Source organism: Schistocerca americana, chromosome 3 (genome assembly GCF_021461395.2).
Source record: "Schistocerca americana isolate TAMUIC-IGC-003095 chromosome 3, iqSchAmer2.1, whole genome shotgun sequence".
Classification (NCBI taxonomy): Eukaryota; Metazoa; Arthropoda; class Insecta; order Orthoptera; family Acrididae; genus Schistocerca; species Schistocerca americana.
Window position 1 is genome coordinate 968390960 of NC_060121.1, and position 72089 is coordinate 968463048.

A 72089-nucleotide genomic window follows, 5' to 3' on the forward strand; every position below is an offset into this window, starting at 1 on the left:
CTCTGTGTGGGCTCTAATCTCTCTGATTTTATCCTCATGGTCTCTTCGCGAGATATACGTAGGAGGGAGCAACATACTGCTTGACTCCTCGGTGAAGGTATGTTCTCGAAACTTCAACAAAAGCCCGTACCGAGCTGCTGAGCGTCTCTCCTGCAGAGTCTTCCACTGGAGTTTATCTATCATCTCCGTAACGCTTTCGCGATTACTATATGATCCTGTAACGAAGCGTGCTGCTCTCCGTCGGATCTTCTCTATCTCTTCTATCAACCCTATCTGGTACGGATCCCACAATGCTGACAAGGGAACCTCTCCATCGCACCCCCTTCAGATTTAGTTATGAGTTGGCGCAGTGGATAGGCCTTGAGAAACTGAACACAGATCAATCGAGAAAACAGGAAGAAGTTATGTGGAACTATGAAAAAATAAGCAAAATATACGAACTGAGTAGTCCATGCGCAACATAGGCAACATCAAGGATAGTGTGAGCTCAAGAGTGCCCTGGTCCCGTGGTTAGCGTGAGCAGCTGCAGAACGAGAGGTCCATGGTTCAAGTCTTCCCTCGAGTAAAAGTTTACTTCCATTATTTTCGCAAAGTTATGATCTGTCCGTTCGTTCATAGATGTCTCTGTTCATTGTAATAAATTTAGTGTCTGTGTTATGCGACCGCACCGTAAAACCGTGCGATTAGTAGACGAAGAACGCGCCTCTCCAATGGGAACCGAAAACATTTGATGGCAAGGTCATAGGTCAACCGGTTCCTCCACAGGAAAACACGTCTGATATATTCTATACGACACTGGTGACGGCATGTGCGTCACATGACAGGAATATGTTGTCGACCCACCTAACTTGTGCACTTGGCGAATGGGTAAAAAGATTCTTCTACCTTGTCCGATTTAGGTTTTCTTGTGGATGTGATAATCAGTCCCAAAAAAGTGATGAAAACATAAGAGTTTGTCACATAAACTGAAAATACAAAATTAAATTTTTCACTCGAGGGAAGACTTGAACCAAACACCTCTCGTTTCGCAGCTGCTCACGATAACCACGGGACCACGGCACTCCTGAGCTTAGACTACCCTTGATGTTGCCTATCTTGCGCATGGACTACTCAGTTTGTATATTTTGCTTATTTTTTCGTAGTTCCACATAAGTTCCTCCTGTTTTCTTGATTGATCTGTGTTCAGTTTCCACTGTGCCAACTTATAACTAAATCTGAGGGGGGTGCGATGGGGAGGTTCCCTTGTGAGCAGTATTCAAGCAGTTGGCGAACAAGCGCACTGTAACCTACTTCCTTTGTTTTCTGATTGCATTTCCTTAGGATTCTTCCAGTGAATCTGTCTGGCATCTGCTTTACCGACGATCAACTTTATATGATCATTCCATTTCAAATCACTCATAATGCGTACTCCCAGATAATTTATGGAATTAACTGCTTGCAGTTGCTGACCTGCTGTATTGTAGCTAAATGTGGACCTAGGGATGTTCAGGAGTGTGGAAACCTCGCGTACAGACGTACGACACGAGTGACACCCAATCACCTGACCACATTGGAAGTCACTGAGTTCCGCGGAGCGCCCCATTCTGCTCTCTCACGACAGTGACTATTGAGGTCGCTGATATGGAGTACCTGACAGTAAGTGGCACCTAATATGAAAATTGTATGATTTTGGGAAGGGGGGGGCGGATACTTTTGATCACATAGTGTTGAAAGTTGAGGGGAGGAGCAGATGGACGGAGGGAGGGGATAGAGAAGACGGATAGAGAAAGGGCAGGAGGAGATCGTCAGAACGTTAAGGTTGAAAATGGCTCTGAGCACTATGGGACTTGACTTCTGAGGTCATCAGTCCCCTAGAACTTAGAACTACTTAAACCTAACTAACCTAAGGACATCACACACATCCATGCTCGAGGCAGGATTCAAACCTGCGACCGTAGCGGTCGCGCGGTTCCAGTTTGAAGCGCCTAGAACCGCTCGGCCAGATCGGCCGGCAGAAAGTTAAGGAACGTAGTGCATGGACAAGGAGTGGGGAAGGAGGAGATGGATTAGTGGAATACCGGAATAAATTCGTACTCAGGCAATGCTGGGTACCCAGCTAGCAGATAAATAAATAAAGACGGGAAATAACTCAGTGAGGCTCGTGTGTTCCCTTGAGAGCAGTGGGCCAGCTGTGCATGTACGCGGCAGTCCTTGCAGGGCAGGACACGCCACTCTATAGACACGGCAGAGCCGGCCTGACCACTGAGAGGCCAGAGCGCGCTCTTTGGCAGCCGGCCGCACTCGGCTGCGGCATTACTGCGGCGCTGCTCGGCGCGAGGCCCGTAAATCGTGCGGGGCGTCGCGGCTCGGGCCTCGTTGCTTGGCAACGCGCCCGCACCGCCGACCTCGCGGCTCGCCGCTGCGCTTTTGGCGCTGCCGGGACCACCTGCGCGAGGCCGCGCGGACGCCGCTCTGTCCCGCCGTTCATTTCTCCGCCTCACACAGACTCGCATGCCTGCTCCGGTCATTTATCTTCCTTCCGAGATTCCGCATATCGTTGGAGAGCAAACTGCCCTACTACGAGGTGCATTCAAGTTCTAAGGCCTCCGATTTTTTTTCTCCGGACTGTAAAGAGATAGAAACATGCGCATTGTTTTAAAATGAGGCCCCGTTCATTGTCAATACGTCCCAGAGATGGCAGCACAGTACGGCAGATGGAATTTTACCGCCAGCGGCGAGAATGAGAACTGTTTGAAATACTTAAAATGGCGACGTTTTCCTTACTTGAACAGCGTGCAATCATTGGTTTCCTGAATTTGCGTGGTGTGAAACCAATTGAAATTCATCGACAGTTGAAGGAGACATGTGGTGATGGAGTTATGGATGTGTCGAAAGTGCGTTCGTGGGTGCGACAGTTTAATGAAGGCAGAACATCGTGTGACAACAAACCGAAACAACCTCGGGCTCGCACAAGCCGGTCTGACGACGTGATCGAGAAAGTGGAGAGAATTGTTTTGGGGGATCGCCGAATGACTGTTGAACAGATCGGCTCCGGAGTTGGCATTTCTGTGGGTTCTGTGCACACAATCCTGCATGACGACCTGAAAATGCGAAAAGTGTTATCCAGGTGGGTGCAAGCCGGCATCCAGGCGTTGGACCCGGTCCATCTGCTCCGTAAACCGTTACCTCTGAGTTTCGTCCACAGGATTTTTGAAACCTGCTCATCTCGATAGGACACAAAAGATTCAATCTCTCCCCACACCTTATTCAACTTTACCATAAACAGTATCCTAACCTCAATAGTGGGTTACAGCTCGGGAGTCTGGCCGCACAGGCTCACGAGGGTTGTGCCCGCCATTACAGTGAGAAGGGTCCAGAGAAGTATGATATTGAGATCTGTGGAGGCCTGCAGAACATCTCCAGGGGGCGGCCCTATTAGTCATAATGGGGCTCTGGACATCAAAATAAGGGAACAAGCGGCTTGGTACCGGACAAAAAAGGGGAATTATGAGAAAATTGTAGACATCATGGGTGTGAGGGTGGAGGACAAAAGGGAAATAAGGAAAAGAGGGGAGGAACTTTGGCAGGGGTCTTGGGAGGTAGAAGAAACTGGACGTAGAACTTTCCAGTTCATAGCAGATGTGAGGGAGCGCTTGGACATGAAATATTTTGAGCCAACACGAGGACTGATCCGTTTTCTCACTGGCCATGGACCCTACCCGACTTACTTACGTCGATTTGGGAAGACGGCTCCACCCGCGTGTGACTGTGGCGTGTCAGAGGGTACTCCCGACCATGTAGTTTACGAGTGCCCCCTCTTCAATGATGTTGCGACTATATTTCGAGACAGACTTCTAAACCACGACACACATCAGCTGCTTAGACGTGAGGACACTTTCCAGCCGCTAAATACATTGGCCAACGAGGTATCACGGAAAGTTTTAACTGAATACTTGATGGACATGAACTGAATAACTGAGACAACCAACGTGGATTGCGTCCAGAGCCCTAATCCCATACCGCCTGTGCGTGGACTGGCCGACTTCCATCATAGTTGGAATCCGCCACGTGCAGGATTAGTGGGAGTGGGGGTCAATGCTACCGATAAGGACATGCACCGGAAATGACGTAGGATAAGTTAGTTTGTAGGACTTAGTTTAGGAAAATTATGCCAGGGAACTGCAGCGAATCAAGATCGTGGCCTGCCCAATGCCAGGGCAACGCTCCCCGGGTTTAGCTCGACGAGCAAGGCTATCAAAGTAGGTTTATACCTCTCACTGGCACACATGTGACGCTGCAGGCGATAGGAACTAGTTACTAGAAATAGATATAAGTCCTAAGTACTAGACATTAAATGCCCGTTGTATGTAATACTAACTGTAGCTCACCTGAAAATTGTAACTAGCTGCAATATAAGTACCAGTTGTATAATTATTATGACCCACTAATCAGATAAGGGAGCGGGCTAATATTGTATAATTATTATGGTTTGTAATAAATATATATTTTTTTAAAAAAAACCGCCCTACTATCCGTCAGTTTTGAACAGTGACGCAGTGAACATGCCGTTTCGTGAAACAATAAATGAATTAAATTATTCTTCGGTATCCAGAGACTCATGTGCAAAGATAAGAAACAGTTACTACGTTTTCCAACGACCCAGGAGGACATGTGCAAAGATAAAAAACAGTTAGTACTTTTTCCCACGACCCTGGAGGAATTACTCCCCTCATATTTTTTTTAATTTGACGTTCATTTATTTACTGACTCCTTCTACGTCCTCTCTAGTTGGTATCTGAACGAGCAGGACCGAACACGCCATAGCACTATGTTAATAACAGACGGAGAATTTATCGGATTTTAACTGCGTTACTGATAGCCCAGGGGCACAGGCACTGGTGTACAGATATTTTGTTGTAAAGATACTGAGAAATATAAGGTAAAAACTATATCTGTTACGTGTTATTATTTAACCAACCACTTCCATACATTGCTACACTCTGTACAAATACTTTCAGAAACGACTGCCTGACACTTAAATCTATACTCGATGGTAACAAATTTCTCTTCTTCAGAAACGCTCTCCTTGCCATCGCCGGTTTGCATTTTATGTCCTCTCTGCTTCGAACATAATCAGTTATTTTGCTGCCCAAATAGCAAAACTCCTTTACTACTTTAAGTGTCCCATTTCCTAATCTAATTCCCTCAGTATCACCCGACTTAATTCGACTACATTCCATTATCCTCGTTTTGCTTTTGTTGATGTTCTTCTTCCTTCCTCCTTTCCAGACACTGTCCATTCCGTTCAACTGCTCTTCCAAGTCCTTTGCTGTCTCTGACAGAATTACAATGTCATCGGCGAACCTCAACGTTTTTATATCTTCTCCATGGATTTTAATACTTACTCCGAATTTTTCTTTTTTCCTTCACTGCTTGCTCAGTATACAGATTGAATAACATCGGGGAGAGGCTACAACCCTGTCTCACTCCCTCCCCAACAACTGCTTCCCCTTCATGCCCCTTGACTCATAACTGCCATCTGGTTTCTGTACAAATTCTAAATAGCCTTTCGCTCCCTGTGTTTTACCCGTGCCACCTTCAGAATTTGAAAGAGAGTATTCCAGTCAATATCGTCAAAAGCTTTACAGAAGGGATCGGTTAGTAGGACATGTTCTGAGGCATCAAGGGATCACCAATTTAGTATTGGAGGGCAGCGTGGAGGGTAAAAATCGTAGAGGGAGACCAAGAGATGAATACACTAAGCAGATACAGAAGGATGTAGGTTGCAGTAGGTACTGGGAGATGAAGAAGCTTGCACAGGATAGAGTAGCATGGAGAGCTGCATCAAACCAGTCTCAGGACTGAAGACCACATCATCAAGGACAACAACAACAAGGATGTAGTCACATTTCTACGAGGGTTGGAACTTTAATAGCGGCAACTATTTATTTACAGCTCGTACAAAATACATACGTGTTACAAAGTTTTACTGACCTTCAAAGTAGTCACCAGCATTGTGTATAACCCGTTGCCAGTGATGTGGGAGTCCTAGGATACTCTTAGCAGTGCCAGTTGTGTTGACAGTTCGAGCGGCGCGGTCTGTTGCCCTACGAATTTGTAGCGGTTCTGAAGCGAATGCCGTGAAGTGTTTTTCCTTCAGTTTAGAAATCGAGTTGAACTCACGATGGCTTAAGTCAGGGGAGTGCAGTGGGTGGTATAGCACTTAGCAGCCGCATCAGTCAAACAAATCAGTAACAGCCTGCACTGTACGTGCTTGAGCATTGTCCTGCAAAATGATGGTCAGGTCCTGCAGAATGTGTCATCACTTCTGTCTCTAAGCTGGTCGTAGGTTGTGTTCCAAAAATGAACAGCACTGCTAAGAGTATCCTACGACTTCCACATCGCTGGCAACTGGTTATACACAATGCTGGTGACTACTTTGAAGGTCAGTAAAACTTTGAAACACGTATCTATTTCGTACGAGCTGTAAATAAATAGTTGCCACTATTAAAGCTCCATCCCTCCTGTATCAGTTTTTAATCTGTTGAAGGTCTGTTGTTATAATAGTTGTGACTCAGAGTTAAAACTCCCGGGCTGAGAGACCGTCATCGACGTATAAAACATGCTTTTCGAGACGGGAAGAGCGAAATAAAATTCAGTGAGACGAGCGTTTCAGCAAAGATATCTTGCACGCATGTATAGAGAAGCAATGGAGATTCGTAAAGATCATAATAACTTTAATAGAAAAGAAGGTTTGAAGTTGAATAAAATATGGATGTCGACTTTGCGCTGACAAAATGAAAATCGATTATTTTTAATCGAGAATGATAACGCCATCCAGAAAAAATCGCGCAGGCGGCGTCACGTGACGTATGGCGGTGCCCTCCATGCGCTCTATAAATGCGAGAGAGCTTCAAGCCTTAGTGGCAGTAGGCGTTCTTACCTCGGAAGACGTGGCTGTGCGCGTATATGTCCAGAGGTGCAGACATCAACGAAGTTATTTTATCGTAAAATACGCACTTCTAAGAAATCGTTCCCAATTTCTCGTTTTTGTAGAGGGAACAATTAATCCAGTATTCGATGGTAACTCTCAGCTGTGTGAATCAAATTAACATTTTCAGAGAATAACTATTACTAAAGAAAGATCTCTCACAGTTCTTTACATATGAATGAACATACATATGAACTCTCTTTTGTCATATTATCACCTACTTTCTTTGATATGCGGACGCTATAATGTGATAAATACTATGGCGTCTGTAACGTCATATCGTTGGCGATATTTTGAAACATAAAGAAACCTTGACAGATTTGATTACAAAAATTTACTGCATAGAGAAGATAGTTCTAGTTACTATGATCAATTACACTTAAATGTGATTGATAAAACTCCGTCTGCCCCTTCCCCCCCCCCCCCCCCCCCCACCCCCTTGAATCTGGAATATAGACTGGGACATAAGAAGTTTTTCTGTCATACATAAAACTGAGTTCCTGTTTCATAACAAGTCTAAAAAGTCACCGCCTAATTTGTATCAAAAATGAAATTTTTAGAGTCACGCTCCATGTCCTCCGCTCCAGCCGCCCTAATCAAACCCCCCCCACCCCCCTTGAAAAATTTCTATGGAAGCCTATATCTCAAGCGCAGATTGCGATACGCATTTCCGAATACGTGAAGGTACTTACCAACAGTAAATCGAAATCGTTAGCACAAGAAGAATTTTAAACTATTCAACGCAATGAAAAGAAATCGAGTGTCGTAAATAATGTTCTGTAGTGTTGTAGAGATACAGATACGCAGTACGAAGTAAAAATAAAATAGGATTGTGTACTGTGCTACAAACAAATCGAAAGTATCGAAAACTTTACTTTAACGGTATAGCTCAATCGGAACTGTGATACGCAGTTATGGATATACCAGCAGTAAATGGAAAGGGTTATTACACAAGAAGAACTTAAGTCAGTTATCGTAAAGAAAAGAATCGTGTACCGCAAGAAAACCTCACAGCTCTGCTGGGAATCACTATACGCAAAACGAACTAAAACGAAATTAGTCGTAAGGTATTCGAAGCTAGTACCGAAAAATTATCAGTTATCTATGGCTGTGGAGATTGCAGTAAGCAGCTTCTAACGTATGTGTTTCATGAATAAATCGAAACAGTTATCGCAAAAAAGGTTTAACTATTTATCGGATAGAATAACAGAATAGCGTCGAAGAAAAAGCTCAGCAGCTGTAGTTAGGACACGATAAACAGCGCGGACAAAAAAAATTATCGTAAAGATAAAAAGATTGATACATCGACGTAATATAAAAATTCCCTGCTAAACAGAAGAGACGGTCATTTACTTCAGCCGTTACTGTTGTGTCACTAGTCAGAGCTGACAGCGTAACAATGTCTCTTGACCCCCGCATTGTTATTAAAAAGCACGACACATGCCTAGATCCTACGTGTCGGCAATAAACAACTACTGCGTCAGCTGCCACCATCTAAGTCAGGGGTCCTTATCCACAGGTCGCACTTACCATTCAGTATAGACGTTCCCTGTGCCCAACAAGAAATACATTAAGTTTCCCTTAATTTACGTCTATGGTCACAAACTTTTTTTTTAAACAGATTACCGGTTTCGGTCTATAATGACCATCATCAGATCTGTTTTATAAAAACAAAGTCCTAATGTACTGCAGGCATACAATGTCGCAACTTGTGAAGAAATACATTCATCTCTATTTTTCTGAGCATCATAAGTTTCTCGTCAAGTACACTTTATTTTTATTATATGTTTTAGTTCAACGTACAATTGTAATTGACATAAAAATTAGTTACTTGTTGCCACTGTCTGAAAGGTTTCCTTCAGCATGTTTGTTCCTTTGTTACAGGTGAGTGCACACCGCAGAACGCAGTAGGCAATTTCCCGTGCCTTGAACGCGGAACGTGGCATTGCTGTGAGTTGAGCTCTCCCTCTAGTTTTTGTTGCTTATTTAACGAGCGTCAAAAGGGTAAAAACGCGTGAGTTTTATATTTCAGTCTGACAGTTGTTTCCGTCAACAATGTCCATTTCATACAGCAAAAGGTGTAATTATATAGTTCTGCAATGTACTAACATATTATAGCTCCTGTTTCATCATTTTAACACCGAAGACGTTAACAGCAACGGGGAAGCAATATTATTTGAAAGTACCAGGCAGGAAAAATGATCAACACATTTCATCTTATTCTGAGCGTTAGCTAAAATTTAATTGTATACAGGGTTATTACAAATGATTGAAGCGATTTCACAGCTCTACAATAACTTCATTATTTGAGATATTTTCACAATGCTTTGCACACACATACATAAACTCAAAAAGTTTTTTTAGGCATTCACAAATGTTCGATATGTGCCCCTTTAGTGATTAGGCAGACATCAAGCCGATAATCAAGTTCCTCCCACACTCGGCGCAGCATGTCCCCATCAATGAGTTCGAAAGCATCGTTGATGCGAGCCCGAATGCGTGAGGATTCTCTACCGCCCAGATTCGCACATTGTGTCTGTTCACTTCACCATTAATAAAAAAATGTTGCTTCATCACTGAAAACAAGTTTCGCACTGAACGCATCCTCTTCCATGAGCTGATGCAACCGCGCCGAAAATTCAAAGCGTTTGACCTTGTCATCGGGTGTCAGGGCTTGTAGCAATTGTAAACGGTAAGGCTTCTGCTTTAGCCTTTTCCGTAAGATTTTCCAAACCGTCGGCTGTGGTACGTTTAGCTCCCTGCTTGCTTTATTCGTCGACCTCCGCGGCCTACGCGTGAAACTTGCCCACACGCGTTCAACCGTTTCTTCGCTCACTGCAGGCCGACCCGTTGATTTCCCCTTACAGAGGCATCCAGAAACTTTAAACTGCGCATACCATCGCCGAATGGAGTTAGCATTTGGTGGATCTTTGTTGAACTTGGTCCTGAAGTGTCGTTGCACTGTTATGACTGACTGATGTGAGTGCATTTCAAGCACAACGTACGCTTTCTCGGCTCCTGTCGCCATTTTGTCTCACTGCGCTCTCGAGCGGTCTGGCGGCAGAAACCCGAAGTGCGGCTTCAGCCGAACAAAACTTTGAGTTTTTCTACGTATCTGTAGTGTGTCGTGACCATATGTCAATGAATGGAGCTACAGTGAATTTATGAAATCGCTTCAATCATTTGTAATAGCCCTGTATATTGTCTTTATTGTTTTTCGGCCTTTCTTCTTACCGCATATAAACACATCAAAAAAAGTTTTTCAACACCTCGGTTCCGAGAGTCCAGAAACCTGTACAGAAATTCCGCCCTTTTTTTATTGCTCATGAAAACCACACGTTGCCCGTTGTACCGCCATACAGCGAGACCTTCCATCGAAGTAATAGATTCTCAAACTGTTCCGTCGGAAGAAAGGTTTGGGAACCCCTGGTCTAGAAGCGTGTCGTTCATTGCACCACTGTTTCATCCCTGCATCGTGTGTGTGTGTGTGTGTGTGTGTGTGTGTGTGTGTGTGTGTGTGTGTGTGTGTGTGTGTGGTGTGGACGGCTGAAGCTGCAGATGAGTAGACGAGTACCGGTCCGCATCTGCTTAGAGTCCACAAGCACTATTATCGTCGGTTAGTGCTCGACATAAACCACGGGACGGACTTTTTTTTTTCACTAGTTGCTTATATTTTATGACCCACCGTCTAATTTCTTATGGTGGGTCGTATTTTGCCACTTAGCCGCTGTGACTGTGTCCGGGGTCCGCAGTGACTGAAAGTGACACCACACCGGCTCTTTCCCCACTCACACCGTTGCCCGTGTCCCCCCACGTGGAGGCGGGCTATATTTGTTTAGATCCATTTGATATTTTTTTTTTGTGCAGCATTAGAAAAGCTTATAACTAATACAAAATCAAGTAAGATGTTAATAAACAAAACGAAATTAAATATTTAGAAAGAAGGAGGGAAGAGAACTGAATAGAGAAGTCATAGGTATAATATTGCCCGTCACCTGGTTGTGGGCGGCGGCCCGGGTCTTGGAATGACCCTCAAGACGCTGTCCGTTGCTCACCATGCCTTTAACATCTACCATCCTAAAAACTACCTTAACTAGAAGAGATTAGGGTACGTTAAAGCTAGAAACTAAGACTAAGACCTCCGTGTCCAGCCTGCTAAACTATTTACGATATACAACAGAGAGGTAACTGATTTTGTGCTTGGCTCAAAGTTGCTAATGAAAGGGTACTCGTGGTAAAAGTAATAAGGTAATGACGCTAACGGTTTGTGTTGAGCCTACAAGGCTCCTAGTAGAGTACATCAGGCGCAAGCACCTCCCGGCCCCGCCGACAACACGACCTGAACGGTGGTTTTCCCCGATCTACCATAGGTATCCGTCGGGTTGGGCTCAAAAGAGAGGGACCACAATTAAGATCCTTCCATACAGACTGTGCGCTGCCACTTAACGGAAGGCGTAGGTCCCTTGAAGAGGTACCTAGCTTAAAGCTCTTATTGGACATGGAGATGCTGTTAACTATTTATATATAAGGTGCAATCTGTTTTTAGGATTGTGTGTTACTTGTGCACCTCTTGTCGCTTGTTCCAGACTGTTCCTTGAATTTGACTTGGTTGACACTATGGATCATCCGCGCTGGACGCTTCAATATCTGTGTTGGTGCCCTGGTCTGTATCTGTTTCTTCTTCATCACTCGTGGTGCTAATCATATCTGTATCCCCCTGGGCACCGTGACGTCTGTTTGGACCGACTTGCCTTGGGTAGGGTCTGTTGCGCAAGTATTCTATTTGTTGGATCTTCGAGATTTCGTCCGTTAGTTTGTTGAGTTCAGTCCACCTTTCCGGGTCGCGTATTATGGCATGTAGTTCGTTCTGTGTGTTCAGGCGATTTATGGTACTGTGTGTCTTATGTTCGTGCGTTGTCCGCAGAAGAAGACGGGACGGACTGCTCCGCTTTTACGAAACGTTTGTTGACGGATCCACATTGTTTCTACGCGCTGCTACACATACACTGTCGTGCTAAATAAGGGTCGCCAGCCTCGCTATGAACCGTTAAAATATTTGTTTCTATAACACTAATCAATTCTGGGTAGTATTACCAATATTTGGAAAAGCTCTCAGACTGGAAAACGAGCACCAGAAGCATCACTAAACAGGCCCGCCCGGCTAGTCGTGCGGTCTCAACGCGCTGCTTCCCGAGTGGGAAGGCGCGCCGGTCCCCGGCACGAATTCACCCGGCGGATTAGTGTCGAGGTCCGGTGTACCGGCCGGCCTGTGGATAGTTTTTAGGCGGTTTTCCATCTGCTTCGGCGAATGCGGGCTGGTTCCCCTTATTCTGCCTCAGTTACACTATGTCGGCGACTGATGCGCAAACAAGTTCTCCACGTACGCGTACACCACCATTACTCTACCACGCAAACATTTGGAGTTAGATTCGTCTGGTGTGAGACGTTCCCAAGGAGGGCAGGGGGGGTGGGGGTCTCATTGGGGACCGAACCGTACAGTAACCCTGGATTCGGTGTAGGGCGGCGGTGGGGTGGGTGGACTGCTGTGGCCTGTTTTGGGGTTGTGAACCATTGAGGGCTACGGCGGGACGAAGCCTCTCCGTTTTTCTAGATCTCCGGTTCATCACACACACACACACACACACACACACACACACACACACACACACACACACATTTTCTGAGGAAATTGCCGGCTAGTGTGGCCGAGCGGTTCTAGACGCTTCAGTCTGGAACCGCGCGACCACTACGGTCGCAGGTTCGAATCCGGCCTCGGGCATGGATGTGTGTGATGTCCTTAGGTTAGTTAGGTTTAAGTAGTTCCAAGTTCTAGGGGACTGATGACCTTAGATGTTAAGTCCCATAGTGCTCAGAGCCATTTGAACCATTTTGAGTAAATTGCATTTAGTAGCACTATATGATAAATCTATATATCCGTCTGTTTCATGTTACAAACCAACAATTTTCGAAATAAAACTTGAATTAAATATTAACCATTTCAATTTTGCTATAAACAATGTTTGTTTTTAAGTAGGAGACAGGAGGATAACTATGTAGAACAAAAATATTCCCTAGGTCACGCGGCCCTTTATATATTTTCAGTTTTTTCCGGTTTCTCGAGGAATCTAGTAAGGCACAGATCGTATATGCAACCAGAAGGACCGAAATGAAGTGACGCTCGATAGGTGTCCAACACACCCCCACGTACAGGTAATGCGTGTACGATGATCTTAAGTGACCAAAGTTACTAGGAAAAGAGACGTAATGTACGCTTACTTGTGATAATCGACAGCAACCTACAGTAGTTTTTCAACTCTAATTACAACTTTCACAGAGCCAGCAGTATGGCAGATAGCTGCATCAAACCAATCTTCGGACTGAAGACCCTAGTAAACTACAGCCTGTGACTAAGAGACAAAGTAGTGCGACGTGTTTGAATTATAGATGTTGAAAAACAGCGTTCCTGTGAGGAGTGCAAACCACGAGGTGTGAAACACGCCCTCACTTGTCGGTCCCTTACAGCTGGACAGCTCCTGTAAACAGCGGCTCCGCGTCGCCTCGTAGTCAGATCAGCTCCCCGGGCCGGTGTTTGGCCGCTGCCCTGGCAGTCAGTGTTACAGGGCAGAGCGCCACGGCGCCAAGTCACGCGCCACCGCCTCTGCTGCTACTCCTACTGCCGCGTGGGAATCCGACACCGCAGAGGTGTCTGCGCGCCGGCCGAATACACAAGGGGGCCATCCCTCAGGGGCCGCCCCACTGTCACGCCACATGATGACCGCCACACTTCCGCGTCGCCTAGACCAACCTGTGCGCGTCCCCGCTTCTTCTGATCGTGGGCTTGCGTCCAGTGACTAGGCTCCGCCTACAACGTCTGAGGAGGTGGCGGGGAGGAATTTGCATCTTCATTGTTTATCACATCGGGTTCTGAAAATCAGTATTTCTAAGTTACTCCTGTGTCGCCATGTTACGTAGCACGGCAAGTCCTCACCTGTTCTCACCAAGTGTCTGACAAGAGGACTTGTAGAATGTCTGGACGGAGAATAAAATTTTATAGCTGCGTTTTCGAACCTCAGGTGCAGCTTCACGTAGGTACGGGTGTGGGAAGTTCGGTCAGACTCGTCAGAGAATTTTATTCTGTAACCCCTGCAACTTTTTGAGGTATGTGGGGGTAGCATTGCCCCAGACTTCATCTACATGCATACTCTGGAAATCACATTTATGTGCCTGGCAGAGGCTTCATCGAACCACCTTCACAATTCTCTATTATTCCAATCTCGTATAGCGCGCGGTAAGACTGAACACCTGTATCTCTCCGTACCACCTCTGATTTCCCTTATTTTATCGTGGTGATCGTTCCGCCCTATGTAGGTCGGTGTCAACAAGATATTTTCGCATTCGGAGGAGAAAGCTGGTGATTGGAATTTCGTGAGGAGATTCTGCCGCAACAAAAACGCCATTCTTTTAATGGCGTCCACCCCACATCCTGTATCATTTCTGTGACTCTCTCTCCCATATTTCTCTATAATACAAAATGTGCTGCCTTTCTTTGAACTTATTCGATGTACTCCATTAATTCTATCTGGTAAGGATCCCACACCGCGCAGCAGTATTCTAAAAGAGGACCGACAAACGTAGTGTAGGCAGTCTCCTTAGTAGGTCTGTTATATTTGCTAAGTGTCCTGCCAATAAAACGCAGTCTTTCATTAGCCTTCCCCACAACATTTTCTATGTGTTCTTTTCAATTTAAGTTCTTCGTAACTGTAATACCTAGGTATTTAGTTGAATTTACGGCTTTTAGATTACACCGATTTATCGTGTAACCGAAGTTTAACGAGTTCCCTTTAGTACTGATATGGATGACCCCACACTTTTCGTTATTTAGGGTCAACTGACACTTTTTGCACCATTCAGATTTTTTTTCTAAATCGTTTTGCAGTTTGTTTTGATCTTCTGATGACTTTTAGTCGATAAACGACAGCGTCATCTGCAAACAACCGAAGACGGCTGCTCAGATTGTCTCCCAAATCGTTTATATAGATAAAGAACAGCAAAGGGCCCTATAAAACTACCTTGGCAAAAGCCAGAAATGACTTCTGTTATACTCGACGACTTTCCGTCAATTACTACGAACTCTGACCAATCTGACAGTAAATCGCAAATCTAGTCACATAACTGAGACGATATTCCATAAGCCGTAATCCACAACAGGCCTGATACGCGTCTTACAAAGTAGGAGTCCACTGTTGACAAATAGTGTAAATGCTGCTTTATCACTGGACACAGAGCACCTACACGTTGACAGGTCTTCTTATGTATCTCTGTGACATTTTCTTTCCGTGTGAGCTGTCTATCGATGGTTACGCCAAAATATCTGGCACTTCTCACCCACTGTATCTGTCGCGCAATGAGGACTACGTTGGTGGTGCCAGGGGGGGGGGGGGGGGATCCTCGTGAGCACCATTCCCTGTGATTTCGCAACGTTGAATCTCACTCTCCAATTGAAGGACCACCGCTCCAAGTCTAGAGAGGTTTGTTGTAGTCGTTGGTGCACAGCTTCAGTCCAACCCCTCCTAGTAACGTGGGGTGTGTCGTCTCCATACATGGCTCTGATGACCCGTGGCGTTGTTGGAAGATCTGCTGTGTACGTGGTGTAAAGTACAGGGCATTGCCCTGAAGGACGCAGACTCTGCTGTCCCTGACAGTCGAATTTCCAGTTCCCGCACAAACTGCGAAGGTTCTCTTATGCGGGTAGCTTGCAACGAGTCGGACGTAGCTCGTTGGGAGGCGTTGCGTGAACAGATTATACAGCTCGTCGCTACGCCATACGTTGTGAGAGGCCTTCGTCACATCTAAGAAGATGAAGCCGCAGTACTCCCTGTTGCTGAACGCTTGGGTTACTTCTTAGACACATTCGGGAGGACGACGGTTCAATCCCGCGTCCGGCCATCCTGATTTAGGTTTTCCGTGATTTCCCTAAATCACTCCAGGCAAATGCCGGGATGGTTCCTCTGAAAGGGCACGGCCGACTTCCTTCCCCATCCTTCCATAATCCGATGAGACCGATGACCACGCTGTCTGGTCTCCTTCCCCAAACCAACCAACCAACCAACTTCTTAGACAACTCTGAGGAGTAGTTGTAGTAGAATGGTGGTGCCTGAAGCCAAACCGCTCGTGTTGTATGTCTCCTGTCTGTATCAGCCTTCTAAGGCGTGTGAGCAGGATAGTCTGAAATTACTTGCTGGTCATAGGAAGTAAGCTGATAGGGCGATAATTAATTGGACCAACGCGATCTTCACCCGGCTTCGGTAAGGCCGCCACGATGGCGTCCTTCCAGGCGTTCGGATATTGTCTTTTCGACAGGATGGCGTTGAATATTTTGATGACGAAGGAGATTCTCTTCACTTCTGTGCAAACGCGACGCTCGATAGACCGCCGAGAATGACTCGCAGGTGGACTACTCGGACAACGAATGTAAATTGAACGAGATGATCTGCGGTTAATCAAACCAGTACTGTAATGTAAATGATTACTGGAAAATCTCATATAAAGATGTGAAACAAATATTGACAAAGAGATAGAGGGGCTGGCCAGTACTTACCTCAGCTCAGTACAGCCGATAGAGTCGCAAAATAGAACAGAAAATTTACATTCCTGACTTTCGGAACTTTGTTCCTTCATCAGGGAGGAGAGACGGGGAAGAAGGGAAAGTGGATTCAGTTACTCATAACCCAGGTTATGAAGCAACAGGGAAAGGTAAACAGGGAGGGTAGCCAGGATGGAGGCATGGCTGTCAGAGGGAAGTCAGTGTCCCGAATGACCACGACAAGGGAGGCCCGCCATATGGTGGAGGAACCCCTTCACAAGTGCGCCCGTCATCCGACCACAAGTAGTGGTTTCCATGCAAATTTCTGTGTCATGCTGCACCATTGGTCCCTCGCGTAAGCCGCCCTTAGCCCCACAGCAGAGACGGCTCCTTTTGGAGTGGTGTCGCGACTGGGAAGCATGGACTGTCAATGAATCGCGGCGCAATGTGTTCAGTGATGAATCGCGGTTCCGCACTATCCCAGCTGATCATGGGAAATGGCTCAAATGGCTCTGACAAGGGAACCTCCCCATCGCACCCCCCTCAGATTTAGTTATAAGTTGGCACAGTGGATAGGCCTTGAAAAACTGAACACAGATCAATTGAGAAAACAGGAAGAAGTTGTGTGGAACTGTGAAAAAATAAGCAAAATGCACAAACTGAGTAGTCCATGGCAAGATAAGCAACATCAAGGACACTAGGAAGGCAGGAGCGCCGTGGTCTCTTGGTAACGTGAGCAACTGCGGAACGAGAGGTCCTTGGTTCAAATCTTCCATCGAGTGAAAGTTTTAATTTTTTTATTTTCAGTTTATGTGACAAACTCTTATGTTTTCATCACTTTTTTGGAAGTGATTATCACATCCACAAGAAAACCTAAATCGGGCAAGGTAGAAGAATCTTTTTACCCATTCGCCAACATATTCCTGTCATGTGACGCACATGCCGTTACCAGTGTCGTATAGAATATATCAGATGTGTTATCCTGTGGAGGAATCGGTTCACTTATGACCTTGCGATCAAATGTTTTCGGTTCCCATTGGAGAGGCACGTCCTTTCGTCTACTAATCGCTCGGTTTTGCGATGCGGTCGCAAAACACACATTAAACTTACTACAGTGAACAGAGACGTCAATGAACGAACGGACAGATAATAACTATGCAAAAATAATGAAAGTAAAATTCTTACTAGAGGGAAGACTTGAACCAAAGACCTCTCGTTCTGCAGCTGCTCACGCTACCACGAGACCACGGCGCTCCTGAGCTCATATTGTCGATGATGTTGCCTATGTGGCCCATGAACTATTCAGTTTGTATATTTTGCTTATTTTTTCACAGTTCCACACAACTTCTTCCTGTTTTCTCAATTGATCTGTGTTCAGTTTATCAAGGCCTATCCACTGTGCCAACTTATAACTAAATCCGAGGGGGGTGCGATGGGGAGGTTCCCTTGTGAGCACTATGGGACGTAACATCTGAGGTCGTCAGTCGCCTAGAACTTAGAACTGCTTAAACCTAACCAACCTAAGGACATCACACACATCCATGTCCGAGGCAGGATTCGAACCTGCGACAGTAGCGGTCGACCGGTTGCAGACTGAAGCGCCTAGAACTGCTCGGCCACAGCGGCCGCCAGGTCGTTATCGTCGGCGAGTATGACGGCGACCTGAGGGGAGGTCCCATCCTTCCAATGTTTTCCAGAAGCACAGCGCAGGTACTCCTGACGTCAAGGTGTGAGGAGCGATCAGCTGTCACTGCTGGTAGTGTTTCAGAGGACACTGACGGCGCTGTGGTATGTCACTACCATCGTGCTTCCTCATGTGTGACAGTTCGTGGGACAGTATCATTGAGTCATTTTTCAACAGGGCAATGCTCTTCCACAGATGACATGCATCTCTGTGGACTGTCTGCGTGATAATTAGTTACTTCCGTTACAACTCCACCTCCCTGTCTGCATCCAGGCTATCAACCGACCAGATAAAACCGCCTTATAATGAAAGTTTACCCCAGACATTTGAGTCTCATCTTTATCTACAATAAGGTTGGAAGCTGAAGAAATGAATTAAAATTTGTGCTTACAACAGCCGAGCAAATCCGCTATTGCAGAACATTGCCTTGACAGCGGTCATCCTATGGAATCCAACACGGACATTCTGGATTGCACGTGCAGCTACAGGGATAGTCTTATTAAGGAAGCTGTTGAAATCAAACTATCAAGCAACCTTATAAACAGAGATGGTGGATTTTGTTTAAATGCTGCTTGTCTCTCATCAGGAGGCACAGAGGGACGGTGTTACCCCACCTGTTGATTAACAGTCACTATCGATATTTCTGATTTTGGTTATCTTTGGTTGTATGTTGACTCTGCGGTTACTTGTTCTGTGTGTGGTATTTTCCTTGTTTCTCCTCTGTGAACCGATGTATTAAATTCCCTTGCACATTGCTTCCTCCTTGCATTTGTGTCTTGAGAATGGCAGGGTGTGCTCCTGTCGAAATATCGGCGGTGGTCAACGACGTCACCGGGCAGCAAACCCGTAGGTTATCTGAACAAGGAGGCCTAGTTGCAAGGCGCAGGTTCCGCACAAATTTGTATTCATTTCTTCCATTTCCATCATCATCATCATCATCATCATCATCATCATCATCATCATCATCGTAGTTAAAATACTTGTGGACAAGCTTGCCTCAGGAGAAGATGCGACGATTCTGACCCCCTTCTCAACCGAATCAATGATTGCAAAAAATGGAAATATCGTGTGGCTAGGGCCTCCCGTCGGGTAGACCGTTCGCCTGGTGCAGGTCTTTCAATTTGACGCCACTTCGGCGACCTGCGCGTCGATGGGGATGAAATGATGATGATTGCGGCAACACAACACCCAGTCCCTGAGCGGAGAAAATCTCCGACCCAGCCGGGAATCGAACCCAGGCCCTTAGGATTGACAGTCTGTCACGCTGACCACTCAGCTACCGGGGCGGACTCAATGCTTGCAATCGGACCAGAGTGGAGGCAGCGTCTTATTGATCAGTGGGCTCGTATTGCCAAGTTCTTTGTAAATTTGACTTGATTTTCCAATCACTGAAATAACATTAAATACGTTTCAACCTGTGAAGTTTCATTTTGTTTCCATCTCCCCTTCTGGGTGCTTCAATTGTTTGGTCAGCTGTGTATACAGGACTTCATTATTTATATTCGCAAGGAAACATATAACGGCAGCCATTATCTTGAAAAGAAAATAGGTTCTCAAATTTTTTTGGTGCTTTCTCATAATTTGCTCCGAAAAGGTTACTGAATTTACCTCTACAACTGGTACACTAGCCCAGATTTGGTGACCACACTAAGGAGCAGCAACATCGACGTTGTCGAGACAGCGTGGCAAAACACAAACGAGTTCTCTGACTTCATGAAAAACGAAAAACCGAACAAACGTAATGGACCACAGAAACAAGCAGATTTTGATGAAATGTAAAAATAAGAGAGACATCGTGATAGTTCACCACGTTCAGTGACGAAGCATTTCAACAAAAGAATTCAAAGAATGGCATAGTGCATATCTCCATTCTGACATTGTAAATAATTTTTTTCCTGGTGCTTGAGAAAGCAAATAAGAGAAATGAGTCTTCTTCCTCCTTCAGGTGCCAAGTCCAGGCGGCCGGACGTCGGCCATTACCCTGGAGGCCATTGTCAGTATGAAGAGGCTTCCAGCCTTTTAGGATCTCTTGTAATGAGATCAGATTCACCCGTTAGGGGTCAGCTTTGTTAATAAAAGGCGATTGTGACTGCGAAAACCGAAAGATTCATTTTCTGACACATTTTGCCGTTTACTCGTACATATAAACATCATTTTTTTCCGTGAACTGTAATTGTCATTTTTAATTTCCGAGGATGGTCTGTTGTTGGACTGAAACTGGTAGTTTAAATGAGAGAGTGCCAATAGGCAATGTTTCAAAAAATTTTAAAAAGGATAAAATCCTCAAAGTACTGTGGTTAACATAATATTTTATTTATTTACGGCGAGGGCCAAGTGCCAAACTCTCAGCAAGTGTGTCGATCCTCTTCAGGTCTTCCTGCATTTATCTACAAGTTTATTACGTTGTGACTTTATATATAACCAGAATCTTCTGCCAGCATCGCCGAATAAACCACCATACTATTATTATTTTTTTTGTATATATAGTGAACAGTAACAACCGTATAATACTCCCTTCGGGTACTCCAAAAGTTTCGTTTATATTTAAAACTCTGAACTCGCTGTAGAAAGACGTGATAGTTTTATCTGCTGGGAGATTGTGATCCGATATTCAGTAAGCTACTGTGTTGATCACTAAACAGCACTATATTGAGGACCGTAACACCGGGAGGCTCCGTCTGCTGAAGTCGTAGAAGAAGAAATGAGTGACGATATGGTACACGTAGTCAGAGTTTGAAACAACTTTCGAAGACAAGCGATCAGGCAAGGTGCAAGGCGTAGGTAACATTCCTTCGCAGTTTCTAAAAATCGTTTGAGGCTAGGACAACACTCTTCTGCGCTTCCGTTGGCCACAAAACTCCCCAGACGGGAATATTATTGAGCATACTCGTGATGCCTTGCAACGTGCTGTTCAAAAGAGATCTCCATCCCCTCGTATTGTTACGGATTTATGGACAGCCCTGCTGGATTCGTGGTGCCAGTTCCGTCCAGCACTATTTCATACACTAGTCGGGTCCACGTCACGTCGTATAAAGCGGCACTTCTGCGTGCTCACGGGGCTCTACGCGATATTAGGCACACACAGGAGCGGACGTGCCCGGTGACGAGAGTGTGGGGGTCCCCTCATTGTGTGCGCGGGGTCACGTGAAGGACGCGGAGGCGGCGCTCGGTGCGTTACGCACGCGGGCCCCGCTCTGCGGCCTGGCCCCGCCGCGGCCGCAGGCGGATGCCGCGCGCACTCACGCAGCCTACCCTCGCCGCTGGGTGGAGTCAAGGACTCCGCTTCCGACCGGCAGCCTCGTACGGCCTTGCCCACCTCCAACCGCTACATCAGAATCGTTGATAGCTCAGCGCTTGGCGTAAACGTCTGTCCATAGTAAAGTAGCTGGTTCGAATCTCGTCAATACTGTAATCAAACAGAATTCTGAAATGTCGTTTCAATTTAACAAGTAATGCCGTTAGTGATATATGCAGTGCAACACTGGCAAAACGAATTTTTTTCAGACTGGTTAAAATACGCAGTTCACTTCATAAGAAAGATGAGAAGAAGACAGTCTCAAACAATGATTGTGCAATTTACTTATTGACATCCTTTTCCAGGATATTGGAAAAGGTAATGTACTCGAGAGGGTTTCGCATTCTTAACACTACGCCGTCAGGCGACACCACAGTGGTATCGTGCGTGAAATAGCGGTCAACGGCCGGCGACACCTCAGTGGTGACACACACCGCTTCTCTTATAGCGTTTGTCATTACAGTTTGCTGAGTATCTTCACAACGCTCACGCGCTTACTAAACGATCCCGTAACGAAACGCACCAACGTTCGTTGGAGCTCGTGTATTTCGTACGCCAGTTCTACTTGTTAAGGGTCCCACACTAAAGAACAATACTGAAGAATCGGTCGAGCTAGTGTCTTGTAGGCCACTTCGGATTTACTACATTTTCTTAACACTCCTCTTACGAATTTCTACTTTACATGTACCGTTTGTACTCTGTAAATACAGGGTGTTTCAAAAATGACCAGTATATTTGAAACGGCAATAAAAACTAAACGAGCAGCGATAGAAATACACCGTTTGTTGCAATATGCTTGGGACAACAGTACATTTTCAGGTGGACAAACTTTCGAAATTACAGTAGTTACAATTTTCAACAACAGATGGCGCTGCAAGTGATGTGAAAGATATAGACGACAACGCAGTCTGTGGGTGCGCCATTCTGTACGTCGTCTTTCTGCTGTAAGCGTGTGCTGTTCACAACGTGCAAGTGTGCTGTAGACAACATGGTTTATTCCTTAGAACAGAGGATTTTTCTGGTGTTGGAATTCCACCGCCTAGAACACAGTGTTGTTGCAACAAGACGAAGTTTTCAACGGAGGTTTAATGTAACCAAAGGACCGAAAAGCGATACAATAAAGGATCTGTTTGAAAAATTTCAACGGACTGGGAACGTGACGGATGAACGTGCTGGAAAGGTAGGGCGACCGCGTACGGCAACCACAGAGGGCAACGCGCAGCTAGTGCAGCAGGTGATCCGACAGCGGCCTCGGGTTTCCGTTCGCCGTGTTGCAGCTGCGGTCCAAATGACGCCAACGTCCACGTATCGTCTCATGCGCCAGAGTTTACACCTCTATCCGTACAAAATTCAAACGCGGCAACCCCTCAGCGCCGCTACCATTGCTGCACGAGACACATTCGCTAACGATATAGTGCACAGGATTGATGGCGGCGATATGCATGTGGGCAGCATTTGGTTTACTGACGAAGCTTATTTTTACCTGGACGGCTTCGTCAATAAACAGAACTGGCGCATATGGGGAACCGAAAAGCCCCATGTTGCAGTCCCATCGTCCCTGCATCCTCAAAAAGTACTGGTCTGGGCCGCCATTTCTTCCAAAGGAATCATTGGCCCATTTTTCAGATCCGAAACGATTACTGCATCACGCTATCTGGACATTCTTCGTGAATTTGTGGCCGTACAAACTGCCTTAGACGACACTGCGAACACCTCGTGGTTTATGCAAGATGGTGCCCGGCCACATCGCACGGCCGACGTCTTTAATTTCCTGAATGAATATTTCGATGATCGTGTGATTGCTTTGGGCTATCCGAAACATACAGGAGGCGGCGTGGATTGGCCTCCCTATTCGCCAGACATGAACCTCTGTGACTTCTTTCTGTGGGGACACTTGAAAGACCAGGTGTACCGCCAGAATCCAGAAACAATTGAACAGCTGAAGCAGTACATCTCATCTGCATGTGAAGCCATTCCGCCAGACACGTTGTCAAAGGTTTCGGGTAATTTCATTCCGAGACTACGCCATATTATTGCTACGCATGGTGGATATGTGGAAAATATCGTACTATAGCGTTTCCCAGACCGCAGCGCCATCTGTTGAAAATTGTAACTACTGTAATTTCGAAAGTTTGTCTGCCTGAAAATGTACTGTTGTCCCAAGCATATTGCAACAAACGGTGTATTTCTATCGCTGCTCGTTTAGTTTTTATTGCCGTTTCAAATATACCGGTCATTTTTGAAACACCCTGTATATATTTGAAGATGGTATCTGTGGGACAATAAGTTGCGAATGTGGGTCTCACGGGAGGCGTGCCAGAGATAAGTCCCTGCAGTCGCACTATCGGCGGCTCAGATGGATAGAGCATCTGCCATGTAAGCAGGAGATTCCGGGTTCGAGTCCCGGTAGGGGCACACATTTTCAACTGTCCCCGTTGACTTACATCAACGCCTGCATGCAGCTAGAGGTATTCATTTCATTGTAATGCCGTTTCTACTTTTCCTGTCGTTTTTCTGCAACAATAGCAAAAATTATGGGCTGGTCATTGTGTCTCACTTCCTAATCTGTTTCTATCACTATCGTCTGATTTAATACGACTACATTCCATTATCCTTGTTTTACATTTGTTGACGTCGAGCTCATAATCTCTTTTTAAGGCAATATCTACTTCGTCCAAAGGATCTTAAAACCCTTTGACTTCTCTGCCATTACTGCAGCGCTATCGGCAAACATGAACGTTTTTATTTGCCCTTTCTGAACTTAAAATTATCTTTCAAAATTTTTCTTAGGTTTCTTTTATTGCTTGTTCCATGTACCTGTTGAAAACATTGAGGATGGGCTACAACCCTGTCTCAGTACCTCTCAACCAATGTTTCCCTTTCCTGTACTGCAAGTATTATAACTTCAACCTGATTTCAGTAAAAGTTGTTGATAGTGAAGTGAAATGAAATGAAACTAGACCCTCCAACTTTCCAAGAAGTAGAAAAAATTCTTAAAGAACAAAAAAATTAAAAGGCATATGGAGAAGATCAGGTTTTTGTTGAAATGTGGAAACATGCAAGTGACACAGTCAAGACCTCCTTACACATGGCTCTAACAAAAATTTGGGTAACAGAACGATTCCCCGAACATTGGACCACAGCTATCATCCATCCACTACACAAAAAGGGAGATAAGAGCAACCCAGACAACTACAGAGGGATCTCTCTCGTAGATTGCACATACAAAATTCTAACCCAGATCCTATATGAAAGAATCAACGAGCAATTAGAACAGGAGTTAGGGGAATATGAGGGAGGTTTCAGAACATGGATAAGCTGTGCAGAGCAGATAATTAGTTTAAAATTGATTATGGCATACTACAAGAAACGGAACAAACCTCTGGCAATAACATTTGCAGATTTTAAGAAGGCACATGACTGTCTCCACAGACCTTCAGTATTAAAAATCTTAAGAAATCTAGGACTCAATCCAAAATTAATTAAAATAATACAACTCACTCTAACCAACACCAAATCAAAAGTGAAGTTTAGAGGAGAAATTTCGGAACCATTCCTCATAAAAACAGGCTTAAGACAAGGTGACTGCCTGTCACCATCACTGTTCAACTATGCACTGGAATACATAATGAGAGAATGGTACAAGGACAATCCAAAGATGATAAGAATTGGAAGTGCAAAAGATGATATTAGCTTAAACTGCTTGGGATTCGCTGATGATCTTGCTCTCCTAGCAAACACTGTTCAAGAAGCCAGGCAACAAGTGAAATCACTACAGGAAATAGCAGAGAAAGTAGGCCTTAGAATATCACTTGAAAAAACGGAGATTATGCTAACTGCTCCATCACTTGCAAACAAAATTACAATAGGAGAACAGGAAATCAAAATTGTTGACAAATTTAAATATTTAGGCGAAATAATAAGATACAATCTAAATGAGAAGCCATCATGGCAGAATAGAATAAAAAAACTGAACTACCGAAATTACATTACCAAAACTACATACAGCAAAAAAAAAACCTATCTATAGATGCAAAATTAAAACACTATAAAACAGTTACACAACCAGAAATAACGTATGCAGCTGAAACTGTCTTCAAAACAACTAATACAGCAGAAATTGATAGAATACTAAAAATAGAAAGAAGAATAATTAGGACATGTATAAATAAACAGTGTAAAATAAATGGACATTAGAGAATAGCATCAAATGAAACAGTATATAAGAAAATAGAACCAGTCATGAGCACGATCAGGAAGAAACGCATCTCATTCTTTGGATACCCTGATGAGAACTCCAGAAAACAGAATTAGTAAAAAAGTAATACAAAAATTGTGGAATAGCAAGAGCGACATTAGATGGATCACAGAAATTAAGGAAGATACAAAAGAACTCCAAATTACAGTAGATGACCTAAAAAACAAGACAGAGAAAACCAGAATACTTCAAGACCAAACCAGACTACAAATGAAAATCAATAAAAGGAGTACAGGAAGAGTGGTCTCAGATGAAGAAAGAAAGAAAATAACTGAAAGAATGAAGGAATATTGGGCAGACAGAAGAGCGAAACACCTTTCATATAAGAATAGACTCTAATAATTATATTGCCTAAATATCATATTAAGTTACTGTTGAGCCAAATTGTATCCCTGTGTAACAACTTGTTTAGAACTTTGTATTTTTGATTAGAGTGGTCCAATGAAGGCCATAAAATATATAATAAAAAAAATAGTAAGAAACGATCGTATGGCATTTATTGGCCGGGATATCCCCTTCGGGGTTCGGCCGCCGTATTGCAAGTCATTTTATTTGAAGCCATTTCGGCGACTTGCGTGTCAATGATGATGGACACACAACACCCAGTCCACCGCCGGGAATCGAACCCGGTCCCCTTTGTGCAGTATGCGGTAACGCTACCGCTGCTGCGCTACGGAGGTGGACGATAGTGAAGAAGAGATCGTTTAAAGATTGGAGGTCGGCAGGCGGCCACGTGTCGCGTGCGGGAATCTATTGATCGGTCTGCGGCAGGTAGTTACCATTCGCGGTGGTGCTCGCTGACACAGTCGGGACTTGCTATTGGGAATGCAAGGGGCACGCGTCCCGCCGCCGCCGATACGTCCATCACAGGGGGAGCTGCCAGCCGCTTCGGCCGTACGTGTACGCCTTTACCGTCACCCTCCAGCACGAACGTCAGTAAGCCTAGAGTAGTCGCTCAAAAGGCAGCTTTTTCTTTCAACGGCCGCGTCTATTTCTGCGTCTTCAAACGTGACATTTTACTTTGAGGGACAAGGGCATTCGCACTAATCAAGCTGTCAAAGCTAGAAACGTAACGTGACAGTGCTAGCGTTCGCAGCTGCGTTCGACAATAAAAAAGATTTCTGTTTCTGGCCAGATTGAGAGTTGATACATTGCTTCTGTAGCCTTGACTGACTGGTTGGAAAGTCTTCATCGTCGCCTTCCGTCCAAAGTTTAGACTATTACGTATTCCGAACTCACAAACAAAATCAAATGGTTCAAATGGCTCTGAGCACTATGCGACTTAACTTCTGAGGTTATCAGTCGCCTAGAACTTATAACTAATTAAACCTAACTAACCTAAGGACATCACACACATCCGTGCCCGAGGCAGGATTCGAGCCTGTGACCGTAGCGGTCGCTCGGCTCCAGACTGTAGCGCCTAGAACCACACGGCCACTCCGGCCGGCCCACAAACAAAATCATTCCCATCTTTTCCGTGGTCTTCCAATATCTCTTTCCCCATTTGGCTTGTAGTTCAGGATCTTATGGAGAATTCCGTGAGCTGGCATTCTCATCACGTGTGGTCTCAAATTTTCAAGGTAATTATAATTTCTTCCTTCATGATGCGGTTAAAACCTCTGCCAAATTGTTTGTTATCCACCTGTACACTCCAAACCATCCTGCATGCACTGTAACTTCTCATAATTTCGTAGATGACTTTTTTTTCCGGAATCCACGATAACAGAAACTGGTATAGTACTTCTTTCATTTTCTTACTTAGCGCGTCAGAAATACAGGGTGGTCCATTAATCGTGACCGGGGCCAATATCTCACGAAATAAGCGTCAAACGAAAAAACTACAAAGGCATCATTTTGAGCATTTCTTGCATTAATGTGGATTTACAGGTAATCACGCTGTAACAGCATGCGTTCTCAGAAATGATAAGGTCACAAAGGTACATGTATCACTTTGGACCAACCGAAATAAAATGTTCAAAAGTACCTACGTCCTGTTAAAAAAAATGGCACTGAGCACTATGGGACTTTTAACATCTATGGTCATCAGTCCCCTAGAACTTAGTACTACTTAAACCTAACTAACCTAAGGACATCACACAACACCCAGTCATCACGAGGTAGAGAAAATCCCTGACCCCGACGGGAATCGAACCCGGGAACCCGGGCGTGGGAAGCGAGAATGCTACCGCACGACCACGAGCTGCGGATTTCCTGTATTTTAATTTAAAAAACCTACCTGTTGCCAACTGTTCGTCTAAAATGGTGAGCCATAAGTTGTGGCTATTACAGCGCCATGTATCACAAAGCGATAAAAGTGGTCCAACTAAAACATTCATATTTATTTCCGTACTACAAATTTATGTAATAAAAAATGGGAGTTCCTATTTAAAAAAAAATGCAGTTGATATCCGTTTGATCTATGGCAGCGCCATCTAGCGGGTCAACCATAGCGCCATCGGGTTTCCCCGTTCAAGCTAGACGAGTGTAGTTTTTTCGTTTGACGCTTATTTCGCGAGATATTTACCCCGGTAACTATCAATGGACCACCCTGTATACGTCACGAAATACAAATTAAAATATTTTAAATAAAGACAACAAACCTCAGACAACTTCAGATGGGAATCATCTAACCTAAAGATGGCAGCCATTACAAAGTCCTCCTTGATGCACAGGCATAAGTGACACAAGGAATGGATCTCGTGGAGTTAATTATCAAGTAATCCACTCTTCGATGAAGTCATTTGGGAATCCTTCCTCGGGTATCGTAACTCTTTGTGGGTGTAATTTTTTTTTTTCTCCAAGACGTCTAGGAGGGATGTCTGAGATGCAGCTCATTACAGAACTGCGGCTCTTTTCAGAAAAGAACCTAAGAACCTACCTCTCTCTCTTTCTCTCTTTTTCTGTGTGTGTGTGTGTGTGTGTGTGTTACTACTTTGGTCTTTCTTTTTCGCGGCAGCACTTTTCATCAGGTATCAGGAGGAGAAATTCTAGCAGGGCAGTGTAACTCGTCCGTGGTGGTGGGCTGTAGACAACCTGTAAAGATGTAACGAGTCTAACTGATAGCCGCATCCACTGCTTTTGCACTGTGATATCTGTTCTCTATCGAGCATCCGTACTCAGTTGCAGATGTGCACACTGCAAGTGCAAAAGTCCTTACAGTTTCTGGTTGTGCTGTTCTTGCCAGTTTGGTCACATCGTTCTTCCTGGCAGTCACTCTCAATTCGGGTAGCGCTGCTTCGAAAACAAGGTGCGGATCAGGTGTTTTGGAGTTAATTAATGTTCCGTTGTTCTTCTGTTCTGTTTCTCAACGTATGTACTTTCAGTCAGTTCGGTTTCTGCTCCTTCCTTTCATCGTGTACAGAAGCCGTGTCCAGGCTGTCAACAACTTCTCCTCTTCAGTCTAAAATTCGTTGCATTAAACGGCATTTGTATGGAGTGTAGCCATGTATGGAAGTGAAACGTGGACGATAAATAGTTGGGACAAGAAGAGAATAGAAGCTTTCGAAATGTGGTGCTACAGAAGAATGCTGAAGATTAGATGGGTGGATCACGTAAGTAATGAGGAGGTATTGAATAGGATTGGGGAGAAGAGAAATTTGTGGCACAACTTGACTAGAAGAAGGGATCGGTTGGTAGGACATGTTCTGAGGCATCAAGGGATTACCAATTTAATATTGGAGGGCAGCGTGGAGCGTAAAAATCGTAGAGGGAGACCAAGAGGTGAATACGCTAAACAGATCAGAAGGATGTAGGCTGCAGTAGGTACTGGGAGATGAAGAAGCTTGCACAGGATAGAGTAACATGGAGAGCTGCATCAAACCAGTCTCAGGACTGAAGACCCAACAACACATACGGTGACAGCACGGTCGTTAGCTGGACTTCAGGGAAGTGTATATTGAATATTAATATAGACTTTGAAGCGGTTTTTTTTCCCATTGCCCTCCATGATGGCAGAGCGTCGCGCGAAATCTCTCGGAAGGGAACTGGACACTATTCCGGCACTAGCATACAGCGATTTAGGGGACCGACGGAATTTTAAAGTCAAGTGGTGGGAAGAACACACGACTCATCGCTTACGGGAGTTACCATTAATCACTATGTTCAGTGAAGGCTGGTTTCAGTCTCCTCCCTGGAAAAGCTCGCGTGGTTCCGCCGTTTCCTGGCGCCCGGATTCTTCTCGCACGGTCGTGAGACGCCCGTGCCCTGTTCGTGCACAGACGGATAAACTGGACTCGTTCCTCCTAACTTCGTTACAAAAGCTCTCAAGAGCGAAACGACCTCCAGAGACGTTTTGCTCCGTCAAGCGTCAAATGTTTGCTGTGAGCCATCGACGCTGCCGGTGACCGCTCTCTCCCGTGACGTGGGAAATATCCCAGCATTACCAGAAAAATCACACACCCGGAAGTGTTGGTTTTCCTTCCACCAACGTTCAGTTAAACAGCCCATCTTCCTTTAGCTATATTTGCCATCGACTGGCCACAGCGTCAGCGATTGCCAGTTGCAATATGTAAGGTGTTTCAGATATCTTACTACAGTTTACTAGGGGCTGTAGAGAGGCCTTGGGTAAGGTTTTGATAAGGAAACTTTGTCTCGAAATGTACCGTTTGCATATAAAACAAGTTTCAAGATCAAATCACTTTCATATCCTCTGCTTCATGGTACGGTAACTAATGGTAGAGGTACAAACGCGTTTCCGGATCGCCTCAGTCCATCACATTACAACAAGGGGTGCAAGGCACTTGTACATTCACAGCCAGAAGGGTTGAATGTGGTACTGCGCTGACGCGCGCCAGGATCTTTGTACTGTGTGTGTGTCTCGCTGATGCACCTTCTGTAACGAACAGGGAAGTCCCACGTGGAATAACTCCCGTAGAGCACACAGGTCATAGCTCATTGTCTCTGCTATATCCGGAAGATTTGAAAGTCACCCAGTCTTAATTTTAGATCCAAACCGCATATTTCCAGGCATGGATTCGTTATCAAAACTTTATCTCCTAAGTTCCCTCTACAATTCCTAGAAGGCTGTAACAGGAATTGTGAAATACCTTTGTATTTCCTTTTATTTGTCCCCTCAGTGTGTTTTTTTTATTAATAAAGCCACTACTTGAAACTTCCTGGCAGATTAAAACTGTGTGCCCGACCGAGACTCGAACTCGGGTCCCGAGTTCGAGTCTTGATCGGGCACACAGTTGTAATCTGCCATGAAGTTTCATATCAGCGCGTACTCCGCTGCAGAGTGAAAATCTCATTCTGGAAAGCCACTACTTGTTTCGACAGTTATTGTGAAACTAAGATGGAATTTTCTTCGCCACTGTTATGCCAGGAACAGTATAAAGTCGATGTCTTCACGAGGGCACCTGATGTTGACTATTCGAAACTCGCAGTGTCATTGTTGCAAAGGCAGCATTTTGGCTGATAAATAAAACAGAAATGTTTAGCATCTTGACAGTCACGGTTCTCTTTCTGATTTTCATACTTCATCTGTTCTGTTCTGTGCTTACGTGAAGTGCCGAAATAACAATTTATCATATTTGTCTATTTTATTTCTTTCAGTTTTAATATAAGGTCTCCTTATCACCTTTGATTCGCTTACTATCATAATTTTAGTTTTCTGATTATTAGTTGCAAGTTAGGATTCCTTGTCGCAAATTAATAAAGTATATTCTCTATAATTTTATCACAGTTCGCTAATAGCGCAGTGCCATCCGCAAATATTAAACAGTGCGTAGGAATTCCGTTCACTATAACTACACAAATTTTCCTTTGAAGACCTTCATAGATTTCGCGATGAAGACGTTTAACAAATACGCTGATGAATTATCATAAGTAACCTTGTACTATCCCTTTGGTAATTTTAGCTTTGGGTTACTCTCAAGTACTCAAGTAATCTCGACCCTGAATGTCTCTCAAGTTATATTCACCCTCACTGTTCGATTTTTGTGTGTGTTAGAACAATATCAATCTTTCCAATGTAAGTATCTGCCTTTCAGGTTCACGAAGCGTTTCTTCCAGCTAATGCTCTCAAGTACCTTTTCTAGACCAGTATAAGCTATGCAAGTATCACCGTTCAGTTCCAGCCTTTCCTCATGCAAGATCTCGAGCTGTGATGTCTAGTCCCAATTTTTAGTCTGAAACCAAACTGATCCTCTTCAAGTTCACACTGGACACTGTTAAAGACAGAAATAATGCATTTAAAAGCGATGCAAATGTGGCTGTGGCTCATAGCAACTACTCAAGAAACGAAAACGTGACTTTTTGGCCATTTATTTAGGCGAAATTGGGTTTCGACAAATATATTGTAAGGAGAAATTTTTGGAAAGAAAACGAAAGGGAGGCTTGCATCAAGAAGGCGTAGCCTTTAGAAGTTGATGATATTTAACATTTAGTACAGTGTATTGGTAATCCAATACTTTCCTGGCGTAATATATTCCTGTAGAATTGTGATGGTGTGTAACCGATATTAGCTGGGCATCTAATAAAGTAGAACCAACCATTGCCCCTTCGCGTCTCATAGCTGTTTGCATAATTCGCGTTGTAAAGCACTCTAATTCACGAGTTGTTAAATGGGGTCAAAACTAAAAGATAATTCAAGTTCCAATAACGATTTAGAGACTTTGCAGCAGCGTGGCGTGCTTTGTCAGAAATCTCTGGGTTCCTTGTACTTAATTGATACGATTTAAACACTCGTTTAATTGTAAAAAAAAAACGTAAAACTTCCTTTTGTTAAACAGTATAAGCAACGCAGGTATTGCCCGATTTAATAATAATATTATTCTACTTGCATGTAAAACGAAGAACCAAACTTCGCTTACCGTTGCCAACAGCCTACGCCGGTCCCCTTGATGAAGGCTGCCCGCAACATCAACTGAAAGGTTCGATTTAATTTGCATTATGATGATGTTTCTGTCCCAGAACAACTTACTTGAATCGGACTCAAGCTGCGGAAGCCTATGTTCATATGAGCTTCCCCTGATCCTGAAAACATGGTCTTAGTTGGCATAGCCTCCACTCAACATATTTTCCGAAATAATCTAACTGATTTGTATCCTCAAAAATATTTTTCCGCCAACGCAGTCAGCAAATATTCTCACAACGACACGGAATTTCTTTAAGAAATACAATCTATCAACACACTGATAAATTCAGCGTCAAATTACTTGATGATCATGTCGGCAATAAACTTTTCTTAAAGTGTCAATCATGGTTGGGCGGGGTCAGGGATTTTCTCTGCCTCGTGATGGCTGGATGTTGTGTGCTGTCCTTAGGTTAGTTAGGTTTAATTAGTCCTAAGTTCTAGGCGACTAATGACCTCAGCAGTTGAGTCGCATAGTGCTCAGAGCCATTTGATCATGGTTGTCTCCATTACAACACAACGTCGCACTTTGTAAAACGATGTATTCGTATAGTATTTCAGTCACGCATTTCACAGTCAAATGAGATACATTTTATGCCCCGTGAATACAGATTTATATATATAATTTGTGTTTGGTGATGGACTTCCGAAAACCCAGCTGCGTCTATTGTCATTGTTCACGAATTGTTCCAACCCTCCTCTTCCTTCCAGTCTTGGAAGAATTTTTCCAGATGATTAAAGTAAAATAACTATTAATTACTTTTCAATACTGAACGCACAGTTATTATCATCGCTTAGTAATTTCAAAAATTTGTGACGTTTCATGGACATAATCACCGTGCCAATAAAGTCTAAGTAGTGTAGTATCATAGTTTCTAAGACGTTACATTACGTTAGTTGCATTCCGAGGATCCAAAGAAGATGGGTCACTACAGCTTGGAATGGAGTCAAAAGATGTATATTTTACTTAAGAGTAATACAACGAATTAAATCAACATTACGAAAGATTATTGTACAATGTAATGTGATGATGCTAACTGTAGAACAACCAAAAACTTCAATTTTATGAGATCCTTTGAAGGAATTCCTCAGTGCCGTAGGAGATGACCAAGAGAAAGTTCGTTAACTCAGTTTTAAGCCTCATCCCATTACCTACATGACATTTAATATGCTGTGACAGATGGGTGAATGGGTGTGCCGTAGATGATGACCAAGAGAAAGTTTATTAACTCACTTTTAAATCACATCACATTACCTACATGACATTCAGTATGCTCTGGGAGATGGGAGAATGCGTGTGCACTCATGTACCTTGACTCCTTTCTCAAGTAAGTTTAACTGCTCCGGGTCTCTGAAGTCAGAACTTCCAGTTTGGTTTCAACTACATTTTAAGAAATTCAGATAGGGTATTCCACATACGTAAAGCTTAAAGGAAGCTGAAACTCATGTTTTGTCGCAAAATTTTTTTATCGTTACGAAACATCTTACAACAGCGAAAACACATGTACGAGCCTAGCGACCATTTCCAGGCGAAAAACTAAATTTCTTATTTGCGGGGTAAGCATCATTTCTTTTTAATTGTTCTACATCATTTACGAAATTATATTTTTACATCCTGTAGTGAACGGAGCTTCACCTTAATGCATAGATATATTGCCTCTTTCTGCAGTTCATCACGTCTTCCTGTTTCCAAGAAGAAACGTCATTCTTAACAAATGTCAGTAGGTTACAAGAAAATCGCAAATAAACAGTCATGTTATTTAGTGTTCCATACCTTTTGTGGTCCTAAAGAAACACATAGAATGACAAATTTGGTTTTTGTTATTGCTTCAGTTTGTTGCTCTACTTGCACTCAATTTTGCATAAACGAAGCTACAAATCAATATAAATGGTACTTATGGCATTCATAATATGCCTTGTTCAGCAGTGTAGCTTACTGGCCGCTTGGTGCGGTGCTGTCGCAGTGTGTAACAAAAGAGAGTAGGATTGTCGAAACTTCTGTATTAGGTGTAATTCATTTGCCTGTTACTTGCTTCAGGCTGATACGGTATAGCCGACGAGAGTATAAATACCACGAGACCATTCTTCAATATATGAAACAAAACTAGTGTAAGAGCTATTTCGGTAGGATGTAGAAAAATATCCGCTGCCGGTCACAATAAAAGGTTATTTATTTGTCACACGACCGGTTTCGGGCTTGCGCCCATCCTCAGGTGTTTATACATTCATGTACATGTTTATACTGTTGGAGATCACTGTATAAACACAGATACAAGTGAGACAATTGTAAGTAGTAAAGTAGCATTTGACGAAAATATATCTGTACTTACATAAAGATGAAGTATCATTATTACAGTTATGATGTGGTGATAGTTTTGCCACTTAGTTACACACTTATTGTTATTTTCACGTCCATATTTCAGTTTTACCAAGTATAGCTTCATATTTCACTATTATGATGTGCACTCGTGAAATACACTATGTTTACATGTTTGTATGTAAACGTAGTGTATTTTGTCCGCAGCTCGTGGTCGTGCGGTAGCGTTCTCGCTTCCCACGCCCGGGTTCCCGGGTTCGATTCCCGGCGGGGTTAGCGATTTTCTCTGCCTCGTGATGACTGGGTGTTGTGTGATGTCCTTAGGTTAGTTAGGTTTAAGTAGTTCTAAGTTCTAGGGGACTGATGACCATAGATGTTAAGTCCCATAGTGCTCAGAGCCATTTGAACCATAGTGTATTTCACGGGTGCACATCATAAATCATACTGTGATCAAATGGTTCAAATGGCTCTGAGCTCTATGAGACTTAACATCTGAGGTCATCAGTTCCCTAGAACTTAGAACTACTTAAACCTAAGTAACCTAAGGACATCACACACATCCATGCCCGAGGCAGGATTCGAACCTGCGACCGTAGCGGTCGGGCGGTTCCAGACAGCAGCGCCTAGAACCGCTCGGCCACCTCGGCCGGCTATACAGTGATCTCCAACAGTATAAACATGTACATGAATGTATAAACACCTGAGGATGGGCGCAAGCCCGAAACCGCTCGTGTGACAAATAAATAACCTTTTATTGTGACTGGTAGCGGATATTTTTCTACACCCTATAAAGGAACAGTCACGGAGTTCGACAGCATCCACTATGGATAAAATTCATTTCCGTAGGAGCTGGGCGGTCTTCTCGGTGGGTGTTCTGTGCAGTGGCCCTGGTCCACAGCGTCTCAGTTCGTTTATCTCGTACAGACGGAAAAAACGGCCCGTAGCGAGTGTTAAAGAGCGTGGGTGTCAGTGCACGCAGCGTCCTGTGTCACTCCCTTTCCGCCGGCGGAACAAACCGCTTGTGTAGCTTTTTGTGGGCATCCCTGGCCGGCTGTGGCGGAGTGAACGACCCCGGTCGCATTGTCCCGGCAGGCACCCTGGGACGCAGAGTCCGCCACCACCCCCGCAGCGGGGTGCCAGCCCGCGGTCGACGACCCCTCAAAGTTTCGGGGTTGCACCACGGCCCAAGACGCTACAAAAACATTCCACCTTGCACCGGCTGCGCCTCGGCTGATCGTCAGCTTATCACGATAATTACACATCATGCCTGTAGATGATACGCAAGGAGGTGACACGGGATGGTGATATGCACATATACATATGGCGGTAGTATCGCGTACACAAGTTATAAAACGGCAGGGGATTGGCGGGGATGTCATTTGCACTCAGACGTTTCATGTGCAAAGGTTTCCAATGTGGCTATCGCAGCACGACGGCAGTTCATGCACTACTGGCCATTAAAATTGCTACACCACGAAGGTGACGTGCTACAGACGCGAAATTTAACCGACAGGAAGACGATGCTGTGATATGCAAATGATTAGCTCTTCAGAGCATTCACACAAGGTTGGCGCCTGTGGCGACACCTACAACGTGCTGACATGAGGAAAGTTTCCAGCCGATTTCTCATACACAAACAGCAGTTGATCGACGTTGCCTGGTGAAACGTTGTTGTGATGCCTAGTGTAAGGACGAGAAATACGTACCATCACGTTTCCGACTTTGATAAAAGTCGGATTGTAGCCTATCGCGATTGCGGTTTATCGTATCGCGACATTGCTGATCGCGTTGGTCGAGATCCAATGACTGTTAGCAGAATATGGAATCGGTGGGTTCAGGAAGGTAATACGGAACGCCGTGCTGGACCCCAACGGCCTCGAATCACTAGCAGTCGAGATGACTTATCCGCATGGCTGTAACGGATCGTGCAGCCACGTCTCGATCCCTGATTCAATAGATGGGGACGTTTGCAAGACAACGACCATCTGCACGAACAGTTCGACGACGTTTGCAGCAGCATGGACTATCAGCTCGGAGACCGTGGCTGCGGTTACCCTTGACACTGCATCACATACAGGAGTGCCTGCGATGGTGTACTCGACGACGAACCTGGGTGCACTTTTTCCGATGAATCCAGGTTCTGTTTACAGCACCATGATGGTCTCATCCGTGTTTGGCTACATCGCGGTGAACGCACATTCGAAGCGTGTATTCGTCATCGCCATACTGGTGTATCACCCGGCGTGATGGTATGGGGTGCCATTGGTTACTCGTCTCTGTCACCTCTCGCTCGCATTGACGGCACTTTGAACAGTGGACGTTAAATTTCATGTGTGTTATGACCCGTGGCTCTAACCTTCACACGATCCCTGCGAAACCCTGCATTTCAGCAGGATAATGCACGACCGCATGTTTCAGGTCCTGTACGGGCTTTTTTTCCGGTAAATTCGATGGAAAAATTGTGCAGTTTCGTTCCGTGATAATTGCTGACTCGCGTCCCTTAGACCTATTTTGACTGCGCAGTTGTTTCTCCGTGTCTTGTTTGTGGTGGTCCATTGTGCCCACTTTCTCGCGGGAAACTTACGTTACACCGTTAATTATAACTTCGGTACAGTTTTTACTGTTTTCTGTTGGTAAATTCTGTGGATTGGCGGCGATTATCTGTGTATGAAAATACCAAGGCCCAAATTGCAGGTATGCACAACTGCGGTAACACATATCGATCAATAGCATCTACAGTTTATGTATCTGAAACGTTTTCAGAGCACAGTGAGACGTTTTAAGAGTGCCGGCACTGTCATTGAAGCTCCCTGAAGTACCAGACCGCACAAAACCTTGCCTCATCTGGATCGATAGCTTTTAATTTTTAGTCGTAGAAACCAACGAAAATTGTAGCGATTTACTGTCTTTTGTGAAGGAAGATGACAAAAATCTCAATATATCTATGTTTACTATGTATTCAAAGTTTCGGGAAGTATGTATGGACGCTGTCTATACGCTCCGCGCAAACTAAATGATCTGGAATGAAATTTTCACTCTGCAGCGGAGTGTGCGCTGATATGAAACTTCGTGGCAGATTAAAACTGTGTGCCCGACCGAGACTCGAACTCGGGACCTTTGCCTTTCGCGGGCAAGTGCTCTACCATCTGAGCTACCGAAGTTTGGAAGGTAGGAGACGAGGTACTGGCAGAAGTAAAGCTGTGAGTACCGGGCGTAAATGATCTGACTTAAAACAGACGCTAAATTCGGTGTAAAGCTCAACTTGCTAAATGAGGCTTGGAGGCCATATTTTTAGCTGTCGCAACACAGTGGGAAGTGTCAAGTCACACACGAGTTTAGTATAAAGGCGCTAGGTCGACTGTAAAGGGCGGGGTATATTCCTTGTGTTTGGACTTGTAAGTCCGACTCGTTCCCTGAAAATGACATCAGCCATTGACCAGTTTCTCGGAAGGACGCCCTGAGGTCAGACTTCAAATAGGCAGCGCTTGGGGTACAGGAAACGGGGTACAGCTGTGGAACCTCGTAAAGTCATTAGGAAGGCACACCGACCTGTGGAGGAGGCATTCCAGCCCCTTTCACTTTCCTGCCCAGTAAGGGCACCGCGGGGGCTGTTGCCTCCCTTTTTTACGCCAGCCACCCCCCATCCGTTCAGCAGGAAGCTGCAGCGACTGCCCGCCCTGCAATAAAGCTGGCAGGTAGCCGCAACACACAGCTCTGAGGGCACGGCATCGTCCCTCTTGTTAAAAGGCTGCGCTCACGTTTTACAACCCCGCCACAGCATTTTTGTCCACGCGCGGCATCTCACTGATTTCTCAACACAAGGTCCCTTAGCCCTCGTCGGGTCATTTACCTTCCTAGCTCCACCCTTCACACTGTAATGCGCAGCGTTCTTTTTATTTTTACGACCTCTGGCGGCGTTCCAGCAGGGGGTTGTAATTCTTGTTGTAACCACCAGAAACTTTCGTTGTTGAGAGTGTTAATTCTTACACGAGTAGTTTTTTCGCAACAAATCACGGAAACACATAGTAATCGATAAAATTTTCTGTACAAAGAACATTTATTTAACCGCATTTGAGAAATTGTTTACAGTTATAAGCAGATACGAATCCCTTATTGCCTTAAATATAAATAACTCTCACTGACTTTCCCCTACTGTTAAGAATAAAAATCTTTAAGTGCAGAGAAGGTTGGCCTGCAAATCTCCTTTGAGAAGACTGAATTCATGTGTTCCAAGTTAGATATTCCGAAACTTACAATATATTATGGTGAAATCAACAAACACTTTAACTACCTCTATGAAATTATTGAACCAACAGGACTTGACAAAATAGCACAAAAAAGCAGATGCAGAAAATCAAGAAAGCGTCCGGAATTGTTTAAAATTTGTATAAAAAACATGCCTGTCAAAAGGCACTAAAATCGGACACTACAATACAGTAATCAAACCTACAGTCACACATACAAGTGAAACATTCTCAATGAATCGAAAACTAGATTTACAAGAAATTAAGAGAGGAGGGAGAAAGATTATTAGAAAAATTCTACGACCACGATACTCACAAACTGGATACAGACTGCAAACCATAGAGACAACCTAAAAAGTATCAAACATCGAAATTGACATCAGAAAGAGACGAACGAAGTTCTGTGGACACCTAGACAGATTACCTGGAAACATACTAACTAAACGTCTATTGGACTATGCGGCATCGCTTAAAGCGTCAATACCTTGGGTACCTAAACTTCAGAAGGATCTGACAAAAGCAAAAACTCATGTAACAAACACATCAAATAGCGATACATTCAGAAGTAAAATTGATAAGTGAAAGTTTATTCCAGAGAGAGAACCAAAACCATACCGACCAAAGTGAACTGAATAAAGAAAGATGGTCTTATTGGAGAAAATCAAGAAATATTGGGAAAATACGAAGAACCCTAAGAAAGAATGAAAATCTCCTGCTTATCGTTCTCCAATGGAGACATTCGCTAATAATAATAATATCGTTGTGTGTAAACCATATCTAAGTGGGCGAGCTAAAAGTATTGCCTTTCAATTGTTTTTGTGAAAATTCTTATCTTTTTAAATAAAATGAACTTTATTAATGTTCTACATCTTTATTATTCATGTCTACCTACTGTATGACAGGGGAAATACCCTCAGACTTCAAGAAGAATATAATAATTCCAATCCCAAAGAAAGCAGGTGTTGACAGATGTGAAAATTACCGAACTATCAGTTTAATAAGCCACAGCTGCAAAATACTAACGCGAATTATTTACAGACGAATGGAAAAACTGGTAGAAGCCGACCTCGGGGAAGATCAGTTCGGATTCCGTAGAAATGTTGGAACACGTGAGGCAATACTGACCTTACGACTTATCTTAGAAGAAAGATTAAGGAAAGGCAAACCTACGTTTCTAGCATTTGTAGACTTAGAGAAAGCTTTTGACAATGTTGACTGGAATACTCTCTTTCAAATTGTGAAGGTAGCAGGAATAAAATACAGGGAGCGAAAGGCTATATACAATTTGTACAGAAAGCAGATGGCAGTTACAAGAGTTGAGGGGCATGAAAGGGAAGCAGTGGTTGGGAAAGGAGTGAGACAGAGTTGTAGCCTATCCCCGATGTTACTCAATCTGTGTATTGAGCAAGCAGTGAAGGAAACAAAAGAAAAATTCGGAGTAGGTATTAAAATCCATGGAGAAGAAATAAAAACTTTGAGGTTCGCCGATGACATTGTTATTCTGTCAGAGACAGCAAAGGACTTGGAAGAGCAGTTGAACGGAATGGACAGTGTCTTGAAAGGAGGGTATAAGATGAACATCAACAAAAGCAAGGCGAGAATAATGGAATGTAGTCGAATTAAATCTCGGGTGATGCTGAGGGTATAAGATTAGGAAATGAGACGCTTAAAGTAGTAAATGAGTTTTGCTATTTAGGGAGCAATATAACTGATGATGGTCGAAGGAGAGAGGATATAAAATGTAGATTGCCAATGGCAAGGAAATCGTTTCTGAAGAAGAGATATTTGTTAACATCGAGTATAGATTTAAGTGTCAGGAAGTCGTTTCTGAAAGTGTTTGTACGGAGTGTAGCCATGTATGGAAGTGAAACGTGGACGACAAATAGTTTGGACAAGAAGAGAATAGAAGCTTTCGAAATGTGGTGCTACAGAAGAATGCTGAAGATTAGATGGGTACATCACATAACTAATGAGGAGGTATTGAGTAGAATTGGAGAGAGTGGAGTTTGTGGCACAACTTGAGTGGAAAAAGGGATCGGTTGGTAGGACATATTCTGAGGCATCCATGAATCACCAATTTAGTACTGGAGGGCAGCGTGGGGGGAGGGTAAAAATCGTAGAGGGAGACCAAGAGATGAATACAATAAGCAGATTCAGAAGGATGTAGGCTGCAGTAGGTACTGGGAGATGAAGAAGCTTTCACATGATATAGTAGCATTGAGAGCCGCATCTAACCGGTCTCTGGACTGATGACGACAACAACAACAACAACAACAACAACAACAACAAACAACCTACTGTATTTATTTCTTAACATAGTCACCCTGGCGACGAACACATTTCAGTCCTTGCGGAATTTGCGCCTTGCCGTGGTTCAACGGGCTCTCCCGTCGGAGGTTCGAGTCCTCCCTCGGGCATGGGTGTGTGTTGTCCTTAGCGTAAGTCAGTTTAAGTTAGATTTGCTGGAGCGTAAGCCTAGGGACCGATGCCCTCAGCAGTTTGGACCCATAGGAACGTACCACAATTTTTTTTTCTTTACGGAATTTGTTGGCGGTGCACAAGGAATGTGTCGATGTGCACAGTTCATCTTTACCAAATTATGGACCAGAATCCTCTCAAAAGTCCTTCCCAATGTCGCAAAAAAATTCATTGAATTCAGTTTTTTTTCTTTTTATTTAATAAGACAGATCAGGGCTACAAAAGCGCGTACGTCATAAAATTCGATGTTTTATCCACTATAAGTAAGCGAAAGTAGTAATGAATATAATTACTCGCTCATGATTTATTTCGAGAGGCCCTCCTTAGCTGCCACACCCTACGCAGTTACTGGACGTTTTGCCCTCGGGGCTAGCAGCGAGAGATGAAAGCGCGGGTAGTGGTGAGCCCGAAGGGAGCGGAGTCCCGGGCCTTGACCGCCAGCCGCTATCAGGCTCGTCCATCAGAGGGACCGGCAACCAGCGGGCAGCGCGCAGCGCCCATTCGACACGCCTGCGCGGGCCGCGCGCGCGCACGCCTCTAATTAAAAGTAATATTTATGCCCCGGAGAGCGGCGGGCGCGCTATCTCCGGATAAATGGCGGCGGTAGCCGCTGCTACTGTACAACCTGCAGCCGGCAGCCCGCAGCAGGGCCCTCTGCCTGCCTCCGGCGCCGCCTCCGACGCTCTTCCGCAGACGAAAGTCTCACCACTTTGTCTCCGGAAGGCCCCCGTAAACGAAATTTGTCAAACTCCACTAGTTTATCAAATTATCCGGAGGTGTGCCGTTTTTGTTTGACGTGTTTGAAACGAATTTAGGTTGACGACCGATTTGACAAACAAGTTTGATCGTCTGCGTTTGTCAAACAACAGCCAGTTGCCTGCCAGACAATTATCTGTAACTGAAATATCGCACGAGTGGCGCAGACTTCGAAGATCTGAAGTTTTTGTCCTGCATTCCACCTCGTACGTTGCCCACAAATGTTAATCTCAGGGTGAGTCACATCATTATCTCTTTATAGGGATCCTATGGACTAGTAGCTTACTTAGTCTTGTGGCCGAGCGTATCTAACGTAGCTCGATCTGCAATGCAAAATCCCACTCCTTCCTTCCAGAGATCACGCCTAACCATACCTGTAAACATAAACATATGTCCTAAAGTTGTTTATTATTTAGACAGGATCATTCCGGACTAGCGGTCAAATTGTAATATAAATTCTTTGAGATGCTCTAAAATCTGGTGCATTTTTCACTGTCGTGACTACTGTGGTTTTTCTCTCCTGGGTCCTTGAAATCAGGGAGGTTGGAGTGGGACACCCTGTATTAAAATTAACAAGAAGTTCCGATTCGTTGAATCTGGGCTTTTGATGTGCTACTGCGTATTACTGAAAATAAATGCCCATAATTGCTACATCAGCTATAACAAATAGGCAGTAGCTAAGTTTGTGTCTATACATCTTCTATGGTTTACTAAAAAATAAAATTTTAAAATTAAATTAAGTGAATTTATCAACAGAGGAGCCCTGTTACAAATGGAAACATATATTCCATACCGGTAAAGAACAAACACTTACCATTGGCAACTGTTGGCTGTGCTTGCCTCCTTCGTCGAATAAAATTATTTTACAGTTGTGGACAATAGATAACCATATTAATGATATCAAAATTTTCAAATACGCTGTAGGGAAAAATAATTTTAAATTGCTGCGTGCCGGTTTGACTATCCGATAATTCTCTGTTTTGCGTAGGTCAAATTTAGAAAAGTTTATGATTTTTAATTCATTCGAGAGTTTAAATATTTCTGACGTCACGCAAAAGCGATCGAAAAAATTACGTTTTTAAGAACAGAAAATAAGTTAATAATTGTGAACGAATTTCTAAATGATGGTGAAATGTATCGATTATATACAAATAGGTATCGGGAGCTACGTTTGTAAATGCAACAAATGTAAACGTCATGGATTGGCAGGTCTTTGCGTGTATTCTGAGTTGACGCGGGCTTTTTCTTTTGGAAATTTAGGAAGTTTTAACTCTCTGTGATCTATGTTGGACCACATCGCTGAGCCAGGAAAAAAGGTTACTTAGTGACTGTCTGCTTGTTTTTGAAAAAGGTATTTTGTGAGGAGCTGCGCAGACGAGCTTGCATTCATTGCCTACTAGCTTACCTTCAAAAAGGTACGGATGCGTATCTATACATTATTGAGTTCAAGCAGTAGGTAGGTAATATCCCGACTTACTTTCACACCTCCGCTGTGATCATGATACCTTTGGACACCGTCTGCGTAGAATATGTCAGGACAGTACCATCACAAATAAAATACCAGTTTAAGGGCGTTCATTTGTCATAAGTCAGAGAGTTTATACAGACGCGGCATGTCTTTGGAAACGCTGTGTTAGAGCTGATTGTTGTGCAAAGGAATAGCCGCCAAGCCGTCAGTAGAATGTGTAACCGACACCACGAAACAGCTGTAACTATGCGTCTACAGCCCTTACGAATGGATTAAGTTTAAAAAATACGAGTTTATATAGTCAGTTCACTTAACTGTCGCAAAAGGCAGCTTCTTCATTAGATTCAGTATTTGTTTTGTAAATGAATCGCAAGCCTACGTTAACGGTTTTGTAACTCCGTTCAGCGTTACACTTTTTTTTCAGTTCAAATTCAAATAATTTATGTCTTATTCTTAACGAATTGAAGAATAAAATGTCATCTTTTTCTTCACGTATAAGAAACGTGGGCAAAAATATTCACCGCACACTCTAAAGAAACAGGACAGGAGGCTGAAATAAGTACTGTTCAACAAAGGCGTATTTAATTCCGAGAGAAAAAATAAGCGCAAAATTTACGAAGTGTTCACGTGGAGTGCCGAGCTGCATGAATACGTAATGAGGGCAGCAGTAGCAGAAAGAGGAGGAGAACAGGATCACTGAGAATGATATAGCGGACGGGCGCTAATAAATATTACGTGTAGTTAGATTTATTGACACTTAATCATCGCAAGACGGACGAAGACGAGTGGGAGGAGGGCGAGTACATGAGTAGAGCAGTGGGAGCGTACTATGTATTAGGTTGGTACAGAAGTTCGTAGCGTTTTTGTTTTGCGCATGATGGTTATAGATTGTCACTTTTTATTTGTAGTTCACTGCTGCTATTTAAATTGTCATTTTGTTATTTGGGGATAGCGAATGGAGCTGTGGACACCAGAAAAAAGAGTGCCAAGAGGAGAAATCGGACCATTTCAGACATATTCTTCTTGTGTTTGGATTCAATGGAGAGGTGACAGCAGCGGAGACAGTAGACACGTCTGTGTCGTGTACGGGGATAATGCCACTGGGCAGAGAAAACTTTTTCGTTATAAAGAGGATCGTTTTGACATTAGAAAGGTCACAGTTCGTAGTAATAGACGGAAAGTGATCGAGTAAAACAGAAGTAATATCCGGCGTTCCCCAAGGAAGTGTTATAGGCCCTCTATTGTTCCTCATCTATATTAACGAGACAGGAGACAATCTGAGTAGCCGTCTTAGATTGTTCTGCAGATGATGCTATCTTTTACGGTCTTGTAAAGTTGTCAGATGATCAAAACGACTTGGCTGGTTCAAATGGCTCTGAGCACTATGGGACTCAACTGCTGTGGTTATCAGTCCCCTAGAACTTAGAACTACTTAAACCTAACTAACCTAAGGACATCACACACATCCATGCCCGAGGCAGGATTCGAACCTGCGACCGTAGCAGTCCCACGGTTCCGGACTGCGCGCCTAGAACCGCGAGACCACCGCGGCCGGCTTTCAGAGGTGTAACCGTCACTGCTGACATTTATAGTCAACAGCTGAGACGTCTTGCAGACGCAGTCCAAGAACAAAGGGCACGATAACGCCCGTCCTCATCCGATTCACTGACGAAAAGCACTACACAGCATTTGGAAGGTCATTGCACACCCACCTGATCCTGCACCCTCAAATTTTCACTTTCTCCGTTCTCTGTTTAACAACCTTTAAAGAATGAAACTTCCTGGCAGATTAAAACTGTGTGCCCGACCGAGACTCGAACTCGGGACCTTTGCCTTTCGCGGGCAAGTGCTCTACCATCTGAGCTACCGAAGCACGACTCACGCCCGCTACTCACAGCTTTACTTCTGCCAGTATCTCGTCTCCTACCTTCCAAACTTTACAGAAGCTCTCCTGCGAACCTTGCAGAACTAGCACTCCTGAAAGAAAGGATACTGCGGAGACATGGCTTAGCCACAGCCTGGGGGATGTTTCCAGAATGAGATTTTCACTCTGCAGCGGAGTGTGCGCTGATATGAAACTTCTAGGCGGATTAAAACTGTGTGCCCGACCGAGACTCGAACTCGGGAACTTTGCCTTTCGCGGGCAAGGGCTCTAGCATCTGAGCTACCGAAGCACGACTCACGCCCGCTACTCACAGCTTTACTTCTGCCAGTATCTCGTCTCCGAGTACCGGGCGTGAGTCGTGCTTCGGTAGCTCAGTTGGTAGAGCACTTGCCCGCGAAAGCCAAAGGTCCCGAGTTCGAGTCTCGGTCGGGCACACAGTTTTAATCTGCTAGGAAGTTTCATATCAGCGCACACTCCGCTGCAGAGTGAAAATCTCATTCTGGAACCTTTAAGGAACTTCCTTTCCGGATGAAAATGTGTTCCAAACAACTCGACGAGTTCCTCACCTCAAAACCACGTGGTTTTTACAGTTTCGGAATCGAAAAATTACCCATGCATTGCCAGACTGTTGTAAATAGTGAAAGAGAATATATTGTTGGTGACTAAAGTCTCTGTGATGTGTATCTGTTGTATTTATTAAACTTATGGAAGAACGCTACGAACTTATGCACCAACCCATTAGATGTAATCGACTAACAGGCTACATTCTTTGGGAGGAAAATGAAATGGAAAGTTACACTAACTTAATGGTAACGATGTTGATATACTGCGGCTTTTACGTTCTCTACGGAAGAAGTACCCAGTACAATCGTTCCGATCAGTGTGTCGACTGACGTGTGTAATTACTTTGTCTCATTCCATAAAAATTCCCTCAATCCTTTTGTACCTATGGCTTCTGCTAGTTCTCGTATCTGTCGGTTGATAGAAACAATAGAGGTGTTCTTTGCTGCGAATATTTCCCTTCACACTGCCAACGGTTCTCAGTATTGTAACCCTGACACACGTGTATGCAGGTATCAATTCGAGCAACTCCAAGAGAGAGATTCGTGTAGATACACGTTCATTAGGTGTTAGATATTTGTATAAAACATTTACGGACAGGTTGTGCTTCGTATGTGGAGTATGATCGGCATCCTATGCAAATGATTTGTTATCTTATTGAATGACTGGACAGAGATCACATTTTTAGAATTGCCAAAAGACATAGTTTTTGCTTTCTTTAACTAACTTTTTCACACTTCGCCCGATGCATAAGCTACGCTTACTACATTTACTGAAGGCAGACAGTTACTAAATGTGATCAAAAGGATCTGCATTTCACGACGTAGGTACTGATAAATGAAGATATGTCATGGCTCTAATTAAGAGTGGCTTAGTAAAATAAGTAAAAAATTGGTTGAAATCTTATTACGAAAGGGAAAATCTTGCGAGAGATAGTACTGTAGGTAATGCGACAATACTGTCGGACTGTTAAGATTTCATTCTCCACGAGGAAGATAACGATCTACAGGTAGTGTATTGGAAATCAGTCTTACTAATAATTTCTAGCTTTGATGATCCTGGATAGGCCTGTCTTTTTTCAGTCAGTTGTTTACTTTTCCACGTAATGCTGTACACAGCAATGAATTATTATATGCTCATCTATTTCTATCATGTTACTCAGCATTCTGTGTTTTCAACACAAAAGACCGCTTCACTATCGTCATCTGTTTTGTTACCCCAAAAAAAACCACAGACTCCCTACAACAGTTTTACTACTGAATCATTTACTCCCTACCCTTGCTTTCACTTCTGACCCACCGATTCGGTGCCATCGTCCATTCCTCAGTCACCAATTACCCTCTTCCATATGATTTTTTTACCGCTGAATTACTGATACTGATTTTCCCTGTAAACCATCGATTCGCTACTGAGTTACTACCAACTGACTAACTGCTGTCCATATATTTCCATCCCAAAATACCGAATTCACTTCCGTCATCGATGTTTGTGTCGAAAGAACCGCGACGCTTCCACCATTACCGCTTGCCACTCGGACAACAACGTTCGCCCACTGAGTTCGTACCTCGAAAACTTTGAATTGGTTGACATACTTCGCTTTTATCACAAATTGAGTGTGAAGATGTCATGTCCGCATGTATCAGGTAAAATTTCAAAGTGGTACGAAGACTGGCAATTTGCTCTAAATGTTCCGATGCGTAAAATTTTGCGCTTCACAAAATCAAACGAGTGACAGTTGTAGTCAGTCAACTCCTGGGTGAAACAATTTGTGGGTATACGAAATGGAATGATCACATAAGATTTGTTGAGGCAAATCAGATGGGAGACTTCTTTTAGTTGGAGACCTGGAAAAGGCAGTCAATCTAAACAGGCGATTGCTTGAGAAATATTCTTACGACCTGTCCATTACTAAAATGGTTCAAATGACTATGAGCACTATGGGACTTGACCCTAGAACTTAGAACTACTTAAACCTAACTAACCTAAGGGCATCACACACATCCGTGCCCGAGGCAGGATTCGAACCTACGACCGTTTCGGTCGCGCGGTTCCGGACTGTAGCGCCTAGAACCTTCTCAATCTCTTGAATCAGACCCAACTGGTAAGGGTCCCATACAGACGAACAATACTCAAAGACTGGACGAACAAACGTATTGTAAGCAGTTTCCTTTGTTGAAGGACTGCATCGCTTGAGAATTCTACCAATAAACCGCAATCTAGAGTTCGCCTTACCCGTTACTTGTGTAATCTGATCATTCCATTTGAGATCTACATATACATCTACATCCATACTCCGCAAGCCACCTGACGGTGTGTGGCGGAGGGTACCTTGAGTACCTCTATAGGTTCTCCCTTCTATTCCAGTCTCGTATTGTTCGTGGAAAGAAGGATTGTTGGTATGCTTCTGTGTGGGCTCTAATCTCTCTGATTTTATCCTCACGGTCTCTTCGCGAGAGGTATGTTCTCGAAACTTCAACAAAAGCCCGTACCGAGCTACTGAGCGTCTCTCCTGCTGACATGCTATATTGTAGCTAAATGATAAAGGATCTTTCTTTCTATGTATTCGCAGCACAATACACTTGTCTACATTGAGATTCAATTACCATTCCCTGCACCATGCGTCAATTCGTTGCAGATCCTCCTGCATTTCAGTACAATTTTCCATTGTTACAACCTATCGATGTACTACAGCATCATCCACAAAAAGCCTCAGTGAACTTCGGATGTCATCCACAAGGTCATTTATGTATATTGTGAATAGCAATAGTCCTATGACACTCCCGTGCGGCACACCTAAAATCACTCTTACTTCGGAAGACTTCTCTCCATTGATAATGACATGCTGCGTTCTGAAACTTCCTGGCAGATTAAAACTGTGTGCCCGACCGAGACTCGAAATCGGGACCTTTGCCTTTCGCGGGCAAGTGCTCTACCATCTGAGCCACCGAAGCACGACTCACGCCCGGTACTCACAGCTTTACTTCTGCCAGTACCTCGTCTCCTACCTTCCAAACTTTACAGAAGCTCTCCTGCGAACCAAGCAGAACTAGCACTCCTGAAAGAAAGGATATTGCGGAGACATTCTGGATGCTGCGTTCTGTTATCTAGGAACTCTTTAATCCCATCACACAATTGGTCTGATAGTCCATTTGCTCTTACTTTGTTCATTAAACGACTGCGGGGAACTGTATCGAACGCCTTGCGGAAGTCGAGAAACACGGCATCTACCTGGGAACCCGTGTCTATGGCCCTCTGAGTCTCGTGGATCATTTCGAATAGTCACAACCAGATACTTGACGAACGTAAGAGGGACAATAGCGAGTATCCTCTGTCACGCATGTCACAGTCGTTGACGTGGATGTAAATGGATTGGCAGTGACTCCAATGTAGCGTAAAAAATTAAATCTGTGCGACCTTTGGAAGGGCGTTGTAGAGCGCTGACGTTCTCGGAAACGAGTCGGGTGTTAACTGTCCCACCCCAGCGGATGACCTCGATGTCGTTAGCGCACAGCGGGCAGCCAGTGGGAGGGGAGAAACAGCGCTGGCGCGGGTACGCGTAGGTACGCGGCGCGGCGCTGCTCGGCCGGAAGCGGCGTTGAACCGTGGCGGGGTCGCTGGGCGGCTGGAGGCCCGGCCCGGCCGTCACGCCCTGCCGGCCGCATACCGCCGGCCGCCGCCTGAGCCAGGCCAGGGCGGGGCGCGGCCACAGCCGTGTGTGTGTGTCAAGGAGCCGTGAATCAGGACCGACAGCGGCGCCTGTCTCTGCCCTGCTCCCACTCCCATAACTAATACCACCCTCCTCCTCTCACTTCCTCCCATCATTCCTCCTATCTCCTTCTCACTCTCCACCTCCTCATATAAATATTACTTTGATCTCTACTTACTCAATTCCTCCTCGTTCTTCTCCCTCTCCTCCCTGTCTTCCAACTCCCTCCACTTCACCTGTTTCTTCCACACACCTTTTTTCCTATCTTCTTCTCCTCTCAGCTCCACCACTTTCTTATTCTTCTTCTGCTTAATTCCTCCTATCTCCCTCTCATTCTCCAACTCCTTACTTTGATTTTCAATTCCTCCTCATTCTTCTCCCCATCGTCCCTGTCTTCCAACTCCCTCCACTTCATCTGCTACTTCCACACACTTTTTTTTCTTCTCCTCTCAGCTCCACCACTCTCTTATTCTTCTTCTGTTTAATTCCTCCTATCTCCTTCTCATCCTCCACCTCCTGTTACAACTGTTACTTTGATTTTCTGCTTATTCAATTGCTCCTCCTCCTCCTTGCTTCCAATTCCCTACACCTCATTTGCTCCTTCCACACAGATTTTTTCTGTCTCCTTCTTCTCCTCTCCTCTCCTCTCCTCTCCTTTCCACCACTCTCTTCGCTCTTTCGTCTTCTCCTCCTCCTTTTCTCATTCTGATCCTCCTCTTCCTCCTCCTCCTCCTCCTCCTACTACTACTACTACTACTACTGGTACTACTTTAGTCTGTAAACTGAAGAGTTGTAAGTAGGCTCTTTAAGTTTTTTGTGTTGGTAACGGCACATAGCACTCAGTATGAAAATCACTGACTGTGCTGTGTGCAGTCTGTGGCTGGTTTGCATTGTTTGAATTTTTGCTACTGTGGTGTTGGGCAGCTGGATGTGAACAGCGCGTAGTGTTGGGCAGTTGGAAGTCAGTTGCCAGCAGTGGTGGATGTGGGGAGAGAGATGGCAGAATTTTGAGAGCGGACGATCTCGATGTGTGTCCATCAAAAAGAGTAAATTTGTAATACTGTATATCATGAACTGATTTATATATATATATATATATATATATATATATATATATATGATGACTTTTGAATATTATTAAGGTAAATACATTGTTTTTTCTCCATCAAAATCTTTCATTTGGTTACTATGCCTATCAGTAGTTAGTGCCTTCAGTAGTTTGAATCTTTTATTTACTTGGCAGTATTGGCGCTCGCTGTATTGCACTAGTTCGAGTAACGAAAATTTTTGTGACGTAAGTGATTCATGAAAGGTATAGGTTATTGTTAGTCACTGCCATTCTTTTCTAGGGATTATTGAAAATCAGATTGTGTTGGTCTAAAAATTGTTTGTCAGTTTAGTGTTGATCAGAATAAGTAAAGAGAGAACTGTGTGAGCACGTTCAGTTCTGCTCTGCTGTTAGAAAATCAAATAACGTAAGAGGTTTATCAGCAGAGCAATTCATTAATTTTTCTAAGGGGATGTTTCAGAGTGAACGGCACCTAATGGTGGAAGAAGTGGCCTTTGCAGGCAAAATGCTGCATTTCTTCTGTATGTTACATCTGTATTACTAAACAGTTATCCTTTCAAGATTTTTTTATAGAATGGAATCCATGACAATTGCATAGGTAGAGATCAGGACTATAGGGTGGGTGCTCGAGTGTCCCCCACTTCAGTTGGCGTAACTTCTGCGTTACGACATTTGTATCTTTTGGTCGATTTGCGCATCATTCTATAAAGGTGGATTTCGACAGATATGCTGCCCTATAAACATTCTTCATTGTCCGATAGATTTCTACCAGTGTTTGTCCCTCTGTAGCCAACAAAAGAATAACGGCTCGCTGGTCCTGTTTGGATGCTATCGACAAGGGATCTCAGATCGATTCCACATTCCTAGATTTCCAGAAAGCCTTTGATAGCGTTCCTCACAAGCGGCTATTAATCAAATTGCGTGAATATGGAGTATCGTCTCAGTTGTGTGACTGGATTCTCGATTTCCTCTCAGAGAGATCACAGTCTGTAGTCATAGACCGTAAATCATCGAGCTGAACAGAAGTGGTATCTGGTGTTCCGCAAGGTAGTGTCATAGGTCCCCCTGCTGATCCTGATTTACATAAATGATCTAGGTGATAATCTCAGCAGCTCCCTTACATTATTTGCAGATGATGCTGTAATTTACCGTCTGGTAAAATCATCAGACGATCAATTCCAATTACAAAATGATCTACAGAGAAATTCTGTACGGTGCGGAATTGGCAGTTGGCACTAAACAATGAAAAGTGCGAGGTCATCCAGTGAGTACTAAAAGAAATCCGATAAATTTTGGGTAAACGATAAATCGCACAAATCTAGGGGCTGTCAATTCGACTAAATACCTAGGATTTACAATTTCGAGCAACTTAAATTGGAAAGACTACATAAATAATATTGTGGGGAAGGCGAAACAAAGACTGCGCTTTGTTGGCAGAACACAGAGAAGATGCGACAAACCCACTAAAGAGACAGCCTACGTTACACTTGTGCGTCCTCTGCTGGAATACTGCTGCGCGGTGTGGGATCCTTACCAGGTAGGATTGACGGAGGACATCGAAAAAGTGCAAAGAAGGGCAGCCCGTTTCGTGTCACGGAATAGGGGTGAGAGTGTCACTGATATGATACTCGAGTTGGCGTGGCAGTCACTGAAACAAAGGCGGTTTTCTTTGCGGCGAGATCTATTTCCGAAATTTTAATCACCAACTTTCTCTTCCGAATGCGAAAATATTTTGTTGACACCTACCTACGTAGGGAGTAAATATTATCATAATAAAATTAGAGAAATCAGAGCTCGGACGGAAAGATTTAAGTGTTGCTTTTTCCCACGCGCCATTCGAGAGTGGAATGGTAGAGAAGTAGTATGAAAATGGTTCGATGAACCCTCTGCCAGGCACATAAGTGTGAATTGCAGAGTAACCATGTAGATGTAAATGTAGTAATAAAGTCGCCACAGTTCAAGTTCCCCCTTTTACCGCACGCTCGTGGAAGAGACATATTTCTCACTAGTCCCTTGCCTAAATGTCGGTGCCTAAACGAGGTTTTCGGAAACTTGTAACCTCCCCACAAAAAATCATTCACATTTTAGTGTAACCTTAAAACAGAAAAATTCCTAACCTTCTCAACAGTAAAAATTATAGTTACGTCGTTCACATTCAGTGTAACGTTCCAACAAAATAATTTCCGTGACCTGGTAATAATACAATGTAACTAACCTCTCAATTAAATTGTCGCTCACTTCTAACTTTTCAATAATTGACTGCGAATTTAACCTGGTAAATTTTGGACGTCAGCAGTGCTGCGTCATGACCCTGAAAGATCATTCTGAATAAAAAAAGAAAAATTCTTACCTCAATGAAATCGCCGGATTACGCTTATATATATATATATATATATATATATGCTCTTACGATAAGTTTTTCTGGCACAGCCCTGTGCAATGCTGGCCGATAGATTTATCATTTATGAAAGGAAACAACTGATTTTTCTTTTGCAATAATCGGGATGATGATGGATTGGAGAAATTAGTAAATTCTTTAAATTGAAATGAATGGTTGTTAAAAGTTACTTTTTATGAGAAAGATTATTATTAGGACAGTTTTAAAACATTTACATGGGACTTGAGATAACAATACTGCTTATGCGCGACGCTGCTTTTTACCTTACACAATAATGCTCAGGCTCCGGCATCGCTGCACCACGACCAGGCCAGCCAACACGATACACCAGACCAGACTGCTCGCTAGCTACAACTTACTGCTACAGCTACACAGTTCCTACTGCAGTCAACACTGCTCTCTGGTCAGAGATTCTCTTATACCTTGCATATCGCAGGCAGCGCGTGAGCAATACATCGAAATTACATCTGCTCGGACCTCTACAAACTCCCTTACAGACTATTAGGACTTGTGTATAGGAGTGAATACATAATATTCTGAAGAGGAACCCATGTCCAGAAACGCTCTGTCTCCATGCTACCACCATTGGAAAACATGTTGGTAACGCGACCACTTTTACAATTAATTTATTAGGTGCGACCCAGTACATCGGCCGGCCGAAGTGGCCGTGCGGTTAAAGGCGCTGCAGTCTGGAATCGCAAGACCGCTACGGTCGCAGGTTCGAATCCTGCCTCGGGCATGGATGTTTGTGATGTCCTTAGGTTAGTTAGGTTTAACTAGTTCTAAGTTCTAGGGGACTAATGACCTCAGCAGTTGAGTCCCATAGTGCTCAGAGCCATTTTTGAACCCAGTACATCACGTCTTTCACAATTCCACACATTAATAAGAAAAAAAAAGAAATTTAGTCAGTATTCACGAACACCGTTGTTTACGATTAAACCGTTTTTGCCCATTTCAAGGAGGGCTAAGTAACATTCTGATCCATATAAGTTCTTTTCAGCTTGATACAGTACGACCCCTTCCAGTTCGGATATGTGGCGTTTGCATGGGGTACCACTGTCAGTCCGTTGCGTAATTGCGACGAAAAGGGCATGTGATGGAGTCGGACGTTGTGGATAAGTACATTGATAGAGGCGACGAGCAGCTCTTGCAATAGCGCGAGCACCGCCATAGAGGAGGATCATGTCGGTGTATGCTGCAAACGTGTACTCCGTCCGTCATGTAGCCTTAACATTCACAGATACGTGAATGAGGCTCGAATGAGGTCAGAGAGGTAGGACAGACGTCAAATGACATCAGTCGATCCGACACAAGCACCCCCCTCCACCCCCCGCCCCCCACCATGACTACCCTGTCGCATACCTACCTAGCAATCGTGTACACACGCCCCACTACGAATTTTAGAAGTTCGTAACGTGAACTGCCGAACACCCCGTATATCAGCATCGGAGTCGCGCTACGTTGCACATTCGCTGCAGTAACGCCCCCAAACGAAAACCTGTTCATCGCTCTTTATAAATATTCTAGAGGAATTGGAGATAGTAACATAAAACAAAAGAACTAGCAGTTCATTAAATGAGCAGAGAGAACTGTTTCTTTCGTTCATTCGATGAAGTGTTGTAGAAGCTTAAGCTAGTTCATAGTTTACAAGCATCGATGTGATTCTCACATTCCCAAAAAATGGTTCAAATGGCCTTGAGCACTATGGGACTTAAAACCTGAGGTCATCAGTCCCCTAGAACTTAGAACTAACCTAAGGACATCACACACATCCATGCCCGAGGCAGGATTCGAACCTGCGACCTTAGGGATCGCGCCGTTTCAGACTGAAGCGCCTAGAACCGCTCGGCCACACCTGCCGGCTCTCACATTCCCCGTCAGCTCTGATACCTTCAACAGCTGTGCTTTGATCATACACACAATCAATGAGCCTGCTACTAACATTACAAATCCGACACACCCAGTTTGAATTTTTCTATAATTCCGAGCAGTACTTCTGACCCTGGGCGCTACGATTGAAAGTTACCGCGTCACAGGATAATTTCTGGTGATTATCGTTATCTGATAGCGTTGTCGTTCTTGATGTGCATCGCCACGACTTCCTCTCCCGTACCAACCTCTTAGTACCAGAGTAGCATTGAACACTACGTCCCTAATTTCTCCTATTTATTGGATGTATTCCAATCTGTGTCTTCCCCTCTCTACGGCTTCCTCAGGCACCAACGATGTTGTTCCTTGATGTCTTAACACACACGTTATCATTCTGTCTTTCCTTCTTTCCAGTGTTTTCCACATATTTCTTCCCTTCCCTGTTCTAGGAAAAACCACTTCATTTTATCTGATTATTCCACCTAATTTTCAACACCCTTCAGTAGCACCAAATCTCAAACTCTTCGATTCTATTCTTTTCCAGTTTCCCCATAATCGATTATTCAATAGTAAATCAAGTTGTGCGGGAATCTGGTGGTATCTGAATATTAATTACAACGGTCGCCGTGCGTCAAGGAGCAAATGCTAAGAATGGCTAAGAATTTTGTAACTTATAATCTCCGCTTTTGACTACCATTACGTAACGTTCCACCTGAAAATACATTGTGAGAGCCCGTAATGCTTGCAATGCCTGTAAAGTCTTGAAATGCTATCAATACAATTTCATGTTAACAGGAAAAAACACACAAAAATTTTCTACACTTCTTCTTCTTCGCGGATGGATCACTTAGGACCACGCGTAATCAACATTTGCTGGCCTTCCTTTTCGCCCAGTATTCCTTCATAAACAACGAATGGAGTAGCTTTCGTTGCGTAGACCATGTATGTCGGTTAGTTTTTCTTTCTTCTTCCTCAAAACCCCGTGTGTTTGTGATTTTTCTGATTTCATTTCTATCATGTAGATTTGGATACCCTAATTCTCTCATGTCTTTTTCCGTCTGTTTGTACCAGTTCGGTCTTGTAGTTTTGTTCTTTAAAAATGTATAGATTTTGTGCGTTAACCTGTTTGAGTCCATTCTTTCTAAGTGCCCCACGAATTGGATTCTTCTCATGCGCATTGTGTCTGTTATTTTGGAGCTATTTTTATATATTTCTGCATTGGGTTTTGGATAATGTACCCCATCTTTGGTTCTTGGTCCTAGGATTTTCCTCATTATCTTACGTCCTTTCACTTCTAATTCCTCTTTTAGTGTTCCGTGTTGAAGGTTTAGTGTCTCAGATGCGTAGAGAGCTTCGGGTTTAATCACTGTTGTGTAGTGTCGTATTTTGCAGTTCCACGAGAGACTCTTTTTGTTGTAAATGTTTTTTGTTAACTGAAACGCCGTCTCCATTTTCTCGACTCTTGATCTGACAGATTTCTTTTCATTACAATTTTCTGCAATCCATTCACCTAAATATTTAAATTCTTTTACTCGTGAGATGTAGTTATTACTAATTTTGAGATCAGAAGGTGCATTTTTGACCTCAGTCATAAATTTGGTTTTTTTCTAATGAAATTTGTAATCCTATTTTAGCTGCCTGTTCTTGTAATAATTCTAGCTGTTTCTGTGCATCGGTAATGTCTTGTGCGATCAGTGCCATGTCATCAGCAAATGCTAAACAGTCTAATTCTACGCCCTCATGTCTTGGTCCCAGTCTGTGTGCTGGTGCACCTGCTTTTTTCCGCACTCTAACAACTTTTTCAAGAGCACAATTGAAGAGCACTGGGGACAGTACATCCCCTTGTCGTAATCCTGTGTCTATTTCAAATTCTGTGCTCAATTCTCCCATAAATTTTACTTTGGTTTGGTCTCCGTGAGTGTTCCTTTTATGATGTTTGTTGTCTTTTGATCTAGTCCAAATTCTGCTAATACTTCAAAAAGGGATTCTCGGTCTATCCTGTCATATGCTTTTTTAAAGGCGACAAACGTGATGACATAACTTTTGTTTGAAGTACTATGTAAATATTTCATTGAGTTTTTCAAGTTAAAGATTTGTTCTACGCAAGATTGACCTTTTTCTGAACCCACCTTGGTATTCGCCTAGTTTTGAATCCAGCTGAGGTTCTGCGCGGTTTAGTAGGGCTTTAGACAGAATTTTGTATGTTATTGACAATAAAGAGATTCCACGGTAGTTGTTGGGGTCTGTTTTACTTCCTTTTTTGTACAGAGGATGTATGATTGCAGTCTTCCAATCTGTGGGGATTTTTTCCAGATTTCGTGTATAATTTCTTTGAGTTTTGCAATAAGATTTTCTCCTGCATTTTTCCATAATTCTGCGATGATTTGGTCTTCTCCTGATGCTTTGTTATTTTTCAGTGACTGAATTATCTCTTTAATCTCTTGTACACTTGGTGGCGTTGAGTCTGGGTACGATGGAACTCAAATTTTTCTGCAGGCTTTTCACAATTCAGTAATTTAGGAAAGTATTTTGCAAGAATTTCACAGTTTTCTTTGTTGGTATGAGCAATTTCCCCATGGTCATTTTTGAACTGGAGTGATGGAGGAGAGTACTTTGTTAATTTTTGTTTGAATACTCCGCAGAAATTTCGGGAATTGCTTTTCTTGAAATCATTTTCTATGTCTTGCAATTTTTTGTCTTCGTGTTGTTTACGGACTGTTCGTATTGCTTTTGTGACTGCTTTCCTGGTATATATTTTTTCCTAAATGGTTTCTTTGTGAAGATCGGGAGTTGCTATTAGCATCGAAGGCAATAGAACGGAGACCAACTACTTTGGAGAACAACTACTTTGGAAGATAGGTAACGAAATGAAAAGCTGTTTTGCAACGCATGTAGATAAAAAGAAAGTAATCGTTCATAGTGCAACCACAACTTTAACAATAAAATTCCAATTAATGTTGAACTAAATGAAGTTATTAGGAAAACCAGAATGTAAGTTTGAAACAGTACTAATTGTTTTTGCTTCATTCTATTGCTACAAGACACTATTCTTCTCTCTGCTGAAAGCTTCCAAAACTACGTTTAGCCAAGAATCTATTCTTCTTTACCGTAGACGCATATTTAGTTTCTATTGTTCCGGAGCTCCATCTCTAATTTCAGACATACTACTTGTTTACATCCATTTACGTCGTCGCTCTCAATATCAGTATCTCTAAGTTTTTCTGTGTTTTGTCTCCGCAGAAATGGACTACTTATACTGAAGTCAGTTGTGTTACGTCCGACTGACAGCCGGTTTCCATTCCTCTGAAATTTTATTGTAATACTGAATACAGCGAGAGGTATATAAACCGTTGCACAACTGTTGGCAATAAAAGTTTATTTTTAAATCAGTTTCACACCTGTTTACTGCAAGTACCTGAGAGCGGATGATACGGAAATGAAAGTGAAGGACACCTCCTATCTGGGTAGCGCCATCTCCTGCCTCGTTATTCAACGGCAGAAATTTCAATAGCAGTTGCCTCTCATTGTGAATCACAGAAGAGCGGAGGCGTGCAAAGCAGAACAAAGGCGAGGAATGCTGACAGGGGGGAGGCGTTTACTTACCGTCCCGTGACGCAAGGCGGAATCACGCCGCACTTGCACAGCCACCTCTCGCGAGTTGTGGGCCATCCCACTTGCCAGTCCTTTATTGAGCTCTAAGTACAAGACAGTATCGCTTGCGTTGAACATGTGCGGTGTCTTCAGTTTATTCTTCCTAAATTTTTGTCTTCGATTTCTCCGGCAAACTTTTTTTTTTTTTTTTTTTTTTCTCCTTCAGGACAACATGTACGAGGCACCAGCAGTAACAGCAGCCCGAACATTTACGAGTATGCACAGGAGGTTGTTCCTCGTCTTAGAGCAGGGTACCGTAGCTCGCTATAGGCAGGTAGCGTTCCACGTTTTCAAGAAGAGTTACTGAGAAGAGGCAGAGAAAATCTACCTCATAGACGTCAGTCCTCTGCCTTTGTTTTAATGACTGCCTCAAACTTGCTTATCATATCCTTCAAAGGGTTCAAATGGCTCTGAGCACTATGGAACTTAACATCTGAGGTTCAAAAATGTTCAGATGTATGTGAAATCTTATGTGACTTAACTGCTAAGGTCATCAGTCCCCAAGCTTACACATTACTTAACGTAAATTGTACTAAGGACAAAGACACACACCCATGCCCGAGGGAGGACTCGAACCTCCACCAGGACCAGCCGCACAGTCCATGTAACATCTGAGGTCATCAGTCCCCTAGAACTTAGAAACACTTAAGGGGAGTAGGACGTCAAACTTGGAGCAGGAGAGGCACCACAGGACAATTTTATTTCCACTGTCTATACTTTTACAAATAAATTCATAAAAAATTTGTCAGCATGACTAGGAAGAATTCGGAATTCACTCATAGCACTGGAAGTTGGAAAACATAACGAAATGATTTTTGTTACATGTGAAATTTCATCCTTTTTTTCACTTACTAATGTCAGTATTTGTTGCTATGGGTACACTTTTCTTCATAAGTAACAGAGATTCTTCAATGAATTTGGCACAGCATACAAAATATACTTAAAGGTGTATGAAACTGTAGAATTTTCCAAATGTATTAAAAACAGTGGTGAAAATTGAGGTAATAACTACAAAATTTGTGTTTTTTCTAAACATGAAGTTTAAAATACAACAGCTCATTTGTTTTTTCAGAAATTAAATAAATTGTAGAGTTTCATACACCTGTAAGTATGGTATGTATGCTGTGCAAAATTCATCGGAGAATCTCTCTAACTTATGAAGAAAAGTGTACCTGTAGCAACAAATGCAGCCATTAGTAAGTGAAAAAATGATGAAATTTCGCACGTAAAAAAATATTTTGTTATGTTTTCGAACTTCCATTGCAATGAGTGTGAATGCTGAATCCTTCCTGATGATGCTGACAAAGTTTTATGACTTTATTTGTGCCGGCCGAAGTGGCCGTGCGGTTAAAGGCGCTGCAGTCTGGAACCGCAAGACCGCTACGGTCGCAGGTTCGAATCCTGCCTCGGGCATGGATGTTTGTGATGTTCTTAGGTTAGTTAGGTTTAACTAGTTCTAAGTTCTAGGGGACTAATGACCTCAGCAGTTGAGTCCCATAGTGCTCAGAGCCATTTGAACCATTTGAACTTGTTTGTAAAAGTATAGACACTGGAAATTAAAATGTCGTGTGATGCCTCTCCTGCTCCAAGTCGACCCGTTTGACGTCCTACCACCCTTAAACGTAAATAACCTAAGGACATCAAACACATCCATGCCCGATGCAGGATTCGAACCAGCGACCGTATTGGTCGTGCGGTTGGAGACTGAAGCGCCTACAACCGCTCGGCCGCATCATATCCTTCGTTAGAGTATTGTATTGTATACTTCGACACTATATTCGTAACGCTCGATTACTCAAACACGGACCTGCACTACCAGTATGGCACACCTTCGCAATGACTTCACTTCCGTGACATCGAACATTCCCACGTTCCAGCAAATTGTAAACAAGAGGAATGTAACTGCAGAAAGGAACCCGCCGCTATAGAGCTGCTGTTGCGACGACGTCTGCGATGAGAACTGTACGATCGGGGTGCAGTAAAAGGCAGTAGGCTTGGCGGTACGATACAGACCGACCGCCAACCAGAGCACGTGCTGGACGGGCGGTGCACAGGTGCGGACAGTACGAGAGCACGGGGGCCGGGGATTGGTCAGCGGGGGGAGGCACGCCGACCTCTTGGGAAACGTTTGTTCGCCGTTCTCCTCAAATGTTGCGCATACTACCAGTTCTTGCCGACGGGAGCGCAAATGTCAGGAGCACTAACTACCTGTCTCGCAGACGCCGACCAATGTTTCAATCGCCGCCGCTGCCGGGTGTCATTGCGTTCTGAGGTCGCGGCTTGTAGCGCTGTGCTCAGAGCGTTGCTTAATTGGCTTAGTGGGAGCAGATTTTCGTAATAAACTTCCCCGAACCGGAGCAACACTACAGAGTAATAGTTCGACCGCTGGAGGGAGCAATTCCATGTAAAATGATTTTTTCCCCGATGCGTTCTTGGCCAGATTTTACGCTCTGGTTAAGACTCTAATCAGCGGCGTGTTCCTTTATTTCTGCTCAAAAAATAGATTTCTCTCCAAATGCATACGTCTCACACAGAGAAGTGACTCGCTTTCTGCATCTACATCCATACTCCGCAAGCCAACTGACGGCGTGTGGCGGAGGGTATTTTGAGTACCTCTATCGGTTCTCCCTTCTATTCCAGTCTCGTATTGTTCGTGGAAAGGAGGATTGTCGGTATGCTTCTGTGTGGGCTCTAATCTCTCTGATTTTATCCTCATGGTTTCTTCGCGAGATAAACGTAGGAGGGAGCAATATACTGCTTGACACCTGGGTGAAGGTATGTTCTCGAAACTTCAACAAAAGCCCGTACCGAGCTACTGAGCGTCTCTCCTGCAGGGTCTTCCACTGGAGTATATCTATCATCTCCGTAACGCTTTCGCGATTACTAAATGATCCTGTAACGAAGCGCATTGCTCTCCCTTGGATCTTCTCTATCTCTTCTATCAACCCTATCTGGTACGGATCCCACACAGCTGAGCAGAATTCAAGCAGTGGGCGAACAAGCGTGCTGTAACCTACTTCCTTGTTTTCGGATTGCATTTCCTTAGGATTCTTCCAATGAATCTCAGTCTGGCATCTGCTTTACCGACGATCAACATTATATGATCATTCCATTTTAAATCACTCCTAATGCGTACTCCCAGATAATTTATGGTATTAACTGCTTCCAGTTGCTGATCTGCTATATTGTAGCTAAATGATAAGGGATCTTTCTTTCTATGTATTCGCTGCACATTACACCTGTCTACATTGAGATTCAATTGCCATTCCCTGCACCATGCGTCAATTCGCTGCAGATCCTCCTACATTTCAGTACAATTTTCCAGTGTTACAACCTCTGGACATACCACAGCATCATCCGCAAAAAGCCTCAGTGAACTTCGAATGTCATCCACCAGGCCATTTATGTATATTGTGAATAGCAACGGTCCTACGACACTCCCCTGCGGCCGGCCGCGGTGGTCGAGCGGTTCTAGGCGCGCAGTCCGGAACCGCGCGACTGCTACGGTCGCAGGTTCGAATCCTGCCGCGGGCATGGATGTGTGTGATGTCCTTAGGTTAGTTAGGTTTAAGTAGTTCTAAGTTCTAGACGACTGATGACCACAGATGTTAAGTCCCATAGTGCTCAGAGCCATTTGAACTCCCCTGCGGCACACCTGAAATCACTATTACTTCGGAAGGCTTCTCTCCATTGAGAATGACATGCTGCGTTCTGTTATCTAGGAACTCTTCAATCCAATCACACAATTGGTCTGATAGGCCATATGCTCTTACTTTGTCAAGAAACACGGCATCTACCTGGGAACCCCTGTCTATGGGCCTCTGAGTCTCGTGGACGAATAGCGCGAGCTGGGTTTCACACGATCGTCTTTTTCGAAACCCATGCTGATTCCTACAGAGTAGATTTCTAGTCTCCAGAAAAGTCATTATACTCGAACAATATACGTCTTCCAAAATTCTACAACTGACAGACGTTAGAGATATAGGTCTATAGTTCTGCACATCTGTTCACGTTCCTTCTTGAAAACGGGGATGATCTGTGCCCTTTTCCAATCCTTTGGAACGCTACGCTCTTCTAGAGACCTACGGTACACCGCTGCAAGAATGGGGGCAAGTTCCTTCGCGTACTCTGTGTAAAATCCAACTGGTATCCCATCAGGTCCAGCGGCCTTTCCTCTTTTGAGTGATTTTAATTGTTTCTCTATCCCTCTGTCGTCTATTTCGATATCTACTATTTTGTCATCTGTGCGACAATCTAGAGAAGGAACTACAGTGCAGTCTTCCTCTGTGAAACAGCTTGGAAAAAGACATTTAGTATTTCGGCCTTCAGTCTGTCATCCTCTGTTTCAGTACCATTTTGGTCACAGAGTGTCTGGACATTTTGTTCTGATCCACCTACCGCTTTGGCATAAGACCAAAATTTCTTAGGATTTTCTGCCAAGACAGTACATAGAACTTTACTTTCGAATTCATTGAACGCCTCTCGCATAGCCCTCCTAACACAACATTTCGCTTCGCGTAATTTTTGTTTGTCTTGGCAACGTTATCAGCCATTTCCATTTGAGCATGTTACGTTGCCTTAAGTGGGGTAGGACGTCAAACGGGCCGACTTAATTTCCACTGTCCATACTTTTACAAATAAATTCATAAAACCTTAACAGCATGACCAGGAAGGATTCAAGATTGATAATCATAGCAGTGGAAGCTCAAAAACGTGACAAAACACATTTTTTTTACATGTGAAATTTCATCATTTTTTTACTTACTACTGGCTGCATTTGTTACTATAGGTACACTTTTCTTCCTAAGTAAGAGAGATTCTTCGATGACTTTTGCTAGCTTACAAACCAAAGTTACAGATGTATGAAACTCTAGAAGTTATTTAATTTATGAAAAAATGAATGAACTGTTACATTTTAAACTTCATGTTTAGAAAAAAATTGAAGTTTTATAGTTAATTTTGTCAATTTCTTCCACAGTTTTTTAACAGAATTGGAAAATTCTAGAGTTTCATACACCTGTAACTATTGTTTGTATGCTATGAAAAATTCATCGAAGAATCTCTCTTACTAAGGCAGAAAAGTGTACCTATAGCAACAAATGCAGCCAGTAATATGTGAAAAAAATGATGAAATTTCACATGTAAAAAAAGGTGTTTTGCTACGTTTTTGAACTTCCACTGCGATGATTGTGAGTCCTCAATCCTTCCTGGTCTTGGTGACAAAGTTCTATGAATTTATTTGTAAAAGTATAGACGGTAGGAATTGAAATGTCCTGTGGTGACTCTCCTGCTCCCCGTCGGCCCGTTTGACGTCGTACCCCCCTTAATCAAATGAAACTACACTCCTGGAAATGGAAAAAAGAACACATTTACACCGGTGTGTCAGACCCACCATACTTGCTCCGGACACTGCGAGAGGGCTGTACAAGCAATGATCACACGCACGGCACAGCGGACACACCAGGAACCGCGGTGTTGGCCGTCGAATGGCGCTAGCTGCGCAGCATTTGTGCACCGCCGCCGTCAGTGTCAGCCAGTTTGCCGTGGCGTACGGAGCTCCATCGCAGTCTTTAACACTGGTAGCATGCCGCGACAGCGTGGACGTGAACCGTATGTGCAGTTGACGGACTTTGAGCGAGGGCGTATAGTGGGCATGCGGGAGGCCGGGTGGACGTACCGCCGAATTGCTCAACACGTGGGGCGTGAGGTCTCCACAGTACATCGATGTTGTCGCCAGTGGTCGGCGGAAGGTGCAAGTGCCCGTCGACCTGGGACCGGACCGCAGCGACGCACGGATGCACGCCAAGACCGTAGGATCCTACGCAGTGCCGTAGGGGACCGCACCGCCACTTCCCAGCAAATTAGGGACACTGTTGCTCCTGGGGTATCGGCGAGGACCATTCGCAACCGTCTCCATGAAGCTGGGCTACGGTCCCGCACACCGTTAGGCCGTCTTCCGCTCACGCCCCAACATCGTGCAGCCCGCCTCCAGTGGTGTCGCGACAGGCGTGAATGGAGGGATGAATGGAGACGTGCTGTCTTCAGCGATGAGAGTCGCTTCTGCCTTGGTGCCAATGATGGTCGTATGCGTGTTTGGCGCCGTGCAGGTGAGCGCCACAATCAGGACTGCATACGACCGAGGCACACAGGGCCAACACCCGGCATCATGGTGTGGGGAGCGATCTCCTACACTGGCCGTACACAACTGGTGATCGTCGAGGGGACACTGAATAGTGCACGGTACATCCAAACCGTCATCGAACCCATCGTTCTACCATTCCTAGACCGGCAAGGGAACTTGCTGTTCCAACAGGACAATGCACGTCCGCATGTATCCCGTGCCACCCAACGAGCTCTAGAAGGTGTAAGTCAACTACCCTGGCCAGCAAGATCTCCGGATCTGTCCCCCATTGAGCATGTTTGGGATTGGATGAAGCGTCGTCTCACGCGGTCTGCACGTCCAGCACGAACGCTGGTCCAACTGAGGCGCCAGGTGGAAATGGCATGGCAAGCCGTTCCACAGGACTACATCCAGCATCTCTACGATCGTCTCCATGGGAGAATAGCAGCCTGCATTGCTGCGAAAGGTGGATATACACTGTACTAGTGCCGACATTGTGCATGCTCTGTTGCCTGTGTCTATGTGCCTGTGGTTCTGTCAGTGTGATCATGTGATGTATCTGACCCCAGGAATGTGTCAATAAAGTTTTCCCTTCCTGGGACAATGAATTCACGGTGTTCTTATTTCAATTTCCAGGAGTGTATATGGTTCAGAGACCTTTTCAAGTCTCAGACATCTGTGATGAATATGTGCAGACTGAAGCGACGAATGAAAATTTGTAACATCTGAAATGCTGTTAGAGATTAGGGGAATACAAAGCGGGCTGAGGAGTGAATGGGAATTCGGATCGTGGAGGGAGGCATGCTAGGGTAGTCCGTGCAAAGCCACTGTGTCAGGGTGACGTAGTGATTAGCGCATCTGTCTTGCGAGCAGAAGACCCGAGTTTGGATCCCGGCCTTAGTAAAAATTTCCATTCATCGCTTCAGTCTGCATATAGATGCATTTTTCTTAATTTGCATCTACATTTAGTCTCCGGAAACCACCGTACGGTTTCTGACGAAGGGAACGTCTGCTACAGGGCCGTTCCTAGTGGGCAGCGAGAGAGACACCTGTTAAGGGCACAGGCACCAATGGCGCACGCTAACTGACCGAGAAATAGACGGATGATTTGAGAATTACCCAAGAGAGATACGTAAGGTCTCCTATCACTACCCCTGTCTAACACCCGAGTTCCCTCTCTGTGGCTGTAAACTCGCGCTGTTGTTACAGTGTCTTTTCGTCCAAGTAGCGTCAATTGTGAACGACCACTACCCAACAGATATTTTTCGCTAATATGATTTGTGCGGCAGCAGTGCGCTGTGTTCGTACAGTTCCCACCTAAACAGGTCGTTCATGTTCCATAATGCTGTCCTTTCTGCTATTTCTCTACGGCAGTGTTTCCGAAACTGCGTTCCGTGGAACACTGATGTACGGCGGGAACTGAATAAGTGTCCCGCAAAAAGCTAATCAGAACATAGCGATCGCCGGCCGCTGTGACAGAGCGGTTCTAGGCACTTCAGTCCGGAACCGCGTGACCGCTACGGTCGCAGGTTCGAATCCTGCCTCGGGCGGGGATGTGTGTGATGTCCTTAGGGTAGTTAGGTTTAAGTAGTTCTAAGTTCTAGGGGACTTATGACCACAGATGTTAAGTAGCATAGTGCTCAGAGCCACTTGAACCTTTTTGAACATTGCGATCTTTTCGACAATTTGATGACACTAATTTTTTAAATTTTATTTTGATTTCTGAGTAATTAGTTACGATTTAAAATTGAAGCAATCACTGGAATAAAACGAGTTTCGTATTTTATTAACTTCCAAAAAACAATCTGTTCCATTAAAGTACCAGGATGTTTAGAGTGTTCCGTTAGTGGAAAAGTTTGGGAACATATGCCCCACGGTACTGTAGCATCTCAGAAGCCAGCGAGCAGGTGCTGAAGCAAATATGCTATTTCATGGAACGATACTGATTTTGTAGATTTCTGATGACTGAGGACTGCAGCGAAACGCAGTGATGAAGCAAGGTAACGACACGGAGGGTATTTGGCCCTCCAGCATGTATTTTTGCTGTTTGCAGGCTTCAGTTGGTACCATCTGCAGTGTAAATCAAAAAAAGTATTCTCTCGCTGAAAAATAATATTACAGAGCAGTTGTACCTATAGCTAGTGAATAGGGATTTGGAAATGGATTAATAATTGGAAAAATTGATTGGAAAGTATAGTTGAGAAAAATATTTTGAAGGTAATGTATGAATCTGTGCACAATCTTGGGTGAAATTCAACTGATACTAGTATCAACAGAGCTTGAATACCGTTAGATTCAAGGTCAATAAACGTAATTTGCATTACGTACAGCTGCTTCCAGTAGTGTGCGGTACCAATTAATTACCGCAACCATCGAAATTGTCGATCTGTTTATAAGTTCTTAAACACACGAAGCACAGTGTTTTTAGTATAAGTAAACCAAGTTCAGTAGGTGCCTATCAAGTCAAAGCCATTACCTTCGCATTAATTCAATTGTATTTAGTCTTTAGTGTGACAATGCGGATGCAGGAACGCTCCTCCACATACGGCGTTAATTGTTCTTGTCTGCACCACACCTCTTGAGACAGGATCTCGGCGGCGAGTGAAATGATGGACAGGATTTCAGCTTATAATCGTGGGAATAAATATTCCTTTTCTAATAACTTTTCTAATACTTTTAATGAAAGGTTAAAATACACATTTTTAACGATGCTGGTACGACGGATCCAAGCATACGTCCTACGCTACGACTTCCCGAAAACAAAAGGGTGAAGATACATCAATTAGTAAATTAAAGACCGTATTTCTTACTTTGTTTCATACAGATATTTAACAATGTACCAAAACATTATTCTTGCCACAAAACAGCTCGTTAATTTACTTTTGGCCGTGTCTTTGGCTTATAGCTCATTCCGTTTACATACAGCTTATATATAAGAAAAGAAAGAAAAATATGATTCAATACAAAAGCTATATCATGTTCATCTGAATTGAGCCCACGTGAAAATAAAGGCATGCTCTGCCAATGCTAGTGGTCACTGGTATAATCAATAAATTTGCTTCACTCAAAGAAAGGAAATGCAAAGTAATATTATAGTAAAGACACGAAACACGCACAGGGATATTTTTTCATCCATTAATTATAAGTTTTTTATTTTACTATAGTTTATTTATGAATTATTAGTGATTTATGAGGAGCAGAAACATCTGCTCTTTACCTTACGCTACACTAAAACCAGAGCAGACTAGCTACCATAAACAATAATGTATAAATTTTGTTTTACTTCAATTCTTTTATAAAGTTCATGCAATTCGAAATTTATTTACTTCAATGTGGCATTTCATTTGTTACTAGCCAACCACCCCAGCTTTACACGGATAGCACTAAGAAACTAAATCCTGACTCTTGTGTAATGCGGTGGTAATTGTGTTTAAGGCTCACTGCATAGCGTTGTTATTAAAATTCATAGAATAATATGCAGTAACAGAATAAAATCACTTTCATTTAAAAAATGTTCAAATGTGTGAAATCTTATGGGACTTAACTGCTAAGGTCATCAGTCCCTAAGCTTACACACTACTTAACTTAAATTATCGTAAGAACAAACACACACACCCATGCCCGAGGGAGGACTCGAACCTCCGCTGGGACCAGCCGCACAGTCCATGACTGCAGCGCCTTAGACCGCTCGGCTAATCCCACGCGGCTTTCATTTAAACAGTGCACATCAGGGAAGTTCTTGGGAGGCACGAATGTTAGCAGATCCATATTCGGTTGGCATCTGGAGTGCCATCTCTTGGCAATGGTGGGAACTGCGGGCTACTTACCTTTCCATCCGGTGTGTCGAACTGCGGCGCCTGTTCGAAGTGAGTTGCGATCACCTGCAGGTTGCCCGGTTAGTCTGGTGCAAGTTGTTTTTTTTCTGTGTGATGTTTCCCGCATTTCCCTTCACACATCTTAAATATTAACTAACTTGGTATCCCGCATGTCGTTTAGGAAGTTCGCGGTAACTTGAATCTCCCGGCAGCGATAACCGGCGACAGTCCGGCACTAAATTCGTGAAGCCATAACCCTATTTCCTGTATTGACAAACTTCCTTGTGATTCAGTCTGCCTGTTACTGAAAACGGTATAAAGATCACTGCATACTAACCTTCAGATACACACTGAAAAACGGAGCAGGAGATACCATTTTTTACACTGTCGGAAAAAAAACTGCAACAAGAAAAAATATTTAATGTCGAGTATTGAAATTTCGGGGATACATTGGTCTAGTTAACATATTTAGGTGATTAACACTGCAAGACCACAGTTTAATTTAAGCGCGTGTTAAGAGATTCGAAATGTGAAATGCTAGCGTATTAAATCCCGGTGTAAACGCCAGAAAGTTGAATGTAAGCGGACAAAAGTGCACGCGTTGTGGTGTGCTGGTGCCGGATGTCAATTTGTAGGATGGAGCAGCATGTCCGTTGCACTTGGTCGATCAATACAGGGACACGTAATGCTGGTTGTGGATGACACTGGAATTGGACGGAGGGGGTCCGACAGCCGATCAGTTCTAGACAGTACACCAGGAAGGAGGTACACGGGTCGTGTTGTCTGTAGTTCAACCATGCCTAGACGGTTATACCGCGGTTCGATCGCGTCCGCATTGTTACTTTGTGCCAGGAAGGGCTCTCAGTAAGGAAAGTGCCCAGGCGTCTCGGAGTGAACCAAAGCGATGTCGTTCGGACATGGGAGTAGATACAGAGAGACAGGAACTGTCGATGACATGCCTCGCTCAGGCCGCCCAATGGCTACTACTGCAGTGGATGACCGCTACCTACAAATTATAGCTAGAAGGAACCCTGGCAGCAACGCCACCATGTTGGATAATGCTATTCGTGCAGCCACAGGACGTCGTGTTACGACTCAAACTGTGCGCAATAGGCTGTATGACGCGCAACTTCACTCCCGACGTCCATGGCGAGGTCCATCTTTGCAACCAGGACACCATGCAGCGCGGTGCAGATGGGCTCAACAACATGCCGAATGCACCGCTCAGGATTGGCAGCACGTTCTCTTCATCGATGAGTGTCTTATATGCCTTCAACCAGACAATTGTCGGAGACGGGTTTGGAGGCAACCCGGTCAGTCTGAACGCCTTAGACAACCTGTGCAGCAAGGTGGAGGTTCACTGCTGTTTTAGGGTGGCATTATGTGGGGCCGACGTACGCCGCTGGTGGTCATGGAAGACACCGTAACGGCTGTAGGATACGTGAATGCCATCCTCCGACTGATAGTGCAACCACATCGGCAGCATATTGGCGAAGCATTCGTCTTCATGGACTACAATTCGCGCCCCAATCGTGCACGTCTTGTGAATGACTTCCTTCAGGATAACATCGCTCCACTAGAGTGGCCAGCGTGTTCTCCAGACATGAACCCTATCGAACATGCCTGGGATAGATTGAAAAGGGCTGTTGTTTATGGACGACGTGATCCACCAATCACTCTGAGGGAACTACGCCGAATCGCCGTAGAGGAGTGGGTCAATCTGGGCCAACAGTGCCTTGATGAACTTGTGGACAGTATGCCACGACGAATACAGGCATGCATCAATGCAAGAGGACGTGCTACTGGGTATTAGAGGTAAAGGTGTGTACACCAATGTAGACCACCACGCCTGAAGGTCGCACTGTATTGTGGTACAACATGCAATGTGTGGTTTTTATGAGCATTACAAATGGCGGAAATGATTATTTTGAGCTCCATTCCAATTTTCTGTACATGTTCCGGAACTCTCGAAACCGAGGTGATGCAAACCTTTTTTTATGTGTGTAGATGATGCGGAATATTATTTATCAGTATAGTTTAGTTAAGTAATATTTTTTAATAATACTTCATTCCCAGTAAATATACTTAAAAAATTTTGCAGGAAAAACGCAGAAACGTAATTTACGAAGGGTGGGGAGGTGTAGCCTGTGACGCAGGACCGCCTCGGTGTGGCTCCAGTCTTCTGCGACTCTCTCTCTCTCAACTCGTTGTTGTTCCATTCGGGAATGGTGCACAGCGTAAACGATTGCTGCTCTGTAGTGCTTTACATCAGTAAAAAATACTACAGATAGCCGTATCAAAAATTTTATAAATGTTCAGTTTGTAATCGTAGTCTTGTCATTTCGGGATTTAGTTCAGTTTGAATCGAAAGTTGCTATCAGTTCGTTGCTTCAGAAATAAACTGAATATCAGAAGGAAACCGATGTTGTGAGGTGGAAAAACACTAGTTGCGGTATATCACAGACTAAGGTAAGAAAGGGCAGTGTTTTGTTGGATGCTCCCGTGGGACGCTGCGGGAGTATAACAGCATGAGCTGTAAATGCAAGATCCTGTGGTGTGCAATTGCACTTTCGATTGCCGAAACAATGTAATTACCGTCCTCTCCCCTAGGCGGCTCCGCGCAGTGACGAAAGCACGTCCTTGCCCCGACGCCTCCTCCGTGTCTTTGCGACATACGCGAGCCCGCTACGCGGTGTAGTTGCGTCACTGTTAACCGGTGTGTAACGTATCGTTTCGTGACCGCGCCTCTGTTCGTTGTGTTTGCTATTGTGAATGCCAGAGCCCGTTTCCGGTACGCATTACGTTGAGCCTGGAGACGGTGGGCAAGTCTTTCTACAACCATTCTAAACGGGGATCTTGCGATTCCCCATGATGGATGGTTTTTTCCATCGCCCTTTTGGGAAAAAAAAATTCTGAAGGCCCTGACACGAAGAACTATTAGCTGGAGCAAGAAGCAGCTAATGCAAATGGTTGAATTTGTCATTGAAGCTGACTGGGTGAAAGGGCTCTAACATTCTGCGTGGTGTCTGTTTGTTCCAAGTCGTGTCTCCGTACCACTTTCGCGCAACGACGCTCTGAGCGTGTTTTTTAGGGAATTGACTAGTTTGA